This window comes from Malus sylvestris, chromosome 15 (assembly GCF_916048215.2).
Source record: "Malus sylvestris chromosome 15, drMalSylv7.2, whole genome shotgun sequence".
Taxonomy (NCBI): Eukaryota; Viridiplantae; Streptophyta; class Magnoliopsida; order Rosales; family Rosaceae; genus Malus; species Malus sylvestris.
Genome location: NC_062274.1, coordinates 21195814 through 21267902, shown reverse-complemented (window position 1 = coordinate 21267902; position 72089 = coordinate 21195814). Strand labels below are relative to the sequence as shown.

Sequence of the window (72089 nt, the reverse complement as noted above, 5' to 3'; positions counted from 1 at the left end):
TAATGCTATTCCTTTACCCTGCTTGGTCATAGCACGGTAGTGGGAGCTGCCAGTTTCACATGTTTTAACTCTGTCAGAGCACTTTGAAAAAGTGGTCTGTGGTATCTGGCTCTCGAGATTCGGAGAACGATGCCTCTTCGATTTTTGAGAAAGCAATCATGCTGGGGGTATGACTCTCGAGATTCGGATAGCAGTGTCTCTTCGATTTTTGAGGAAGTAATCATGTTGGGAGTCTGGCTCTCGAGATTCGGAGGGTGGTGCCTCTTCGATTTTGGAGCAAGCAATCTTGTTGGGAGTGTTGTCTCGAATGTGAGTAAAGGTTGGGCATGTTTGCTAGTCTACCTTGCCACGAAGCACAAAGGTTGACACACAGGGACTTTCCAATTATCCAGCAATGGTACTGTTCCTTTACCCTCTCTTCGATTTTGAGAAAGTAGTCATGTTGGGAGTCTGGCTCTCGAGATTCGGAGGACGGTGCCTCTTCGATTTTGGAGCAAGCAATCTTATTGGGAGTGTTTTCTCGAATGTGAGTAAAGGTTGGGCATGTTTGCTAGTCTACCTTGCCACGAAGCACAGAGGTTGACACACAGGGACTTTCCAATTATCCAGCAGTGGTACTGTTCCTTTACAGTTGTGGGTAATAATATGGTAGCTAGACCTTCAAAATTTATGTGTCTAAACTTTTGTTAGTGCTGTTTCTTTGCTATTCTTTTACATTTCTTGGTCAGAGCGATGTAGTGGGAGCTGCAAGCTTCACGTGCTCAACTTTGGCAGAGAACTTTGGCAAAGTTATTTGTGGTACCCATGAGCTATTGTTGCGTGTGGGAAGTGGGTGATTGAACAGTAAGATTCATGTGCTTTCTACTTCAACAGAAGTCTTCGACAGAATGCCCATAATTTCTGCAAAGCTGAGTGTGCGTGTGACAGGTGTTGACAAGGCTAGAAAAGTAGGTGCCTCTTCGATTTCTGAGATCGGCCCTCGTGGTCTCTGAGCAGCCCAGCTTTTGAGAAAGCGAGCGCCTCTTCGATTGATTCGGAGAACGATGCCTCATCGATTTTTGAGAAAGCAATCATGCTGGGGGTCTGGCTCTCGAGATTCGGGGAGCAGTGTCTCTTCGATTTTTGAGAAAGTAATCATGTTGGGAGTCTGGCTCTCGAGATTCGGAGGGCGGTGCCTCTTCGATTTTGGAGTAAGCAATCTTGTTGGGAGTGTTTTCTCGAATGTGAGTAAAGGTTGGGCATGTTTGCTAGTCTACCTTGCCACGAAGCACAGAGGTTGACACACAGGGACTTTCCAATTATCCAGCAATGGTACTGTTCCTTTACCCTCTCTTCGATTTTTAAGAAAGTAGTCATGTTGGGAGTCTGGCTCTCGAGATTCGGAGGACGGTGCCTCTTTGATTTTGGAGCAAGCAATCTTATTGGGAGTGTTTTCTCGAATGTGAGTAAAGGTTGGGCATGTTTGCTAGTCTACCTTGCCACGAAGCACAGAGGTTGACACACAGGGACTTTCCAATTATCCAGCAGTGGTACTGTTCCTTTACCCTTGTGGGTAATAATATGGTAGCTAGACCTTCAAAATTTATGGGTCTAAACTTTGTTAGTGCTGTTTCTTTGCTATTCTTTTACCCTTCTTGGTCAGAGCGATGTAGTGGGAGCTGCAAGCTTCACGTGCTCAACTTTGGCAGAGAACTTTGGCAAAGTTATCTGTGGTACCCATGAGCTATTGTTGCGTGTAGGAAGTGGGTGATTGAACAGTAAGATTCATGTGTTTTCTACTTCCCCAGAAGTCTTTGACAGAATGCCCATAATTTCCGCAAAACTGAGTGTGCGTGTGACAGGTGCTGACAAGGCTGGAAAAGGTTGGAAAAGTAGGTGCCTCTTCGATTTCTGATATCGGCCTTCGTGGTCTCTAGGGAGCCCAGCTTTTGAGAAAGCGAGCGCCTCTTCGATTTTTGAGATTGGCCTTCGTGGTCTTTGAGCAGCCCAACTTTTGAGAAAGCAAACGCCTCTTCGATTTCTGAGATCAACCCTCGTGATCTCTAAGCAGCCCAGCTTTTGAGAAAGCAAACGCCTCTTCGATTTCTGAGCAGGCGCCTCTTCGATTTCTGAAGCTTCGTCGAGTGCAGATTTTTATAGGGGCTGGCATTAAGTTCCAAAGCACACTTAAATCTCCACCAGTAGAAGCTTCATTCTTGCACTTCTAAGATCTTGATTTGTCCGACCTCTTCTCTCTTCAACACCTTTGAAAATGTCTGGCCCCTCCGACCGTCGTTTTGACTTGAACCTTGTTGAAGAGGCAGCCCCGCCTTCTCCAGACAACATATGGCGCCCATCCTTCGTCTCCCCTACTGGTCCTCTTACCGTTGGGGATTCCATGATGAAGAATGATATGACCGCTGCGGTGGTGGCCAGGAACCTTCTCACTCCCAAAGATAACAGACTACTTTCCAAACGGTCTGATGAGTTAGCTGTTAAGGATTCGCTGGCTCTCAGTGTTCAGTGTGCAGGTTCTATGTCTAATATGGCCCAACGCCTATTTGCTCGAACCCGCCAAGTTGAATCATTGGCGGCTGAAGTGATGAGTCTCAAACAGGAGATTAGAGGGCTCAAGCATGAGAATAAACAGTTGCACCGGCTCGCACATGACTATGCTACAAACATGAAGAGGAAGCTTGACCAGATGAAGGAAACTGATGGTCAGGTTTTACTTGATCATCAGAGATTTGTGGGTTTGTTCCAAAGGCATTTATTGCCTTCGTCTTCTGGGGCTGTACCGCGTAATGAAGCTCCAAATGATCAACCTCTGATGCCTCCTCCTTCTAGGGTTCTGTCCAGTACTGAGGCTCCAAATGATACCCCTCCGGTGCCTTCTCTTTCTGGGGCTCTACCGACTGCTGAGACTTCTCCTAAGCAACCTTTGTGAAGGCTCCCTCTTGTGTGCTTATTTTGACTCATGTATATGTACATATTTGTAGCTTATCGGGGATATCAATAAATAAGCTTTCCTTCATTTCAACGTATTGTGTTAAATACACCAAAGCCTTCTTCGCTAAGTTCTTTGAATTTTCTTTTGTTAAAGCTTGTATGTTGAAGCTTTCTGAGTGGAGCATGTAGGTTGGGGTAGTGTTCTCTTAATTTCCCGAATGAGGAAAACTTCTCGGTTGGAGACTTGGAAAATCCAAGTCACTGAGTGGGATCGGCTATATGAATCTTAGAACGCCATTGTGCTCGATCCTGTGTCATGTCCTTCGTTAGATCCAAGTACTCTAAGTCTTTTCTTAGAGTCTCTTCCAAAGTTTTCCTAGGTCTTCCTCTACCCCTTCGGCCCTGAACCTCTGTCCCATAGTCGCATCTTCTAATCGGAACGTCAGTAGGCCTTCTTTGCACATGTCCAAACCACCGTAACCGATTTTCTCTCATCTTTCCTTCAATTTCGGCTACTCCTACTTTACCCCGGATATCCTCATTCCTAATCTTATCCTTTCTCGTGTGCCCACACATCCAACGAAGCATCCTCATCTCCGCTACACCCATTTTGTGTACGTGTTGATGTTTCACCGCCCAACATTCTGTGCCATACAGCATCGCCGGCCTTATTGCCGTCCTATAAAATTTTCCCTTGAGCTTCAGTGGCATACGGCGGTCACACAACACGCCGGATGCACTCTTCCACTTCATCCATCCAGCTTGTATTCTATGGTTGAGATCTCCATCTAATTCTCCGTTCTTTTGCAAGATAGATCCTAGGTAACGAAAACGGTCGCTCTTTGGTATTTCTTGATCTCCGATCCTCACCCCTAACTCGTTTTGGCCTCCATTTGCACTGAACTTGCACTCCATATATTCTGTCTTTGATCGGCTTAGGCGAAGACCTTTAGATTCCAACACTTCTCTCCAAAGGTTAAGCTTTGCATTTACCCCTTCCTGAGTTTCATCTATCAACACTATATCGTCTGCGAAAAGCATACACCAAGGAATATCATCTTGAATATGTCGTGTTAACTCATCCATTACCAACGCAAAAAGGTAAGGACTTAAGGATGAGCCTTGATGTAATCCTACAGTTATGGGAAAGCTTTCGGTTTGTCCTTCATGAGTTCTTACGGCAGTCTTTGCTCCTTCATACATATCCTTTATAGCTTGGATATATGCTACTCGTACTCCTTTCTTCTCTAAAATCCTCCAAAGAATGTCTCTTGGGACCCTATCATACGCTTTTTCCAAATCTATAAAGACCATGTGTAAATCCTTTTTCCCATCTCTATATCTTTCCATCAATCTTCGTAAGAGATAGATTGCCTCCATGGTTGAGCGCCCTGGCATGAACCCGAATTGGTTGTCCGAAACCCGTGTCTCTTGCCTCAATCTATGCTCAATGACTCTCTCCCAGAGCTTCATTGTATGACTCATTAGCTTAATACCCCTATAGTTCATGCAATTTTGTACGTCGCCCTTATTCTTGTAGATAGGCACCAAAGTGCTCATTCGCCACTCATTTGGCATCTTCTTCGTTTTCAAAATCCTATTGAAAAGGTCAGTGAGCCATGTTATACCTGTCTCTCCCAAAAGTTTCCACACTTCGATTGGTATATCGTCTGGGCCTATTGCTTTTTTATGCTTCATCTTCTTCAAAGCTACAACCACTTCTTCCTTCCGGATTCGACGATAAAAGGAGTAGTTTCTACACTCTTCTGAGTTACTCAACTCCCCTAAAGAAGCACTCATTTCATGTCCTTCATTGAAAAGATTATGAAAATAACCTCTCCATCTGTCTTTAACCGCGTTCTCTGTAGCAAGAACCTTTCCATCCTCATCCTTGATGCACCTCACTTGGTTTAGGTCCCTTGTCTTCTTTTCCCTTGCTCTAGATAGTTTATAGATATCCAACTCTCCTTCTTTGGTATCTAGTCGTTTATACATATCGTCGTAAGCCGCTAACTTAGCTTCTCTGACAGCTTTCTTCGCCTCTTGCTTCGCTTTTCTATACCTTTCACCATTTTCATCAGTCCTCTCCTTGTATAAGGCTTTACAACATTCCTTCTTAGCCTTCACCTTTGTTTGTACCTCCTCATTCCACCACCAAGATTCCTTTTGGTGTGGGGCAAAGCCCTTGGACTCTCCTAATACCTCTTTTGCTACTTTTCGGATACAACTAGCCATGGAATCCCACATTTGGCTAGCTTCCCCCTCTCTATCCCACACACATTGGGTGATTACCTTCTCTTTGAAAATTGCTTGTTTTTCTTCTTTTAGATTCCACCATCTAGTCCTTGGGCACTTCCAAGTCTTGTTCTTTTGTCTTACTCTTTTGATATGTACATCCATCACCAACAAGCGATGTTGATTAGCCACGCTCTCTCCTGGTATAACTTTGCAATCCTTACAAGTTATACGATCCCCTTTCCTCATTAGAAGAAAATCTATTTGTGTTTTTGACGACCCACTCTTGTAGGTGATCACATGTTCTTCTCTCTTCTTAAAGAAGGTGTTGGCTAAGAAGAGATCATATGCCATTGCAAAATCCAAGATAGCTTCCCCATCCTCATTTCTCTCCCCAAAACCATGGCCACCATGAAAACCTCCATAGTTGCCTGTCTCCCTGCCCACGTGTCCATTTAAATCTCCTCCTATAAATAACTTCTCCGTCTGAGCAATTCCTTGCACCAAGTCTCCAAGATCTTCCCAAAATTTCTCCTTCGAACTCGTATCCAACCCTACTTGAGGTGCGTACGCACTAATCACATTGATAAGTTCTTGTCCTATTACAATCTTGATTGCCATGATTCTATCTCCTACCCTCTTGACATCTACAACATCTTGTACCAAGGTCTTGTCCACGATGATGCCAACACCGTTTCTCGTTCTATTTGTGCCCGAATACCAAAGTTTAAACCCTGAGTTTTCTAGATCCTTTGCCTTACTACCAACCCACTTAGTTTCTTGTAGGCACATAATATTTATCCTTCTCCTCACCATAACTTCCACTACTTCCATAGATTTTCCCGTTAAGGTTCCTATATTCCACGTTCCTAAACGCATTTTGCTCTCTTGAACTCTACCCTTCTGTCCTAGCTTCTTCACCCTCCCCCGTCTAATAGGATCAAAGTACTTCTTTTGTGTGTCCCGGGTAAAGTTGATAGGAGCATATGCTCCCAAACAACTTTGAGTGGAGTCGTTCGAAAAGAAGTTTCTATGGCCCCCTTGCTCATTTAACACTGCATCCGGGTGCCGATGGAGATACAGCGACCCTTGCTCACTTATCACTGTGCTCAGGCCACACAGCGCGCCACTTACGGGTGACGCCCTAGCTTTAGCGCGATTTTGTTCTGGATTCATTTTCATAAGGATTCGACGTGATCATGGAGTGCCGGCTGTCGACTACCTGACGCCCTCCCCCTCCTCCTTTATCCGGGCTTGGGACCGGCCATGTAAGACATAGGCGGAGTTGGTAATTATCCCTAATTAAATATAATTGGAATTACTTATTGTGGGACCATGATTTTCTAGTGTCGAAGTAAGGCTAATGCAAATACTGTTACCTCAGAAGTCTGGTTATGGACTCACCAGCTCCGGGCGAAGCTTTATCAGACAGAGCAGCGTGCCACCATCGTTCTGCTTTGACGCAATAGGCTGGATGACCATTCTTATTCTACAAGACATGGGATTTGATCCAGATATGGACTCAATCAAATACTATAACTCTTGGAGTCCCTACAATCTAGGGATACGCATGAGCTATAAGTAATCCCACTCCTAAGAGGATGCAATATGTACTTAGTAAATATCCTCTAAGATTCTCCCAGCTTAGAATGAGGATTTTATCCCAAAAAGGTCTATTTACCACAGTTTAAATACACACATCTAGGGTTCATCTATGGTAACACAATCCATACACTTGAGTTTAAAATCATTCACTAACTTAACCACTGGAAAACCTTTAGCCAACACACACCCTCTCCCATCCCCCCCCCCGGTCGGCCGATCTAAGGTTACTTATGGTTGTTTAACTGTTTTACAGGTTGTTCCATACTACACGAATTTGTGCTCGACTGCAGCTTACGGAGGTGCGCAGATTTGGTTCTAACAATTGGTGCTTTCATTGAAACTAAATTCATATTCCTCTCAACCAAACAATTATATTCCATAAAGACTACACTCAGGAAATCACTGTTTAGACAAACTATGAACTCAAATGAAGAAAAGACTTCTTTCACCGATCAAGTTTGGAACAATGTCCTGAAGGTATATACGTCGATGAAAGACCTAAAAAGAATTTACAAATCAGAAAAATGGAGAAGCTCGCTAGCCTGAATAAGAGAATGAAAATTGTAGAGGCTCTCGTCGGATTAGAGAGCCCTACTCCACATCGATCGGTCCAAGAACCTTTCCTGGTAGCATATCTAACAAAACTGTGAGAAACCCTAGGATCACTACTTCACCAGCACTCAGGTAGGAAATCCTTCCCATGCATCAATTGCTAAAAAGAAAACATGAATATTTCAAGAAAGTTCCCACCAGACATTGCAATCATTCAAAATGTCACGATGCATTTTGATGAATGATTCACCCTCTTCTTGGTTACGAACTATCGTCAGAGGAAGATTGTATAGAGAGATCCTAAAGGATTTGGATTTCTTACATGAAGACGCCATGGGTAAAGATTCAAAAAGGTCAGAGAATTTTGAACTAGGTACGGATAAAAGTTGGAGCCTTTTTTTACAATAAGGGTTTATGGTAAAAGAATGAAGAAAGATTTAAGGATATATAGGCATCGTTTGAAGATATCATATGAACATTAGATCCAAAATGACTTGTTTTAGTCAAATCGATATGACGAGTGGGATGGGAAAAAATATCATAAGAAATTTCTTGTATCCCGTGCGCAGACTTCGAACACAACATTTAATCATTGCAAATTTTATGGCATGTTGCACAAGGATACACACCTGAATCTGAAATAATGTCATGTCAAAGTTAAAGGTCACCTTGCATTCATGAAGACCAAATGGTACGAATTCCAGCTCACTCTGAAATGCATGGTATTTGGTAACTATCCATCCTCAAGGGAAAAAGTTACCTATCAAATGGATAGTAAGGGGCAATTGTAGGGCCATGATTTTCTAGGGTCGGAGTGAGGCTGATCCAAGTACTGTTACCTCAGAAGTTCATTCATGGACTAACCAACTTCGGGCGGAGCTATATCAGATAAAGCAGGGTGTCATCTGGCTCTTTGACTTACTATAAACCATTTCAAATTATGCAAAGATGAATTATTGCCCGAAACAAAACATGATTGAAACATTTACGTCCATGAATAGGTACAATTCTGAAGTTTATATCCGATCGAATTTTGATTGGAAGAAAATCTTTCTCGTCATTCTATATCTAAATTGCTCTTGAAGTAGCAGTATAGAGAACATAAGTTTACCAAATTCTTGGATCTGATTACTACCACACCTGTGAGAGAAAGGTACCCCAACAATTCGGCTGGAAGGTACCGAAATGTATAGACCCAGTTTCAGCTAGAGTCTACCGAATGGTAGCGTCCTGCTTCGGCATGGATGCACCGAAGGGCATGCTCTGCTTCGGCAAAGATGCACCAGACGGTATTGCTCTGCTTTATCAGAGGCTACTGAACAGACCCATCCAGTTTTGGCTGAAGTCTATCGAACTCAAGTTTGGGTCTGTCTCTCTCTCATACAATCTAATTTCGAGTTTGTTTTACAACCTATAGTAGAATCTGGGCCTACTAAGAGGTGTATCGTGCCCGAAACATGATCCTTGGCACCTCAGACCTAAAAACTTCAAGAATACGGGATAATATTCCCAAATCTTAACCCTGCAGAATCTTACTCCATTTTGACGGAATAGATAATTGGTTATACACTTTTTTGTGCTTTTACCAATGTTGTTGAGGAGTACCATTCCCATAGTCAATCTATTAGACTAATTTTGCTCCATCTAACATATTTGGTGAGTGAAATTTGACATGGAAAGCTGTATTGGCCGAACCTCCTAGTACATTTTGGTTTACTTGCTGAATAATTTATTTTGTTCTTGGATTTAAGATTGGTGTTTGGATGTCACTATTATTCTCGAATAAGAGTTAATTAACAAAAATTACCACATGTGACTAATATAATTAACTCATGCTTAGGTATGTTTTGTGGGGAAGTTAGTTGTCTGGTTATATGTTAACTTCATACCTAATCACCCCCTGACAACCTTTCAGGCTAATCCAACCTGAATATGGGGCATTGCATTGCCCTATATTGTCCAATGGTACTAATTTTACCATAAAGGGAAGCCTTATACTCACTTTGTTCCGAAAGAACACCTTTTTTAGCTTTAAGGATTTTCGAGAGCATTATTAATTACCATATTTAAACCAATGTAGAAAATGGAGTAAAATTCCTTCGCATATTACCCTATTGCACTTCCTACGAAATAGCCAAAAGCATATTCTAGAGAAGATGGAATGCTTAACAAGTGAATTACACCCATTCAGACCCACTATGTTGTCGGCCAAAAGCCCAAGATTTTATAGGAATTTTCGCTATGGATGTACGTTTGGGATATCTAGGATGATCCATGATGCGCCGTTTTGGGCATCTTCTTACCAGAAGTAAAGACAGCATACCTAGAAGCGTATCATGCCTTAGCACCCTCAATCTTGTCTACAAAGGATTCAAGGGAACATTTGTGGACTTATTCAACCACCTTGCGGACCATTTATATATTTTATGGCATTGGTTGATGCTTCTACACGTGTGGTTGTTATCCACAAGCTTCTCCATACTGATGGCTTAGATTAACAAGCTCAGGGCTCACCACCCTAATTATCTGATCAAATTTATTTGAAGGGATAAGTTGGAGAATTTACATTGAAAACTTTCAATGGATATTGCATGTCGGTTGGGTTTTGAGGTTGAACATCTATCACCCCATGTTCATACCCAGAATAACCCAACAGAAGCATTCATTAAACATATTCAAATGATTGCGCAATCGATTGTCATATGTACCAAGTTCCTAATCTATACTTGGGGCCATGCAATATTGCAACCAACTATGTTGGTCCGCCTGAGGCCTGTTATGACCCAACCTTATAAAACGCATGTTAATTGGTTATTAGATACGAACCCGACATATCGCATCTACGCGTCTGTGATTGTGCAGTCTATGTGTCATTTTGCGCCGTCCTTACGTACAAAAGAAAAAAAAAGGTCTTTAGGGAAGGATGGATATCTATGTCGGTTGTGATTCTCCTTCTAATATTCGTTACTTATAACATTTTGGCAGATGATCTCTTTACTGCTTGTTTTACAGAATGTCACTTTTATGAGACAGTCTTTCCACTATTAAGGGGAGATAAGAACGTCAACGTTCCTACAGAACATCGTGAATTATTGTAGACGTCCCCACTATGTCTTATCTCGATCCCAAGATACGAACCTGACATATACCAGTTGCAAATGTGCCTACAAAGATGTGTAACAAATGTATGACGAACCTTCGTCCCAAAAACGTAAACGCCACTACTGTGGCCGACCCCTGTACATTGGCGGCTAGCCAATCAATCTGTCATATGCCAGAAGCATGGCAGTTCACTCGGTTCGAGGATTCACTTCCCAAAATTAGAGGAACATGGCATGAATGAATCCGCCCCTAAATCACTGTCTCAATCTTTTCCATCTCATGAGTTTAAATCCTGATTACTCTCGATACCTGAAGTTCTTGGTCAAGTATACTAGTTATGAGATATGAATAGGAATGAGATTATCATAGATGATGTTTCATTTATATGGTAACTACCGACATAAATGAAAAGCAACGATAACAAATCGCGTTCCATTGATTAGTGACAACGTTGAACTGATTGGTCAACTAGAATAATCAATCTATGACAAATGAGATGAATGAAATAGTGCAAATGATACCTTGTGGCGCAAGGTTTATCTCATACACCCTGTGATTGAATGCAACAATAATCAATCTATGATAAATGAGATGAATGAAATAGTGCAAATGATACCTTGTGGCGCAAGGTTTATCTCATACACCCTGTGATTGAATGCAACATTACAAACGTGGTTATTGTATCTCTAGGATCCTGATATGAAACCTACATGGAGTTTCCAAATGACTTACATGTACTGATTCAAATAGTTCTAGACTACAAGAACACCCTCTTAGTTCTAATGAGGCCTTCACTTTACAAATGCAGAACTATCCGGGTGGATGCCGTATACCCATCTGAGTGAATATTTGATTAGTTAGGGATATATGCCCATGGATGTACAAAATCCGAAATTGCTAAAGTTGAGAAAACTAACTCACACCTAAAGTCGGATTTTAAGATGAATGATCATGGGAAAACTCGACATTACCTCAACCTAAAGTTTCGAGCTAATTCTGATGATATTCTAATCCACCACTCGAACTAGACCCAGAAGGTGTTACATCTGAGTATACCCTAATCGTCTATATGCTAGATGCAAGTGAGACCTTTATGGAAGGTATGGAGCATAAGGTTCCATATTGGAACGTGAGGCAACCATATCTATGTATAACTGGCGTTTGTTGTACTTAGTTCAAATGCACTAGAATCAGACATCTTATGTGCTGATAATGTTTTGACATAAAGTTGCACTACACCTACACGCTACCACCAAATTGGTGTTTAAGACGTTTTTCTGTTACTACGGAATTGGGTTTATCTATCCCTATGCATCTCAGAATATATCACACCCCCTTGATCTTCAGAATGATGGATACCTTGTGGGATTCGCTGAATTATACTAACTATCTGATCGCACAAGGTACGTTCCCGAATGGTTATGTCTTTACCATTAAAGATAACCGCAATATCTTGGAGGTTAACCAGATAAACCTTTGTTGCGAAACCTTTGAATCGTTCCAAGACTTACTATATCTCATCACATGAAAGATATGGTGGAGAACTCTTGTGGAGCATATTCGAACTCTGCAATTTTCATCCATCGTTGAGTCCCAACGACGATCCATGAAGATAACACCATATGTATCGGCTAGATCATGATACATTAAATAAGTTAACGCCAAGCATATTGTGTCTACATCAGCATAAGCAACAAAAGATTGAAATCAAGCAGTCTGATCCCAGACAACCTTGCTGACCTCTACATGCCGTCACTACCAAAGTCTACCTTCCAGAAGCTTGTTCAAGGAATTGTTGTGCGTAACTTTCTCACTTGCGATGCTTGTAGTTTCATTTGGAAGTTTTGTTAAACTCAGAGGAGAGTATCCAGAAGTATACTCACTTGACCTTAATGTATTATTTTTCCTACTATTAGGAGCATTTTTCCCACTGTTTTTTTGTTACATGACTAGGTTTTGACGAGGCACCCATCCTGGGTTGGTCATACCCTTGTGTACGTTCTACTTGCGCCCAAAGACTTATAGTTTTGACTTAATGCAACTTCTCACTTTTCTCCTTTTGATTATAGGGTTTTGTCCCACCTTGTGTTTTGCCATAGCAAGGTTTTGTGAGTTTTACCACCATGCATTCTTCCATTTGTTTTGAGACTAGCATTCGCTACTTATGCTGACTAAATGAGACAACTTCATCAACTACTTCTACATTTGCCTGAAGATTTGATGCGTCATCTACTTGAGTATTTGCACACTCAAAGGGAAGTGTTGTGACATATGTTCTAATACATATTGTGATTGTGTAAATTCCATGTAGAGATAGATTAGGAATCTTTTGGGATCTAAAAGATCTTTCCTAATAGACTTTGTATTACTTGGAGAGCAAGTTTCTCTCCTCCTTATTACTATAAATAAAGGCACAAGGATTGGGGAATTAATACACAAATCCTCAAGCTTATTCTCCACTCTCTTTCTCTCTATGCCGCACCCCTCAGTTAAATATAGGTCACAACAATAATATTATTTTAAATGATTTTTTGGTTTATTCATAATTATGGCTTGGGTGTTCAAAGACAAAATTTATTTGTGTTCTCAATGATGATATGATACTTTCAGGTCAATTTGTGATAAGAAAGTTATCAACCATACACTTGTTGACTGATATCAACTTCGTAATTAACAATCTTGGTTCAAATCAAATATTCTATCCACTTTCTTTTAAAAATGTTTGAAGTTTTTGAAAGGTTTTTTTTATTAATACCCCACAATTTGATGAAAACACCCAACAATCAAAATTTTCTTCTATAATTCCAAATTTACCCTTCATTTAAACCTGCAAAAAGATGTTGTAAGTGAATAGTACCAAGAGTGACTTTTTAGAGTAAAAATGTCATTTTTCGTTAAAGCAAACAGTACCGGAAGTATTTCGTTAAAACTCCAAAAATAAAACTCCCCAGTCCATAACCATTATTAAGATCCTCACCGTTTATTTATACTGTTTACATTTTCTCAACATTATTATAATCATCTTTGTACTTTTTTTTTTTTCTTTTGCATGATATTGATATAAATTTTCAATTTGAGAACAATACCAAGTCCAACCAGGAATTCCCAAGCAAGAATATGAATATTATCTAAAAGAAAATGTACAAAATAAGAACAAAACCCTAATGCAGTAGCGTGAAACCTGGATAATAGGATATGGTTTTATAAGATCATTATCAAAAGCAATTAGCTAGGTATGAATTCCTAATACAATTTCTAAAAACCTGCAGAAAAAACTCCCTAGAAAACAGGGTACATGCAATGCTCTTATTGCCTCTCTAAAGATTCAGATGATTCGAATGACACAATGGAGTCACCGGCCATGGTGTTGTGATAGGGTGGTTATTTGTGAGACTTTTTTGTTTTTGTTTCTGGAAGGTGGGGTAGATTTAACAAAAAGAAGGGTAAAACTAGAATTATGGAGAAAATTTTTAATTGTGGGGTGTATTCAACAAATTATGAGGTGTTAATAAAACAACCCTTTTTGAAATTAGAAACTATATATAAGTCATATATCAAAACCAGAAAACAACACAAGGAAATTTGATACAAATTTATATAGATTTAAGAAATTTGAAATTATGAAGAGAAAGAGTAAGCACCAAAGGGTTTAAAACTAACAATTACTAATAATGAAAACTATTGAACTACATTATTGCTAGTCCTTGTTGTTGCAAGTTATATATTAGTTAAACTGTAAATAGTAGTCTATTATCCCACATTGACGAAGTGCATATGTAATACTAATTGTAACTCCTATATATATTTCACTTTGGAGATTAATGAATATACAAGAAATTCTCAAATATTGTCATATATATATTTGGTATCTACCATGTTTAATTTAACTTGGCATCAGAGCAGTTCGCTCTTAGTGACATGTGTACTTTAATTTTGTGCCCATTTTTGTCATGATTTCCTTTGTTCAAGAAAAGGGGAGAGAGAGAGAGAGAGAGAGAGAGAGAGAGAGAGAGAGAACATTGCGGTGAATAGTGCCTCACTATAGTGTCGTGAACAATGATATGCTATAGTGCCCGTGAACCGTGATCTGCTACAGTGCCAGTGAACAGTGTTCTGGTAAATTGTCTTAATTCTGTTGCGTATCTTTTGTACCTTTATTAAATGACTAAATATAATCATAGTGTTGTTATGCATCTTGGTGGAACAAATATATGGATAATTGATACCAGGGCCACTGATCATGTGATCGGTGACCCTAGAGTGTTTAATGACTTACGTGACTATGTTTGAGATCCGTATATTACTAAAGCAAATGGAGCACCATCCCCTATGAAGGGTGAAGGCATTAACTCTCTTACTCCCACCTTATCATTGGTCGATACTTTACTTGTGCCTAATGTTAAGTGCAATCTTTCGTCGGTAGGAAAACTACTTGATACCTTATATTGTTCCGCTCACTTCTACCCCACGTATTGTTATTTTCAAGACATTCAAACTCAGAAGATAAATGGTTGTGGTAAAAGAATTAAGGGTTTGTACATCTTGACTATGGAAGATACTATTATTTCAGGTTCAAATAATCATCAAGTTCTAAGTGCTAAAGTGGATGATAGACATCAAATTTGGTTGTGGCATTGACGTTTAGGACATCCATCATTCAGTTATATGAAGCATCTATTTCCTTCTTTATTTCACACTTGTGTGATTCAGAGTTCAAGTGTGAAACATATGTCTTGGCTAAGAGTCATCTTGCTTCCTTTCCCATAAGTAATTCTAAAGCTACTTTGCCATTTGATTTGATACATTTTGATGTGTGGGGTCCGGTCAAAGTTACTTTTAATGGATTCCGTTGGTTTGTTATTTTTATTGATGATTGTACTCAATTAACTTGGGTATTCTTGATGAAGAATAAAAGTGATGTCTCTTTGCTTCTTCAAGAATTTTTTGCAATGGTGTCTACTCAATTTCATACCAAAGTTAAGGCCTTCAGATTTGATAACAGAGGAGAATATGTTTTGCATATAACGGAGGTTTCTCACTCCTTGATGTTGGATAAATGTGTTCCTAATTATTTGTGGGGACATGCAGTTTTGGCTGCTTTGTATTTGATAAATCGTGTTCCAAGTAGGGTTCTTGATTTTCAAACACCGCTTGATGTGCTACAAAAACATATTTCTCCTGTTTCTTTATCCAAACTTCCTCCGAAGGTGTTTGGGTGTATAGCATATGCGCATGTCTACTCTCATCAGTGGAGTAAACTTGATGGATGTGCTCTCCTATGTGTATTTATAGGGTATGCTAACAATTAGAAAAGCTATAAGTGTTATCATCCTCTGACCCAGGAAACTTATATTACTATGGATGTAGGTCTGGCAATTCCTGACACAACCTGATAACCCCGACATGACACGACACGAAATTAACAAGTGTCCGGTTGACACGATAACGAATCGGGTCATTATCAGGTAACTCAGTAAGCACCTATTAAGACAACGGGTTGGTTCAGGTAAACACATGGGTAACACGATACACGATAAGCAAAATATTAATTTTATAATTTTATAACCCTAAAAAAATACTATAATAATTATATATATTAATTTAACAATTTTATACCCCTAAAAACTATAATAATTATATATATATATATATATATTAAATTAAATATTCAAAATTGGTGACCATTGGATCGACTTAAATATACATATCATTCAATTTCTTAAGGGTTATACGTACAAAATAAATAAATTTAAATCTACTTAATAAATATATATATACCATTGAACTTGATGGGATACAAATTCCACGAAACTAATTTTAACGATCCAACCGTCAAACTTGTTTATATATGCTTCGAGATCGCATTAGCAAAAAATAACAAAAAACAAACATTCAGAGATCATGTAACAGAACAAAACTTTTAGACGATTATCAACGAAAAATCACGATTCAACGGTTATTTTAACTCCGATTTTGATGATTTTTTTACAGCTACACTGTCAAATCATGATTTTTGGTTGATAATCGTTAAAATCATCAAAATCGGAGTTAAAATAACCGTTAAATCATGATTTTTGGTTGATAAACGTCGAAAAGTTTTGTCCCGTTACTTGATATCTGAATGTTTTTTTTTTCTTTCAATTTTTGGCGTTTGCGATCTCGAAGTATATACAAACATATTTGACAGTTGGATCGTTGAAATTAGTTTCGTAGAATGCATATCCCATCAAAACAATAGATTCACTAACATCAAAATCGGAGTTAAAATAATCGTTAAGTCGTGATTTTTCGTTGATAACCGTCGAAAGGTTTTGTCCCGTTACTTGATCTATGAATGTTTGTTTTTTGCGATTTTTTACTGATGCGATCTCGAAGCATATATAAACAAGTTTGACAGTTAGATGGTTGAAATTAGTTTCGTAAAATTTTTATCCCATCAAGTTCAATAGTGTGTGTGTATATATATTAAGTAGATTTAAATTTATTTTTTTTGTACGTATAACACTTAAAAAATTGAATGGTATGCATATTTAAGCTAATCCAATGGTCACCAATTTTTAATATTTAATTTAATATATATATATATATATATAATTATTATAGTTTTTAGGGGTATAAAATTGTTAAATTAATATATATAATTATTATAGTATTTTTTTAGGGTTATAAAATTATAAAATTAATATTTTGCTTATCGTGTATCGTGTTACCCACATGCATACCCGAACCAACCTGTTATCTTAACAGATGCTTATCGGGTTACCCGATAATAACCTGATTCGTTATCGTGTCGATCCGAACACCTGTTAATTTCATATTGTGTTGTGTCGAATTATCGAATCGTGTCAGGAATTGCTTGACGTATTTGTCATGGCTGAAGTATGGATGGAATGATGAAGTGACTGGTTAGACACTTAGGGTGCGTTTGTTGCACCGGACTGTCTCGGACTGGACTAGCTGCTGGGACTAAGTTGGACTGGCTTAGACTAGACTAAGATGGACTAACTTAGTGAAGCGTTTGGTGCAGTGTTGGACTATAAAATCGGATAATAAACAAACTATAATATTATATTATTTAATGCATATATTATAATATATTATAATATTTAATGTATATATTGTAATATTTTATATTATTTGATGCATACATAATAATATTTTATTATTTAATCAACCTTTTAACCTTTTTTTCTCTTGGAAAACTATCACTCTGGAATCATCTCTTCTTTTCTCCTTCTGGCTCCGTCCATTTCTTCTTTTCTCCCTCATTTTCCTGCACAACGCAGGTGTGAAGCTCATCACAAATCCTTCAAAAAAAAGCTCATCATCTTCACCCTCTTGCCGCCATTAAGCATCTCCACCTTCCTCATTTTTTTTCTTCCAAAAATTTTCGGATCTCTCTTCCATCTGATACATGATTTGGCTTCTCTGCCTGCAAAGCCATCTCAGAATTTTCTGGCACGGGGTGGACTTTGAATTTGGTGGTTGGATTTGGTTGTTGTTATTGTTTTGCGTTTTTTTTTTTAATTTTGTGGTTGGATTTTGAGATTTAGGCAGTGGGTGAGGCTTTTGTTTCAGATATGGGGGGTGGGCAAACGGTGTTGCAGAGAAGAACGCTTGCAGACGATGCAACGGGCAAACGAATCAGATTTGGGAACGGGATTAGCAATCCCATACCTATTGGGGATCCTCGCTAAGACGACCTAACGAAAGACTTAGTCGGTGCGAGTCCGACTTAGTCTCATTAACGGTAGTCCTTGTTCGCACCAAACACTGGCTAGCAATCCCAGCTAAGCCAGTCCAATCCAAGGAAATTTAGTGAGGGCAAACAAACGCCCCCTTAGACTACTCTGCAAACTTCATGAGGAACTTTCCTCTTCCACGCCGAAAGTAGCAAGACATGCCCCATGAGTCAAGTTTTAAGCAATATAATATGCATGTTATAGTCTTCGCAAGTGGTTTGTGTTGTTTGTGGTTTTTGTGGAATAAGACTAATAAAGGAGACACAAATCCAAGCTAATAAAAGTAAAGTTACAAAAGTTCAAGCAAAACCCAATTTGATCAAATGAGGCATTTAAAAAGAGAAGATTAACCTTTTGTTGTTCGCTTGTGTGTTGTAGCATCAGGGCCGGTCCTGAGAATTTGGAGGCCCTAAGCGATCTTTCAAAGTGGGGCCTTAAAATTCTCTTATCTCCGGTTCTTTGTATATTGATTTGTATAAAAAAGAATTTGCTAAATACATAAAAATTTCTATTTTCATATCAAATATCATTAAAAATTAAGGAAAACTAATGAAAAGTGCTTGAAAACTTTGAGTTTTAATGATAAGGACAAAATAAAGGGTAAAGTGAATAGTACTATGATTGACTTTTTAGTGTAAAAATGTGATTTTTCGTTAAAGTGAACAGTACCAGGTGCTTTTCGTTAAAGTTCTCTAAAAATTAATATCAAAAGAAGATAAATATACAAACATTATTTAAACATTACACGATTCACGTTTTTAGACACAAAATGTACTAAATATTTGCAGTCAAGAGTTTACGATTGAGAGTGAAGAACAATAAAATTTGATAATCAAGAGAGTAAATAACAATAAAACTTGAATGACGAGTATAATAAATTCAACGCCAATTGTTTCTCTTCTGTTTTTTTTCTTCTAAAATCAACATCACACTAACGAATTGAATATTAAAATAATCCGTTGAATAACAAGTTATTGAAAAGAAAAATACAAAATTCAAAGTTTTGATTACCTTAAAGTACAATCTTTAAGACCATATGATAGTTGGTTTAAACATTCAATAGAAATAGAGAGAATGAGAAGTTCGTTTAAACATTCAATAAAAATTGAGAGAATGAGAAATTGAAAGAAAAAAGATTGCAAAAGACTTGAGTTTTATAACTTTATATGCATTTGGACAGATAGATTGGGAGTTGGACAGATGCATGGCAGTAAATTTGAAAAACAAGAAAAATTAAGAACAATCTAGTGACTAAAAGGCAACTTCGTGTTTCGAACTCAACACCCCAAAGAAAAATAAAACCAATATTTCCACTGCACTAACAAATGAATTATAAAATTTCTTACTTTTTTTAATATTTATATATTAATTACATAATATAAAATTTTTTTGGGAACCCTTCCAAAGTGGGGGCCTTAGGCGGGCGCCTACTTTGGCAACCCTCAGGGCCGGCCCTATGTAGCATTTTCAATTTTTTTTTTAAGTACCCAAACATACGTAATGCAGATAAATATTTAATTATTGAATTTGATTTATTGATTTAAATTGAATGATTGAAGACCGTTAAATCAAATTTAATATGTCGACATAAAATAACTATAAAGGTACTCACGAAAACTGGGTAGAATTCCAAATCAATTGTGTAAATTGGGATTCCAACTGCTGAAACAAGCAATGCCTAAATTGGTTTCTTATCAGAAAGCATGGGTTTCATAGGACAATCTTTGCAGGACTATTTAGTTTTATATTTTTAGAAAAAAAAACCCAGAAGAGTGGACGAGTGGCTTTAGAAAGATATTCATGACATCCTCATATATTCTCTCAACCAAATTAAGTTGGCTCTTAGCCTGCAACTTAAAATTCACGCACGTAACCCTAATAAGATTACAAAACCCTAGTTCCTTCCCAGTTGAAAAGTAGCAACCATGAATTTCTCCTGCATTTTTGTCCATTTTTCCCTCTTTCTTTCTTTCTTACTGTGGAAAAAGTGTAGTGAAATCGTCTTTTTACCCTTAGCGTATCCGCGCAACCAGTTCTGCATATATACACTCGTTGTATGGAGAAATTTTCCAGAAGCCGGGTACATAGGACAACTGGAATTCTCTCTTATAAATATCTGACACTTAGGATTTCATCTTCTTAAACTACTCAATCTTTACATGGTCATTATCCAGAATATAGTTAAAATTAAATTTAAAAAAAATCAATAAAGAAAAAGGAAAATTAATGAAAAGGGTTTGAAAACTTTGAGTTTTAATGATAAAGACAAAATAAAGGGTAAAATGAATAGTACAAGGATTAACTTTTTAGTGTAAAAATATGATTTTTCGTTAAAATGAACAGTGCCGAATGCTTTTCATTAAAGTTCTCTGAAAATAATCAAATGACTCAAATTACCCTTCAAAATCTGGAACCCCCCGCCCCGCCCTCACCTCTTTGTTGCCCTTTCTCTCTCCTTTTTTTTCTTTCTCCTCCTCTCTTACGCCGAAGAAGAACACAAGAAGGCCGACCACTTCACCAGCAGCTGGATCGGCGTTGGACACGCCAGATTTGAGGTTGAGTTGCCGCTGAACATCCATCGGCTTCCATGTCTAATTAAGAGTGGATAAATTGAGGGAAAATGAGAAACAAAAATAGGAAGAGGGAGAAGAGATGGGGTGCCCTGGTAAATTCGCCGGTCGGCGATGGGGGTGGGTTGTTGCTGGTTTCCGGTGATTTTTTGGTGTGGACGAGATGGTGAATTGATCACTATTATAGGGGTAATTCAGAAATTATGTTGATAAAAAAATTTTAATTTGCATTTTTTTATTTTAAAAAATAAAAGAGACAGGTGGTAACGTTTGATTAGCTGGGAAATCCAACTCAGATACAATGCCCGGCTCCTGGAAAAAATTTCTCCGTTGTATGGGAGAATTCTTTACGAGACATGACATCGTTGCTTGCTCCCGAAGCTTTCGGAATTCAGCTTTTCTAGTGTTTGATTATAATAATTGAACTAACGATGAAACCCAAAAGAGATAGAAAAAGGACGAAAAAGAAATAAAAACAAAGAAAGAAAGAAAGAAGAAAGCATGGGATAATGGGGCCTCTCTCTCTCTCTCTCTCTCTTGGCTGTATTGTTGTAGGATTCCACTCACGCGTCCGCATATTCCGAAATTCCAAACAAAGAAAAGAAACCCTTGTTGTATATCATCATACTTCACTCCTCTGCTCTCAACCCTTCACAAAAACTTGAAAGACAACACAAACTCTAAAATTCTCCTGGATCCAAAGCTTTTAACCATGAACATGTTCTCCTCCAAAGAAATGCCCTCTCCGTCGTCTTTGTTCTCTGCCTACGCCTCCATGGCGGCCTCGATGATGCTATTTCGGTCCATGGCCAACGAGCTCGTTCCTCATCCGGTTAGGGGCTACCTTTTATCTACCATCAGATACATTTTCAAGACTCATTCCCCTCAACTCACCCTAGTCATAGAGGAATCAAATGGAATATCGCGCAACCAAGTCTACGAAGCCGCAGAGATTTATTTGTGCACAAAGATCAGCTCCAACACCGAAAGGATCAGAGTTAGCAAGAGCCCCAAGGGGAAGAACTTGACAATCCGACTCGAGAAAGGCGAGAAGTTGGTCGATTTCTATGAAGGGATTCAACTCAAATGGAGGTTTGTTTGTGCAGAGTCACAACAGAACAACCGTAATGATCCATTTTCTCCTCCGAGGTCCGAAAAGCGCTACTTTGAGCTAACATTCCACAAGCAGCACAGAGAGAAAGTTTTAGATTGTTATGTGCCTTATATTCTTGAAAGGGCCAATGAAATGAAAGACGAAGAAAGGGTTTTGAAGATGTACACATTGAATTCAAACCCTTACGATGGCATCAAATGGGAACCCATCAATCTCGAACACCCTGCAACGTTTGAGACTCTGGCCATGGACCAATAGCTCAAGAATGCAGTTATCGATGATCTTAACAGGTTTGTCAGGAGGAAGGAGTTCTACAAGAAAGTAGGAAGGGCGTGGAAACGAGGGTACTTGCTGTATGGTCCTCCGGGCACTGGAAAATCGAGCTTGGTCGCAGCCATGGCTAATTATCTCAAGTTTCATGTCTACGACTTGCAGCTTACTAACATATTTCGTGAGTCAGACCTGAGAAACCTGCTGCTGGGCACCGCGAACAGGTCAATTCTTGTGATTGAAGACATTGATTGTAGCGTGGATTTTCCCGATCGTCAACATACAGATGGAAGAAAGCAGCATCAAGTACAGGTTTGCCATACTAGTGCTTTGCTTTCTTGTATAAAATTGTTGAGTTTGATGCTTTGAATTGATCTTTTGATTTGGTGAATCTTGATTTGGGTTAATTAGCATTTGATTGGTTATTTAGCATGTAACTAGCAACTAGCTTAGCACTAAGCATTTCAACCTCAAAACCTCAATCAACCAACCCTACCTCACTCTTTGTTTTTGAATCAAAGGGGGAAAAGCACCGGCACCCACATAGTTAGGTAGGAAGGTTTTTTTTTTTTTTTTTTATATATTTCCCTTCTTTGGAGCAGCCTCTCCATAAATGGGGGTAAGGCTAGCCGACATTCACCTCTCCCAGACCCTGCGTAAAGCGGGAGCCTTGTGCACTGGGTACGATATATTTCCCTTCTCGACTCTTTTTACCCCATTGGATTGGAAGGAAAATCGATTGTTTTTTTTGTATTCTACATTGCACCGGTGAATGTACTCGTACATTGGACGGCTGGATTTGTGTGAATGAATTTTGATAGTCCTAATCTAAGCCTTTTAAATACTGATACATACATACACTGGTGTATTATCGAAAATCCGTTTTTTTTTTTTCTCCGGCTTTAACCCTAAAAAGAGAACCTGTTTTTTCTCCGGCTTTAGCCCTGGAAAACGCACTCCTCGGTACAAGAAGTTTAGCTAATACATCTTTGTCTTCCTGCAGTTAACACTGTCTGGACTACTAAACTTCATAGATGGCTTATGGTCTAGCTGTGGAGACGAGAGGATCATAATTTTTACCACTAACCACAAAGAAAGGCTAGACCCTGCACTTTTACGCCCGGGCCGCATGGACATGCACATTCATATGTCCTACTGCACATACCACGGATTCAAACTCTTGGCCTCGAACTACTTAGGCATCTATAACCACCACCACCTCTACGGAGAAATCGAAGACCTACTCAAGGAAACGGAGGTAACTCCAGCGCACGTTGCAGAAGAGCTGATGAAGAACGAAGATGTTGATACTGCACTCGAAGGGCTTGTCAAGCTTTTAAAGAGGAAGAAATTGGAAGGCGATGAATGTGAGGCAGAGGCTGAGAAGAAGACTGCAGCAAAGAGGCAGAAATTGGGAAGCAACACAAGAAATCTGTGAGGAATAACAGAAGAATCGCCACAAAAAGAAGCAGCAAGAGTTTGTCCGCTAAAAAACCCATTTTGTATTAAACCAATCATCTGTTTAGAATGAGATTATCTCTAATCCTATTACGAAGAGACAGCTGCTAGATTTTGGGGCTCAGTTTCACTACTACTGTAACATAAATGAGTGCGGTCATCTAAATATTAATGGATAATAAATGGGAATTGTTATTGACGCTCCAAAAATCTCATTTTACACTTCAACCTTTCTATATTTAGAAAGAAAAATACACTTGTGAGGAGTGTAGAATGAGATTTTTAAAGTGCCAATAACAATTCCCTATTTTCTTTAAGCTCTGTTTTTATGCTGTTGTGAAAAAAGCTTAAGGAGGACGTCTGAGGTGCCAAACTCAGATCATTTCTTCATGCTGCTAAAACAACATAACCATAATCAAAGAAAAAACAGGCATTAGCAGACGAGTGGATTACTCGTAAGCCGACGAGTGGAGTACTCGTAGGCTGTCACCGGGAATAAGTTCAAAACTAAACTCTTGCTTTCAAGAATAATTTACTACTTCCCCGAAGAAATTCAAAACAGGACAATCTTACAGAACATCAATATCCATATTGCATGCTACAGGGTTTCAAAACTATTCAAACATGAGTTGGCCTATCTGATGGTGGTAACGAAATCACTAAACTCGCCTCCCCTTGTATACGTCGTCACCTCTTTAGTATGTGTGCATCCCACTCTACACATCAAGTTGAGATATCACCACGATACAGAATCTGCCACTCTAGGTAGAGAAGAAGGGTTCTTTTCCCATATTTCGGATATCCAAATGAGATTGGGCTATTTCTCCATACATATGGAATTTCCAGGAGATCTAGGATACGCTGCTACCTCGGCATGGATGACAAAGATAAACCCTGTAAGGAAGAGCAGGAAGGTGGAAGCATATCCTTTCTTGCAGAAAGAGTCTCGATTAGTTCTTCTATTTGATGTGTTAGCATAAATACTTCATCAACTACGTCCTTCGTTACTGAATCTTCCAGCATCCTACAAACCATACAAAAAATGAGGACAATGGATAAAGAGTACATAGAAATTAATCAGAACTAGACAAACCTCTATCGCATAGCAGACCTTAACACACAACATCGAAAACTTACTTAGCAAGGAGAAAAATGCATTCCTCTTTGTGCTAAGGCCTAGACTAGCATCAAGATGAGCTATGAATAATTTGCACATTTATCTAAACACAAAAAGAGCTGAAATGATAAACTAACCTTGCTTGAGATTCCGTACTGCTGCTGCACTGTGAAAATAGCACCTTGATGACAGGAAGCAGATCTATCTTTGGTACTGGTTCTTTATTGCCCTCTCTGGCCAAACAATGACCCGTGCCAGACCAAGAATTTGTATTCATGAGAACAATTTGCACCATGGGAGATCTGCTTTTTAGGTCACTAACCACGGTCCTAAAAGATAATTCGTCTTTTGCACACTCAAGTAGTTGATTTGCGAACATACTTTCCAGTGTATACTTCCTGTTTATGAAATAAAACTTTTGAAAATTAAACTTCACCGTGATACTCAAACAAACTTCAATACTGTAAAGTGAAAAGGAGATAACCACCGAAAACTAAAAGGTGGACAAAAGACACAAGTGAGTGATGTGAATACCCACGGGGGGAGGGGGAAGAGAGACATATATTCATTGTAGATCACTATATGCTAACCTGAATATGTCCGCTGGCTCACCAACTGGCAGGCCAGTGGAAACATTACATTTAAACAATCGAACTCCACCATCTACAAGTGCACTGCCATTATCACAAGGGTAAGCTCCGAGAAGTGATGAACATTGAGGGCAGAAAAATTCAACCCACTCAACATCTATAGATAGATTGGAGGACCTAACCATAAAAATGTTTTCAAGATACCCATTTAGGAAAGATTCGTGGTTTTTCAGGATCTCCGTACTTTTAGTAGGTTTTTGGTCCTCTAAAGAAATTTCAGAAAAACGAAGTCTGCAGCTGTCACCATCATAATTTTGAACATGACTTCCCATATGATTACAGCATCCTGGTGTAGACGCATTTTTTATAGAGCAAACTGATCCTGAGCAGAGATGAGGTGCATCCTCACTGTTACTTTCGTCGTTAGCAACTTCAGATCTAGATTCTGCAGCAAAATCTTCATTGCATGTGAGATTACTTCCAAGATTAAGTTCTGACTCGGTAAAACCATTGTCACCACTTCCATCTGATTCACTATCGTATCTTTGGCATTCACCCAAGTCAGGAAATTCAAATCCAACAAGATCATCCTTGCATAGTGTAATATTTGTAGAGTTCACCAGGCAGACACCCTTTGCACACGCGTAAGAATTTGCATATCTAACAACCAGCTTCTCACTAATGCCTCCAAATGAACAACAGCAAGCCCCAAACCAGTTATCAGCCACCTCTCGCCAATTGACTGAAGGCATTTCCACAAACTGGCTACATTCATAAATAAAGGTTGAAATATCACAAAGAAACAAGAAAGAGACTTTCAATGGTTAGTTAAGTACAATTTAATGAGCTCAAACAAGAAAACAAATTCTTACCTCAGGGGACTTGCAGTCAACTTAAACGAGCAATTTCTGCAGTAAAAGTGAACTCCAGACGATGATAGACTCTTGACCTCTGAAACCGACCGACCAACCAAGCGTTACATAAAAGAAGCAATTATTTGTTTACAAAAATCACACGAAAAGAAAACGAACAATCCTGATTTAAAAAACAGAGGTACATCATTATGCAGAACCCAAAATAAAAGGCATTAACATAACAAAATGTGCACACTTTTCAACATGATAATTCATGCCCTTACAACAATATCCCAGAAAACTAATGTATTGATCAACAATTACCAACATTGGCCAACTCATTAATCATCGAAAAGGAAAAGACCACAACTTTAATACAACTTTGCTCAATGACTCCATAAAAACACAAAAAATTGTAGTCTTCTTTCTCTGTACATCGTTTTCCCTCCTGCAAAGAAAGCAAATTTACCTGCACACATTCAAATACAACTTACAAACAAACAAACATTGAACTAGACCAAATACATTAAGCAGTAACCCAGAATCAATGTCTTGAGCAAATATTATCAACATTGGACAACTAATTAAAATCTTCGTACAGACGACAACTTTAATAAGGAATCAAACCATAAAAACACAAAAAAAGCTAGTCTTTTTATTTTACACATCAATTTTTCCTACTGCAAAGAAAACAAATTTAGCTAATACGAACAAAACCAAACGTATTAAGCAAAAAATCCAACTCACCAGAAGCCAACGAAAGCGGCTTCAATTCGCCCTCCAACGCTTTCTCCTCCCCTCCATCCAAACTGAGTAAAGAATGGAAGCTCAAAACAATGGGGTGATCAACAGGGAGGAGGAGGACAAGCTTGACTTCAATGTGATCGTCTAGGGCACTGAAGCTCACCGGCGACTCAGCGTCCACCAAAACCCTAGGCATTGGAACCCTAAGCGAGACCTCCTGAGCGTCCTCGGCCCAGCTCACCAGGACCAGAGACACTGCGGGGGTTATGTGGACGGTGAGCTTCCGGCATTGAGTCGAGGGTTTTGTGCAGGAATCGAATAGGAATAGGCGGAGGATTGGGATGTGAGATTGGGCTTCCCATGTGAACCGCCATTTTCTCGGATTTCCGGCGGTTTGAAGCTCCATGGACATTCTTTTACTGCGGCCAGCTCTACACGAATACAATGGGAATGTTTTACAAATTTTTAGGGTTTTTCTTTCACCGAAAAATAATCTAAGGATTTTTTTGGTCAAAGTATATTCATTACTAAGTTACCAACCCAATTACTTATTCTAAAGTAGGGGGGAGGGCAGGCACTATTCACGGTTGTTTTGATTTTGCTTTATTTACAACAATACCAGCCGAATGTGGCTGGGTTGGGAGGGTGATTCTCAAAATTTCAGAGGGTAATTTTGTCTATATGGTTTAGCACGGAGCCACTCGATTTCATCCTATTTACAACAATACCAGCCGGATGAAGTTGGGTTGGGAGTGTAATTCTCAAAAGTTCAGAGGGTAATTTTGTCCGTTTGGAGTAGCACGTATTGCTGTGCGCTCCCCTCCCATCTCTCACTCTTCCTTTCTCTCCTACGCGAGCCCTCTCTCATCTCTCACTCTTCCTGTTTCTGTCCTCCACAAACCCTAGCAGTAGCCACAACTCCATCTCTTCCGTTTCTCTCATCCTAGAACGGAAGAAATATGGAAAATCAGGGCTCTTCCATTTGCTTCCACAGATTTCTCGAGCTCCGGATCGCTAGCCTCCGTATGAAGGTTCGTCTCTCTCTCTCACTTTTTTTTTTCAATTCGTGATCGAATTTTCTTTCCAAGAATGCTAGATCTGTTGCCTTCGGGAAGAATGCCCTGCATTTTTCTGCCTTTTTCTTTTTAGTGATTTTTTTTCCTTTTTTTTTTCCTGATGAGAATGCAGGTTTTGGGGTTGCAGACTTGGACTGTCGAATGGAGAAGTTGAAAAGCAACTGCAGAAAACCAGCAATGGAGACCCGGCACCAGCATATTCAAGTCGATCTGGGTAATCTCATGGCCTTCGACCCTCATCACAGCTTCCCCTCCATCCCCTTCTCTAAGTTATTTTTCTTTACTTATACAATATATCTCTATTTTTTGGTAATATTTTTGTATACTTCTGGGCTTTTTGAAATGATTGCTTTTGAGAAATTAATTGAAAATTTACTTTTGGAAATTGGGATTTTATTTGGATTAATCCAATCAGTAAAGTGGCAGTCTTTAAGTGAAATAATGCATTTTTCACACTATGCTGATGGGTTTTTGTTCAGTGGGTGAAATTCTGATTTGTTTTTTTCGTGGTATTTTGGGAGGAATTAGTGAAGGAATGTATAACGAAAGGGACCGAGTTGGTTTAAGCTATTGCGAATAGTCTTTTCAAAAAACATCACAGGTACTTCCAGATTCAGAGAACAACTAAACCTCTATTTGTTTCCTATAATTGTAAACTCAATTTGCAATGTGAAATCTTGATACTCTTAGGTGGTCTGATGTCCCCAAGTTGATTATAAGCTGTCTTTTAAAATGTATCGTTTTTGGAATAAAAAGTAAATAAATTCTGTCTGTCGGTCATAAAAAGTCTACTAAGTTCATGCAGAATATTGTTAATTCGAACTGATTCGGTATTGAATTTGATGGTTATGTTTTCTGGTGGATCAATATTCATGGTTATGTATTCAATTTTGTTGTCGTTGTGGCTGTCTGTGAGATTTGGTTTTGTCTTTTTTTTTCCCCTATGTACAACTTTTGTAAAAGTGAAGTGTTCGTTTTTAATGTTGAGATTAAATTCAAGTGTTTAGACTTTAATTGAAGCAGATTTGGTTTATTTTCATGACATTTGAGTGTTTGAATTTTACTGCTACAGTATTAGATGAAATCAAAATTTAGTTTAGAGATTGGAGTGATGGATCTTTAGAATTTTAACAGTGAGAGATTTCAGAGGACTTGAAATTTCCTGTAAATTAGATGTGGATTTATGGATTTCTGTAAGATTTTTGAGAATTTTTTTCTGAATTTGATTTATGATTTTGATAGACTTATAATGGAATGGGACAATAGAGTTAGTATCAAAACCTTGCTGAGATTTTTCATCAAGAGAGGATCAGCTTCTCTGGGTGGCTTTTTTGTTTTGTGATTAACGTGTTTTTAAAACTTGGTTCCATGGTATAACCTATAAAACTACAACTTGGTTCCATGACATAACTTCTCTGAGAACCAGGTTGTGCTTGCAAGTTTGCATATTCTGGCCACCCTTAATTCTCATTCATGCTATATTACTGATCACAAATGACTGTTGTACTGAATTAACATAGTTGTGATGAAATGTTTCTTTCATTGTTCTGTCCAATGAAGAAAACCTTTTCAAAAGGGTTTTCTTTTGTTATTCTCACACACCAAATGCTGCATTTGTGTATGTAATGAAGACATAAATGGTCATATGGGATTCTTATTCATCTTTTTTTTATTAGGATATTTTGATTAATTTCAGTGGTTGTAAGGTAATGATAATACTTAAGTACTGAAACAAGACCTTCTTTATGTGAAAATTCAAAGTAGCTCAGTAATAATTTCCACTGTTAACCATATATGATCATCCTTTGCTAATAATTTGTTAAATCTTTACGTCTACATATATACATATATATATATATGTGTGTGTGTATATGAAGAGATATGCACCACCTTCCAGTAATCAATTGAATTATTTACAATTTTGTTTACCTTCTGTTTCATATCTTTATTCCTTATTATCTTGGCTGTTCTGCAACGGGTTAACGATTTCGGTCATGCGTCCTACACTGCGCCTCACAATCACTTCCATCTCTGTTTTGTGATTCCTTTGATCTGCTTCCTCATGTTTTTGATCTCTGCTTTTTGATGTCCTCACTCATGCTGCTCCCAATTTCTCTAACCTTCCACAAGTAATTAAATCTCACTTTTTCTCAACTACCCAGAAGCCAAATATTTGAGTTTTCGTTGTGGTTTGTTACTTTACCGAATTTGGTTGTTAATTTTTTGGCTTTCAGTTTTCGAACCAGAGGAGAAAATCAAGTATTTTGACACGGTTTGCCAAAAATTGACAATCAAAGAGTCTTTCAGGGGTTTTAGACTGTATTTCTTAATCACTATGTCATTAAGTCTGAATCGGCAACATCAGCCATGATTGCTTCCTACAACTTTTCAGAAAGTTAGACAGAGTTTGGGTTATTCTGTTATGGGGTCGAAGGAAATGAGGGACTATTAAATAGGTAATAGGTAATCCAAAAGATGAGAGTTTGTGTTTTTGTGTTTGATTTTGCTATTGCTAGGTCGTCTTTGTGTGTTGTCTTTCAAGACAACTATTAAATAGGTCATGAACAAGTTGGATGAGTATAGGAAGTAAACAAACATATTGAAATTAATTACAATTATAGTATAACCAAAATTATGAACAATGATTGATACATATTTCGTATTTTTTATGGTCCATTTGTGTTCTATTTGGTTGTATTTTGCTGGAATTTCATATAATTTGATTTGGCTGTGTAACTGATTAACTTAAATTTTTTTGTAAAGCTTCACATTTTAAACATAATTGTAGTGTTTGCATATTAGATCCTATGCAATGTAGTTGATGATAAATAGTGATTTTCCTTTTTGCAGGGTTTGAAAACTTTTTCTTCTTGGTATTTGGTGCATCTATGTTTGTCTTCCAAGATCTTCTGTATGAAAGGTAACTGATTTAAGGTTTTTGAATAATTAACTTTGAATTTTTGTTGGCTGTTTTGCTTGCGTTTTCTTAGATCAGACTAAATGTTAATACTAGGTTTATATATAGTTCTGTTCAAATTGAAATTTCAATATGGTTGATTTGTTTATATTAAATATTTATTGCATTATTTTATTATGTGTGTTATATATTTATTCTTTTGTTTTTTTTTTCCTTCTTCTTTGCATTTTTTGGGGTTAATTAATGGGTAATGGGCTTCTCAATCTGTTGTCTAGACTAAAGAAAAGGAGGAAGGGGCTCTCAAAAATTTCAGATCCGAGAAAATAAAAAGGTATAGATCTTCACCTTTATCTTTATTAAGTCCAAATAGGATGGATCCGTGAAACTCTGAAAGATAATATGTGAATAACAATTTTTGTGTCTTTGTTCTTGGTGTAGGTCTTGAGCAGCAACCAATATCAAAGGAGAAGAAAAATCAGAAGGGAAGAGGAAGACGATGGAGAAAAGAGATGGGGAAGCTGCAAAGAATTGGGGGATGGGGTGCCGAGTGGGCTTCACGAGAAACAAAAACCAATTGGGGGTGGGGAAGAAGAAACGAAAAAGGAAGCATATCTAGCCGCTGGGGTCAGTTTGTTTTTTATCTGTGGGTTCTATGGTTTTTAGTTTCGTCTGCTGCAAATTTTGATTGTATAAATTGGGTTTGGGTTTTTGTTGTTGTGAATACATATGTGAACATATAATCTACCCCCAGGCTCCTCCCGCCTCCCTCTTCCTCTGTTGGACAACATCACCTCCCGCTTCTCTTGGGTATTTTCTTAATCTTTATTTTTCCTCCATCTGACTTCCGTTTTATTTGCAGGTTTGATGCTCCCAGAAAAGCTGATTCCAAGTGAGTTTCTGTTTTCATTTTCCGTTTTGCTGTGAATTTTCTTCGATTTGATCGAACATCTCGATACGAACAGTTGATTTTCAATTTATCTTTACTTTTCTGGAGACCTGTTGGTTGCATGTACAAGAAATACTTTTATATCACGTTTCAATTTCAAAGTTGTTTTGAGTTAATAGTAGATTATCTCCTGTTGCAATTTCAACGATGAGATCACCAAGTAACCGTATTCTAATTAGTATGTTTTGTGATATGGGACCATTTATCCCACTGAATTGATTTCCTTGCTGTTTAGTAAACATATTAGTAGCCCTAAAGTTACCTTTTCACTGACAGTGCCATCAAATTTAATGAATGCAAGTAGCGATAGCATATCAAAGTTGGAATTTTCCAAATTTATAATTTTAGTTTTTATTTGATTCGTCTTAATGTATGTTTAGAATTGTGTTTGTGGAAGTGATTTGAGACGGATTTCAAGCTGGGTTGCTGAGATTTGATTCAAATTGGTGGATTTGGGTGAGAAACTAAGAAACCCTACTATTTTCTTTCGTTTTTATGAGCTGAGATGGACATGCATATGATTCTCTTTGTGAGATACAAGAGATTGAGGAATTTTTATAGTATGGTGGCTAGCTAAGGAAATAAACAAAGGGATAATTATTTTGTTCTGGGATCCACAATTTATTGCAAAGTTGAATTCTCTTGAATTTTTGTTGTTTAATATTTTGTTCATGTATTTGAATGCATTTTTAATTTCAGCCGATCTATCTAAAGCCCAGTTCAATTTGTTGGAAATTCATCAGATAGCATTGGGTCTAATCATTTCCTTTTAGAATTTCAGGTGGGTTTTATTTATTTATTTATTTATTTTTTGTTTTATTTCTATAGGGGAGTTGCATGTGTCCATGTCAGGTTCATAAGCCAAAGGAACCATTTTTCTGGATATATTGAAATATGTAAGAAAATTTTCCTATTTTAACATATTAGTTTTTGCTCGGTGGGATTGAAAATTGGGATTTTGATGCGGTTTTGTTATTTTTGTGGTCAATTTGCGAACACTTAGCAGCGATAACCACATGTTTGATGAAAGATACCAGTGAAACAATTGTTAATGTTTGGGAACCAACATAGCTCCTTATTTTGGGTGTTTGTTTTTATTGTTGGTAGGAGAACGATTTGGAGCAATTGACTCAGACTTCTGATCAAATAAGGTGAGTTCATTTGTTAGTTGGTTCTGTGAAATGCAAACGTGTTCCATCTTCAAATAAGGTTTAATTTACTCAGTTTTTTTGTCTTTCAGTATAAAAAAGTGTATGGTAGTGCTATGCACTTTTTTTTTGTTATTATCAATGCAGCTGTTGAGCTGCTTATTCTCAAATTTTTTAAAGAGGGCCATTAATATAGTACAAGTATTTTTTATTTCCATAGAAGCCAAGGATATATGTAATTGTATGTTGGTTATATGAGTTTGTTTGATATATGACCTTTAGTTTGTATACTTATATGGAGTTGTGCAAGGTTGCCACTCTTTGCCCCCTTTCGATTGTGATCGAATTTATTGTTTTGTTCTTTCTTATTGTAAATGTCATTTTGTTTGTAAAGTTTAGTTTATAAACTACTTCTATTTACTTTTTTAATTTCTTTTTTGTTTATGTAGTCATTTCTTGATTTTAGTTTCTGTGGATTTATATGGTTCTGATTACAGAAAGTATTGTCATTGGATGAGAACTCTTACAAGCAAGCTGCAAATCTGTTCAAAGAAACCAAGATCTGTTAACATCAAATGCATCAGCCATTGGCAAAGGAATAGTATGTATTGTTGTTTCTCCATTCTATGGTCATATTAATAATGGTACGATGAAATAATGTTTGAGGTGTTCTTTTAGAATCCTTTTGCTGGAACACTTGCTTTAATATGGATTTGGTCTAATGTAAATGCATTTCTATGTACTGCTTGAAGAAGCAAAACAATTCTGGTTTGCTTTTGTTTTGTACTCTCTAAAATCTTTGAACGACAAGAATTCGGATAATTCACAGAAGAGTTTTGGTGATAATGGATTTTCTCTCTTCCAAATTTTGAGAGCTGCAAAGCTGAAGTATGTTTCCCAATCTCCTTTCTTTCCTTTAGCTTATAATTATCTGCTCATGAATTCTTGGCATCTTATTTTCTTCTACTTATTGGGGCGTTTTACAAAATCGTAGATTTTTTCAAGGAGTTTTCTTAGTTTGTTGTCAAGGCTGGTTCAATTTTGAGAAATATTTATGGTGAAGATTGGGAAAACAAACTTGATGTATTAATTTTTCATAGATGGTTTATGCTTGAATTAGCCGTGTTTTTATGTATTCCAGCGTTCTTTTTTCTTGGAGTTACTCAATCCTATACTCATGATTTGAGTTCTTAATTTTTCAGGCAAAAGAGTTGCAGGCAAATTTTGTGTGCTTGAGCCTCTTAAGCAAGTGAGTTCTTTCTTTTGCGAATTGTGAATACATTTTTGCAATTCTATTGGGTCCAGTCAATGTGCCCCTCCTTCCATCCCCAATGGTATTCTCTTTTTTTAGTCAATCAAAGCAGACCACACATATTTCATCTAATTATGACGCTCCTAATAATGTAATCATCCATTGTCAAAACATTCCCAATTTATTTACTAATTTTAATTTTGGCTTTTAAGTTTGGGATTTGGTTTTTAATATTTATATTTTTGTACAAACTTGATGGTATGAAGGGGTTTGATGATTTCTGAATGTATGAAAGTTGTATGGTTCAAAAGATGATAACATTTTGTTCTAAGAATTGGGAAGCAGTTGCTATTTGAAAAAGGTTGGTTTTTCAATTTTTTTATTTGTAAATCAAGCTAAATTGAATAGATGTGTTTGTATATTGTATATTGTAAATCAAGCTAAAGTGGTCTTTTTTGCTGAAAAATGTAATTTGGTTTTGTGGATCAAAGTTTTCAGAGTAAGAAAATTACCTTGGAGACAGAATTTATATATGAGAACTTACATTTATTTAGAGTTTTGAATTCATCTTTATTCTATGTCGGTTATGGGATTGACAATTTCGGCTTAGTTTTGGCTAAGAAAGAATTAGACTGTTACTTATTAAGTTGAGTTAGGAGGATTGCGGTGTCGAAAATTAAGAAGGGTTAGTGCTATTGTAATGGCATTTGCATTTGTTTTGAACCTAAAAAATATTTGGTCCTTTTCTGTACTGAGATCCGATGACCTGAGACTATCAAAAAGGATCCATTTATTAAAGTAACAATGCAATGGTGGTGGGAATAAGCGTTCTCATGTATCTATGGATGTGATATGAATCAGGTGGATGATGTTGAAGCATCAGTAAAAAAAACAAATAGGATCTCAGATATTTTACATTAATCCATACATTAGTGCTTGAAAGATTGGCTTCTGAAACAAGAACACACTTTTTTTGCATTTTAGTTTAGCTGTTAAAACACGTGCCTGACCTGCATGACATATATTTTGCCATCTTAACTTGAAGGGTAAGTGTTAAATGCATGTTGCTTCTGTTTCTCAAGAAACTGATTATTTTATTGCAATTGTATCTTTTATAATCAGCTTGGTTGAACGTATATAAAAATTGAATTGCTCTAAAGTAGGGGGGAGGGCAGGCACTATTCACGTTTGTTTTGATTTTGCTTTATTTACAACAATGCCAGTCGAATGTGGCTGGGTTGGGGGGTAATTCTCAAAAGTTCAGAGGGTGATTTTGTCATTTAAGGTGAATTCCTCCCCCCTCGATTTTGCTTTATTTACAACAAAACCGTGGGATTTGGGCCTGGGTTGGAACGTAGTTATTAAAAGTTAGGGGGGTAATTTTGTCTGAACAGATATATCGGTTTCATCAAATTTGCAAAATTGCCACTGGGCTTCAGAAATTTTTTATTGTGTTAAATGACAAGACTACCCATCTCATCTTCAGATCCCACGATGAGGATGATGAGTTAGAGGGGTAGAATCATCTTTTTATCATTAGGGTTTCAGATTGGGGTTAGGTTCCTTCCCCGTCACTTCGTCTGTCTTTGGCACAGGCAAGGCCATGCCGATCCTGGCATGGGTGAGTGGGAGGGCGACAATGAGAGAAAGTGAGAGTGACAGTGACAGTGACAGAAAGAGAAATTACAGGGATTGGTAATCCCATCCCGTGTTTTCCCCTCATCTCTGTCACACTCAACCTCTCTCTAACCCTTTCTCTTTCACTCTCTTTCAAACTCTCCCTTTCTCCCAACTCTCCATCTCTCTCAACTTTAGTCCTAACCCTAATTTGTTCTTTCATTCCTCAATTTTCTCCATCCGAGCAATGAAAAATCGAACTGGGTTTTCAGATTATTGATGCACAGGGAAGGGAGGGAGGGAGGGAGTTGATTGAGGGAGTTGGTGAGTTTGGTCTTTATAAATTTTGGTAGCGGTGATTTCTTCTACACTTATGATGTGACAACGTTGTGTAATGATTGCAGGTTTTTGAAAATTTTGAGCTTCACAAACTGTGGAAAAAGAAACAAGTTTTGCTGAAATCAATTTAAAGGCACAATAACAAATGTATAAAAAAAATCTATTGGATGATGTAATTTGGTTTGGATTTGTAAATTATGCTTTTCAATGTGGATTAATTGTTTAAGTAATTTTAGATTATGCTGATTGTTTGTTTTCTCTTCTACTTATTTTGTGTTTTCCAGCTATTTTTCTGTAATTACCTTTTGTTTATATTATAGGACAGGTTTGTAATTCTTATTTTGATAATTTTTTCTCCTTTCTCTCTTTTTGATACTTTGCATGTGTATTCACTTGGAAAAAATACTTTAGTCTAAATGATATTAATGCTGCAGGATATATTTTCTTTTGGAGCCATAAAATCTGCAACAGATTTCCAAGAATACAATGAGGTTGCTGGCGTTTCAGCGCTTGACTTTGGTTACACAAATAACACTGCAGTGTACCATACAAAAGTTTTTTTCCTTCCCTTTTGCCACTTTTTTGGGATAGTAGTTACAAAATCTGTTTAAAGCATAGATGTGAAATTTACAGGACGGGTTAGTAAGTTAATTAGTTAGTTTGATTCTCAATGGATGAGTTATTGCGATTTGCAGAGATAGACTAAAGACTTAAAGAAAACAATGTTTGTTTTGAGTACTTCTCAAGTCATTGAGGCACAAATGTTGTTCCTGCATTAATTAATTTTTTTTATATCAAAATTGAATAAACTTGATTTTCCTTGATATCCAAATGTATTAAAGTAATTTTGATTGAAGTTTGTTTATGTCTGCTTTCCAAGATTCATTTTTTGGTTACCAGATATCTCACTTTGTTTATGGTTTGCTTTTTTTTTGTTAACTGAAACAGAGGTTTTTTATTCTTTGTGTTTTTAGGACTTCATTCACCCTTTACAAGTCAACCCTGCAATACCAAAGTACAAGAGAAACAAAGATTAGAGGTAATTTTTGCTCTAACTTGGAATAGTTTCTAAGATTTGTATTGTGCAATTGTCCAGTGTTAACTACTAAATCGATTAAAAAACATTCTGTAGGGGCTGCGTTGCCATTCAATTACCTATGGAATTTATAACATGCAATTAGTTTCTTTTTAGTTGAGTTCAAATAATGTTGATTGCGCTGTTATAAAGCTCTTTTTTATAGTTAGGTTGAAAATCTTATCGATATATTCTTTATTTAGTTGGTCCAATTTGTAACAGATGAGATTGTTTTGTTTGATGTTTCAATCAAAATTTGATCCTTTTTTTTGTGTGTGAAATTATAATGGAATTGCAAGTCAAGTATATCTTAAGATTCTTGGTTGCATACCCACCTTCCCACAACTATTAGTCTCTTGATTTGATGGATTTTTATAATTTCTTGGATCTACAGTTACAATGCTTTTTATAATTTCCTAGATCTATCATTTTTGTTCGTTCATGATTATGTTGAATGTTTTTCAGGTTAAATGTGTCTTATTCATGTAGTTAAGGCTGGTGAATTCAAGTCCCGCGGCATCGCGCGGGCTTATTACTAGTAACTATCCATAACAGGAGGTTCAATTACAAGTCAAGCACAAAATGAAAGAGTAAACTGTCGGTTTACCCCTTGAATTTTTACCTCATTTTCGATTTTTTCCCTGAACTTTTCTATTGGAAAATTAAGGACTCAAACTAATTTTTTTAGCCAATTTGCCCCCTACCGTTAATTTTTCATATATTCCATCCATATTTCCGTTAAGTGAGACCATGTGCACAACATGTGAGGGTAGTTAAGTTATTTCAATCTTAAAAATGATTAAAAAACTGAAAATAAAAAAAAAAGCAAAATTTTCCCTCTATTTTTTCCCGCTAATTCCTATCCTCGATTTTATTTTTCCCTCCCATTCCTATGCATTAGAAATGACATATGGTGTTATTGTCTATCATTTTTATTTTCTCTAACAAATTAATAATTTGACAAATGCTAATTGTGCTATTGTCTCCAAAGCAATGCATTAATATAAGAAACCTTAATCTTTTTTATGGACATGTTTCTTATATTAATGTACTGCTTTGGAGACAATAACACCATGAACATTTGTCAAATTATTAATTTGTTAGAGAAAATAAAAATGGTAGTACATGCTTCAAGAAAAAGATTAACTTAGCTACTTATGAAGACAATAACACCATATGTTATTTCTCATGCATGGGAATAAGAGGGAGAAATAAAATTGAGGATAGGAATTAGCGGGAAAAAATAGAGGGAAAATTTTTATTATTATTTATTTTCAGTTTTTAATCATTTTTAAGAGTGAAATGACTTAACTATCCTCACATGTTATGCACATAGTCTCACTTAACGGAAATATGGATGGAATATATGAAAAACTAACGGTAGGGGGCAAATTGGCTAAAAAAATTAGTTTTAGTCCTTAATTTTCCAATAGAAAAGTTCAAGGGGGAAATCGAAAGTGAGGTGAAAGTTCAGGGGGTAAACCGACAGTTTACCCAATAAGAAATTAGCCGTCCAAGCAAAACATAGCCCAAACAGACAATCGGGCCCAAACAGAACAACAAAAAACAAAACAACTAGAAACAACCTGCACCACATCGCCATCGACCGGAATCCGCCAACGTGCACACCATCCCCAGAACATATCGGAGATCTAGCCAACCAATGCCCCATAAGTGGTGGAAAAGTAATAAGGATCCTCTCCGGATTCTCTTTGTGAGGATCTCGAGAATCCTCTAATCACATCCGTTCATTGTACATCGTGCAGCCAGTTTTCGTCAAGTATTGTTTTTATTCAATTTTAAATAAAACAAATTACAATAATTTCTAACCACATGATATACGATGAACTGACATGATTAGAGGATTTTCAGAATCCTCACAAAGAGGATCCGGAAAGAATTCTCATTCATGGAAAAGAAAACTCCAACCTTCCTCTATCAAACACCAAATAGATCTAAGCCACAAATTGATAAAAACTAGCAAGAAAGAGATCCCACCAGTAACAATGACAATAAAGGCATACACATGGAAGGTGGTGGTGTTTCCGCCAAAGCCGGAGCTGTTCACACCTTCCGAGAGGTTCACGACAAGTCGCGTGAAGAAAAATGGACTGCAAATCTGAAATTGAGTGAGATAGCCTTAACCAAAAAACTTCACTTATAAAGCTTCACCGACAAAGTTTCAACCCAAAAACTTCAACCACTCAAGTTATGTGCCCAAAGGAAAAAGCATCAACACTACAACATGTAAAAAACTTCACACACTCTTGATTAAGATAGTGTTAAACAAAATTAATTTATGGGGTCCTATGACTAGCTTCAACCATTCAAGCTATGTGCCCAAATGAAAAAGCTTCAACCATTCAGGCTATGTACACAAAGGAAAAGACTTAAACCACTGTTTTTTTTTCCCACAAAAAAGTAAGAAGGAAATGGGCTTAAGAACAAATATATATGCTTGGGCTACATCCAAAAAAGAAAAGGAATTTTTGAAGTCTTTTTTCTTCAATGACTCAAGAATATCAAGTCACCTCATTCGACTATCCTTTTCACTTGGAAACTTAGGAGACTCCCACTATATGTGTGAAATCTCATTCTTGGATTTCACTGTTATAATCTACGTATTTGTATTATTAAGATTTTATATTATTTTTCGATAATTTATATTAATTTATTTGAATTTAGATTTCAATTAAACTAATTACGAAGTTGAAGTTTGGAAATTAATTATTTAAAATCCGTAGACCTTTGGAGGTCACAATTTATATTTTTGAATAGATCTCGAAACCACGAACGCATAGGTAAAAGCCGTTTGCGAGTCCGGATTATAATGGTATAGTTACGGACATTTGAAGTTGTTCTACTAAACTATAGTTTTTAAATGAGATAAACCCCCACCATGTGGGAGTTTAAGGGAGCCAATTAGAAGTAAGGAAGGGAGCCAATCAGAAAAGAAGGGGGAAAAGGACCAATGAGAAAAAAGGAGGAAAAAAAAAAAGGGTTATCTCCCTTCCAACCCATGCACACACCACCAACCCGACTTGATTCCGGCTTCCTCCTGCCATTTTTTCCGTTGAAACGCCACATCCACCCCTGCAACCTCTTCCACAATTTCCCATCTATCATCTCCACCCAAGATTGTGGGTTTTTAGGTCCAAATTCGCGAGGAACATCACCGGAGTTCAAGGGAGGGTTTGATGGTGATCCACCATTTTTGAATGTAATCCCATCAATCTCCACCACTATTAGACTCCCTTTGAGCCCTGGAACAAAGCCCAATCAGTTTTAGGGGTGACGGAACACCGGAGTGGACAAATTGAAGCTCACCCATTCTAGGGTTTCCAACGGGTGCGAACTGATTTAGGGCCTTTCCCAGAAACATTGGACTTGGCCACAGATATAAAACTTACTCTACTCATTGAGATCTTTATTTCTATAAATTTTGGTAATTTTTAAAAATAGTCGAATTTTTCCGGTAAGTCGGGGTGGCCGACCGCCGCCTGTGGTGGCGCGTGCGGCGGCAGCCTGGCCAGTGGGACGACCGTGTCCTTTGAAGTTCAAATAGATGCCTTGATTTCATAATTGATACCCGTATGACGTAATTTGATTGTTTGGACTTAGTTTCATTACGATATCTTACTTGGTCAAAATATGAATTAACAATCCGACCGTTGGATCGTCATCAAACCTTAATATGTGATAAGAACATAATATTTTTAGATCATAGAAACTTACGGATCAGGAATCTGACGTACGGATCTTCCCTAATTGGATTTCTAAGTTTGTAAAATAAATTGTTGATCGCCACTTAATTCTAGTAATTGGTGGAGATCCGACCTTCGGATCACGATGGGATTTTAGTATGTTGTTCTAGAAGCATAATGTGGACTTTGGGAAGTTATGGATCAGAAATCCGATATGCGGATCTTCATGATCGAATTACGTAGAGTTGTGGACCCTATCTTTGACCGAGAGTTGACTTGTGGTCAACATGTCTCGAAACGTTCTAAATAATAAAATTAGTACTACGGTACTAATTGAAATCTAGTGGGCCTATATTGGTTAGATAGTGATTTGATTATTATCTTAATTTCTTGTATTAGTATGATTTGTGAATATGATTTTGTCTTATAAATATGATTTATATTGAAATGTGATTTTTATATATTTAACCATAGACCTATGCTTATTAAATAGGATTTGGCTTGTGTACTGATGATGTTTGTGATATATACATGTTTAATTATCTCTTTAATAATGTGATTGATAATTATGATGAATGTTATGACAATTATGGGATCTAAATATTGTTTGATAATTATTTGGATATGATTGCCAACTGAATACCTATTTGAACTTGGCATTACTAACTAGCATGAGATGAAGATGAAAGTCAGGAGATGAGTTAGGTACTTTATTAGATTTTTAGTAGAAATAGTAATTAAGGGAATTCCTTGTGTTTTGCTCCATATGACTAGATGCTAGTTGATATGGGGAATCGATAGCATGTATGCGTATAATTATGTATAATGTGTGATGATGAGATTGCACCATGTAGTAGTGGTACATGGATGATCCTGCTTGGTATATCCGCGATGGGGGACCATACACATGCTAGGAGTGATCATGCTTGGTATATCCGCGATGAGTGATCACTACCTAGAGCTATATGATATAGTCCTGCTTGGTATATCTGCGATGAGGGATTGTTATGGGTGATCATGCTTGGTATATCCGCGATGGGTGATCATTGCATGCACGATGAGATTATGTCTATGGTTCTGCTTGGTATATCCGCAATGGGGGACCATACGCATTCTAGAGATGATGATAATTAGTTGTACTTGGTACATTTGATAGGCGATCATATTTAGTTTGGTTCCGTTGAGTGGTTCGGAACCCGAGGTTGTTTAATTTTGTGGAATAGTCTAAAAACCCATTATTTGGAGAAGTAGGTGTTGGAGCAATTATGTTTTTATTTAAATATTTTAAATATATTTATATTTCGGTTTATTACAAACATTAAATAAAAAACATAAATTGTTATCAACCTTTGATTGAAAACAATTTTGCATTTGATTGCAGCCGTTTTACACCCCATAAATCCTTTTTAACTCCCTTGATTTCTAACGTCTACTTATATATATATATATATATATATAGGAAGATGGTATATATATAAAAAAAATACAGATGAGAAAAAAAAAGTTTTTACAAATATTGATTTAAAAACCAACATATTGAAAAAGTGTGAGTTCGAAGGTTCTTCCGGTGTGCAAGGAAGAATCTTATCAAAAGAATAAGATTCTGGGTTGTTTTATCCTGGGGACGACGTAGTATTTGTGAACTGCTTGCACATTTTGGGTAGAGCTGCGAAACGTCTTAAAGAGAGCGACTTAGTCCGCGACTCATCCCAAGAATCATTCACCACTCAAGGCTTCTACATTTTTCGGGTAACTTTGTTCATTTCTATTTCAATTTACAACAATTTTAAGACGAGATCAATCTGCCATGGAATCTGAAAACAACACCACACTCGACCTTAACAAGCCTTCCAAGTTTGAGGGTCTCCACTTTAAGCGTTGGAGGCAGAAGATGTTATTTTTTCTCACCACAAAAAAATTGGCTTCTTTTTGCACCACTGTCAAACCAACTCTCCCTGAAGAGCCCACTATTGCACAGACCAAAGCTTTACAAACTTGGATTGAAAATGATTTTCTTGCTAAGAATTATATTCTTAATGGATTGTCTGATGACCTTTATGATTACTACTCTGATTATGGCATTGCTAAAGATTTATAGGAGGCACTTCAGAAAAATATGACACTGAGGAAGCAGGAGCTAAGAAATTTGATGTTGGTCGTTATTTGAAATATCATATGGTTATTAAATCTGTTGAAGCACAATCTCATGAATTACAGAAAATTACTGATGAAATTATTTCTGAAGGTATGGTTTTAAATGATCAATTTCAAGTTGCTGTCATCATTGATAAATTGCCACCAACCTGGAAAAATTTCAAGAACTCACTCCGCCACAAGACAAAAGAGTTCTCTTTGGAAAGCTTGATCAGTTGACTTCTCATCGAGGAAAAGGCCAGGAAACAAGAATTGAAGGAGGAAATTTTGGTCGTGTCAAGCAACCAAAAGGCTACCAACTTCAATTGGAAACTCTAGCTGTGCTGAAGCCAAATGGGAAGAACATGAAGATTCAGAACAAGAATCACAACAAGCGCCTCAACAACAACACAAACAAGGTTCAAAATCAAAATCCCTCTCATCTCTAGAATAGGTACCAACCCCCCTCATGTGCTGCTTCTAATTCGCGATGGTTTGAATGCTATAACTGTCACAAGTTGGGCCATTTTGCCCAGAATTGCAGAAATAAGAAAAGCCATGCTCCACAGGTAAATCTTGTTGAAGAGCAACTGATTGCAATGATATCAGAAATCAACTTTGTTGATGGATCCGATGGGTGGTGGGTGGACACTGGCGTTTCCCACCATGTTTGCTATGATCGTTCTCTTTTCAAGACTTATTATGTGGTTGAGGGAAAGAAGGTGTTGTTGGGTGATTCGCACTCAACTGATGTTGCTGGTACTTGAGAGGTGAAGCTGAGGTTCACCTCTGAAAAAACCATAATACTGAAAGATGTGATGCACGCTCCAGCAATAAAGAAGAATTTGGTCTCGGGCTTTCTTCTCAATAAGACTGGATTTACTCAAACCATTGGAGCAGATACGTATACTCTTACTAAAAATGGGGTTTTTGTGGGAAAGGGATATGCTACTGATGAAAAGTTTAAATTGAATGTTGATGCTATTAAAATGTCATAATTGAGTCATTTGATGCTGATTTTTATGAGAATAAATTTCCTTTTAATCTTCGAAATAGTGGGGGTTCTAATTCTTCTAAAATTTATGAACCTACTATCAGATACCCCTTTATGGGAGAAACCGATTCCAGTCATATACGGTCTGAAGAAATTTTGATTGATCCTTTGACGAAAGGACTAACACGAGAAAAGGTTTGAAAAACCTTGAAAGGGATGGGACTAAAGCCTGTAGAAAATTGAGTCATTTGTGATAGCAACCCAACCTATAGACTGGAGATCCCAAGAAATAGGTTCAAATGGTAATAACAAGTCACAAGTGATATGAGTGAAGTCTTGCTAATTTTAATTTGGAATATTATTCCATGTCCATCCCTACGAAGCATGACATCCTGAAGCATTTTTAGGTTGAGATTTTTTCTCTTAGTAAGGTCTATACTCTATGTTGAGTGTGATATCTAGCTACAGGAATATCCTTGATAGTCTTACCTATGTGAATGTGGAAGTGAGGCCGCTTCCTATGAAATCTTGGGCAAGTTTCTAAAACGTTCACTATACTGAGATACAAGCACATGGCCGTAATGTGCTGGCTTTTTGAACTTCACCTCAATAAAGTTATATGTGTTGTGTTGTCAAAGATAGAGTTCAAAACAATAAGTTACTGTAGTATAATCTGGATCACTAACACTATGTACAGGTTCAAGTTAAGAAACACCTTTACTTATGCATAGCTTTATGATATGTTGCTTGATATATATTTTTTAAATAAAAACAAGTGGGGGATTGCTAGAGCAGTTATGTTTTTATTTAAATATTTTAAATATATTTATATTTCGGTTTATTACAAACATTAAATATAAAACTTAAATTGTTATCAACCTTTGATTGCATATAGTTTTGCATTTGATTCCCTGCGGTTTTGCATTTGATTGCAGACGTTTTGCACCCCATAAATCCCCTTTAACTCCCTTGATTTCTTACGTCTACTTATATATATATATATATAGGAAGATGGTATATATATAAAAAATACAGATGAGAAAAAAAAAGTTTTTACAAATATTGATTTAAAAACCAACATATTGAGAGGGTGTGAGTTCAAAGGTTCTTCCGGTGTGCAAGGAAGAATCTTATTAGAAGAAGAAGATTCTGGGTTGTTTTATCCTGGGGACGACGTGTTGTTTGTGAACTGCTTGCACACTTTGGGCAGAGCCGCGAAACGTCTTAAAGAGAGCGACTTAGTCCGTGACTCATCCCAAGAATCATTCACCACTCAAGGCTTCTACATTTTTCGGGTAACTTCGTTCCTTTCTATTTCAGTTTACAACAGTAGGCTTGGCCTAACTGTGTCACTCTAGCCTTAGTTTTATACATATTTGTGTCAATGGTTTCAAGAATCTTGTGAGTTGAGTTAGAAAAGATGTTGGACGTCTAAGTGACTCTTTCGGGATTTTCTACGATCGATTATGATTTCATAAGGTATGAATTTAGAAGATATGGGAATAATTGTTATTACTTTGATCAAATTAATTAATTAATGCAGCTAGAGAATGGTTTTGTGTTTCGTCGGTTCTTAAATATGATGTATGTTGTGAATTGCGATAACATGATGAGACATAATGATTTATATGTTGGATAGGAGAGAAATCATGTTTTCATTAGAGTTGGTTATGTAGCCTAAGTCTAGGAATTACATGTTGTCAGTTTATAATAAATAATTGAGGAATGCTATGCTTTTCTGCTTGAACTTAGTGGAATAAATGTCTGATTTTGTGATAAGTGAACTACGAATGGCTTGATCCCTATTGAAGGTACGTAGGCAGTCTAACGAAGAGATTGGATGTAGCCATAAAGTAAACGAAAAATTACTTTGCAATTTGATTTTCGAGTTGTGATTTGCCATATCCCAAAGATGGGATATGTGAGATATACGAGTATTTGGTGACGTCACGTGTCGATCCTAGACATATGTCAGGATCGGGGCGTGACAATATGTTACTACACTTCGATACTCATAAGTTTTGTGATTACTCAATGACTTTGGATTTTTCAAGTTCCCAATCAAGAAGCTTTCCTCACTCAAGAACCTAGGGGAACATTGTTTGTATCATACTTGACCAATCCCGAAACTACCAAGCACTAATCAACTTCATACCTTCAAGGACTCACTGAAGGATTCATGCTAAGGCACCCTTGCCGAAGCACAAGGGGTTCCCTCCAACCAGGAGGCCAATCAAAGAAGACCATTCTCCTACAATGAATCCCTAATGTCATTATTGTACTTAAACTAGTCATTAGAACCCACTAATGATAATTGTGCTTGAACCTATGTATTTGTGTAAACCTTTTACTATTAATGAGAACTCCTCTACCCCGAGAACCAACCACCGAAACACCATCGGCCTCCTCGTCCGTCTCACTATTTAATCAGTCAAATTTTACGATTATTGGAAAACCATTACCCAATAGAGAATCTGTTACCGGACTGATTCGGTTACGGAGAATACCTGTTCGGGTTTTTTACGATTTCGGGTATGGGGAAAACAAACGAGTTCGATTATGGGGATGGCACATACGAACCCAATCCGCCCTGTTGCCATCCCTAATCTTGTGTTTGCTTCCCTATCTCTATATCTTTATATATTATCCTCACTAAGTGACCGGAGTAACCGTGCGAAGGTCATAAACTCGACACTTCACATTGTTCCAAAGTCTTGCTGATTTTGTGCATCAACATAGTTTAAAGTTTAAATAACAAGTTTAAACTTTTAGTCAGAATATATGTTTTTTTAACTGCTTCTGTTGTGTTTTAAGAGTGATCAGCTGCAAATTAAAGAAATTAAGCGTTTAGTAAACTGTATTTTAAAAGTGTTGTGAGTATGAAAAATAGTGTAAGTGTTTGGTAATATTTAATGTAAAAGGGATATAATTGTATATAATGACAAAAATAAACATGATAGTGGGGGTGATGCCAATGACAATAACGGCGAGGGCAATGATTGTGATGGTGGTGGTGGTGGTGCCAATAAAGGGGTTTGGCACTTGGGCTGTAATAAAGGGGTGCAGTGGTTGGGTTGCAAAGTTAACAATAATGGCAAGGGCAACAACAACGGCGATGATGCCAGTTTTGAATATGATAGTGGTGACGGTGGTGGCAATGGTAGCAACAATGGTAGTGGAAGTTGTGGTTGTGGTGGTAGTGGTGACGGTTATGGTTGTGGTGGTGGTCATTGTTAACTACATTGTAGTGTTTGGGAATTGAAGAGAAAATTAAGAAGAAAGATGAAGAAAAATAGATGAGCACAGAGAGTTTGAGAGATAGAGAGTTTAGAGAGAGAAACAATTGATGGTATTGATACTCAATGAATATTTACAACTATGAGAATACATTTTATATAGCCATCATGACTAACTAATTCAATAACAACTATAACAACGCAACCACATTCTCAACCGTCTAACTAACTATTGTTGAGCTAGAATGATATATTCAACATCCCCCCTCAATCTCAATTGGGTTTCCCAGTTTGAGATTGAAGCCAAATGAGTAAAACACACATGGCCATTTAAACTTCTGGATTAGAATCGGAGAGACAGCCAACCCAGTGACAGAACCAAGGTACATGCTAGTATATACCAGTGAAAGTACTCTGCTTCTCTCAGACACTAGAATCCATTTAGAAAGTATGTTATTCATAGCAGGCATAGCGACACCAAAAGAAGATCCGGAGCTTAGCGCAGAGGAAAAAGAGCTTATCATGGGTGGAAACATATAAGGTCATTCCTTGGAAGCTAATATTATCAAAACCACCTGTTTGGACTCTTATAGTCTGCCACTTTTGCCACAATTGGGGAACATTTATTCTATTGACATGGATGCCAACATACTACAATCAGGTTTTGAAATCCAACCTCACTGAATCCGGGCTCCTTTGTGTCTTGCCATGGTTGACAATGGCTATTTTTGCAAATATAGGAGGCTGGATTGCAGATACACTTGTCAGCAAAGGTTTCTCTGTAACAATAGTTCGCAAGATCATGCAATCAATTGGGTTTTTGAGACCAGCCTTTTTCCTCACACTGATGAGCCGTGTCAAGACACCCGTAATGGCAGTACTATGCATAGCATGCAGTCAGGGATCTGATGCATTTTCACAATCGGGTCTCTACTCCAACCACCAAGACATTGGACCTCGCTATCCTGGAGTATTGTTGGGACTCTCAAACACAGTAGGAGTTCTTGCTGGTGTCTTCGGTACAGATGCAACCGGCTACATACTCCAACGAGGTTCTTGGGATGATGTATTTAAGGTCTCAGTTGTATTATACATCATGGGCACATTAATCTGGAACTTATTTTCAACGGGGGAGAAAATTATTGACTTGAGAGATGCAGAACAATCACAGCGGTTGATACGACCAGTCCAGGTGGGTTCGTCAAATCACTGCTCATTTTTCGAATTTGCTTTACAATCACAGAAATCAAGAAACACACCCTCTTCGGCAATCGGCCTTCAATGAAGAAAGGGAACAAGAACTGCACTCCAGCAATCGGCCTTAATGGAGCTGCACACAATAACAACAAACAAAACTTTTCAAGAACTTTACTTCTGCTATCGGCCTTTAAGGAGTAACACACAATATCTGAGACAGAACTTTTCACTCCGGCTATTAGCCTTATGGAGGAAACAAATTGCATTCAACACAATATCGAGTGCACAAAATCGCAAACAATATTCAATCAAAGAATCTATTTGTCACTTAGAAGAAATGGCAATCGGCCTTCATATTCTTCTAAATCAGTAAATGGCTATCGACCTTGATACAAGAATTAACACATAATTCCTCACTGAGACAATCAAACAAACATTTGGAGTGCATAAAGAAATATGAAACATGAATCTTCAGTTCTTGATTGCAAAACGCCCAGAGAAACACCAGAAATCATCGACCATTACATCCAGAGAAACACCAGAAATCATCGACCATTCAATCTAACACGGCGGATGTAGTACCACCTAGGACTGAGACCCATCTTGCTCTTGGAACCCAGCAAGAACGAAATTTTGTATGAAATAACACTTGCACCTGAGCATTTGTTGTTCTGTTGAGAGCCCACGTGATGGATTCTGATCGAATTTCCAAAACCCAGTTGGGAATGATCAAAACTTCATCTCTCTGGAACCCCACCGAAGAACTTGAAGGAAAATTCAAGAAAATTTGAAGAGAAAATCTAATGAAATGAAAACGATGAAAATGACAAAATCTAATGAAAAACGGAACCACCAGAATCATGGCGTGAGCCTGGTGGCTCTAATACCATGTTAACTACATTGTAGTGTTTGGGAATTGAAGAGAAAATCAAAAAGAAAGATGAAGAGAAATAGATGAACACAAAGAGTTTGAGAGAGAGAGAGTTTAGAGAGAGAAACAATTGATGGTATTGATACTGAATTAATATTTACAACTATGAGAATACATTTTATATAGCCATCATGACTAACTAATTCAATAACAGCTATAACAACGCAGCCACATTCTCAACCGTCTAACTAACTATAGTTGAGCTAGAATGATATATTCAACAGTCATGGCAATGGTGGTGTAAGAGGTTAGGTTGGGTGGTGGTAGGTGATGGCAGTCACATTGTTCTTTAAGTATAAAATGTGTTTTGAAGGATAAATAATGTCATTTTTTATTGTTTAATAAGAGTATTACAGGAATTAAAAATATTTATTAATGTATTCCTTCAAAATTTCCTATGCTTATAAATGTCTTCCTTCAAATTATAGCTTAATCCAAATGGAATGTTGAACTTGGTAGTTTACCTTAAAATTGATACATATATTTAATATAAATTTGCATTATGTCCACGATATGGGATAATATGTTATTTTGTAAACTTAATTTAGGAAATCAGTTTCATTTTACTCTTTATTTAAGTGACAATATTCTAGTACTACACAATAACTTCTTCACCGAAAAAGCTCACAATATCTTCGTTTGACTAGGAAAAAAGGTTATCAAAATCATTTGTTTAATAAATATTACAGTCTGGTGGTATTCATTTTCATTTATAAATGAGAGATCTTAGATTCGATTCTCTCCAAAGACATGTGTAAACCACATTATTACTAGCATATTGTGAGGTTAAACTCATCCCTTCTTCTTAGTGTAAATAATATGTTCAAAAAATAAATATCAGAAAAACGGGGAAAGTAGCATTAGGGTTACTTACCCAAAAAAAAGAAAGAAACAAAGCATTAGGCTTTAGTGTAGAATTGCACATCAACTGAAGCTCTACAACACCACGTGTAAAATACTTTTGAAATCTTTAAGCCGACTCATTGTATAATTGTTTATTTTCAGTCCAAACACAATGCAATTAAAAAACAAGACAGAGTCGCGAAAATTTATACACAAAATTCATATTCGCACTACGACGATGACGACAATTGTGAATGGGTCGATAAGACATGTGCCCCCGGCTACGTTTGAGACAATGGCAATGGACCCCGAGCTTAACACGATGATTAAAAATGATTTGGACAGGTTTGTGAGGCGTAGGGAGTTCTATAATTCCATTCGCATTTTACTCATACACATCAACGGTTGTTTTTCTCTTCCATGTCGTCCAAATATAATATAAAAAATGTGATATTAATGGTTTAATATCCATGTCGTCTGCCCAAAACTCTAAACGTCCAGACTAGTTGTACCATGTGATCATATTTTATAACCAAGCTTAACGCTTCTTCGACAAAGTTGACACAACTATGATAAAGTGAGATAAAAATTGAGTTTTATATGATTAAGCGAAAACAAATTTAGTTATGAGACTAAAAATCAAGTCTCAAGAACATAGTAAGAAAATAAGCCTTTACTAAATAGTTAATACTTACAAAACCGTAATACTAGGGAGGCCAAATTGTGTAAACCAAATTATGTGGTTGTTAATTATTGGATTATTAATTAACTGTCAATTAACGTGTTTATTTCTTATTAGTGACACATCATTTGGCATGAACAGTTGGTCTCCCTTCATGTGTTACCCTTGTCACATTTTTATATCACATTTTTACTAAATAAAAATAGAATTCGCATGTGTTAGCGGGTTTTACTTTTATTTAAAATGTAGTACAAATATAATATAAAAAATGTGATAAGTATTCTTTACACTCAAATCAATTAAGGGAAATCAATTTTTACAGCTATGGAGGCTTTTCTTCTGCATTCTCTGAAAATGCATTTGTTGTCATCTGCAATCTCGTTAATTGGATTGTTTATGCCAACTCAAACCTTCATGGTATCGATGCCTTTTAATCCTTTTAGAGGGAATGCATATTGGAATTAGATTCGGTGCTATTTCATATTCTCAATTCTTGCTGGCATGCTTGATATTCCCAATCTCCTCGATACCAGAATCTAGTTTACTGATTGTAAGCATTACTTTTGTTATGCATTGAGGATTAGTTGTCATCGATAAAACTAAATTGAGCTTGGATTTATTCAACCTTATAAGTAGTTAGTTGAACATTGAAGTGCTTAATTTGCTCAAAACCAATTGGGTATTCGTTTGTCTAGCAATTATAATCTTTGGAAAGTCCAAAAAGAATGAATTTTTAAGCCACCCATTTCCTGCTATTAAGCACGATTGTATTGATCCCATTTGAATTTTCACAGCTTAAAGTTGCATTCTTGGAACCTAATATGTCAATTTTTGAGCTAAACTTCAGCAGTTGGGTGCTTTTTGGGCTACAATATATATGTTCCAGGAAGTAGAAGGTCAAAACTATTGGTAGATGTGAGTTAGGCCATTTGGCGCCCACCCCTTGCACCCGAATTAGAATTCCCTTGTTCTTTTAAAGATATTTTCTGTGATGTTTAATAATTAGGAAGGATTGCGCAAGATTAATGCTTACTTTTATTGTTCATTTGGTATCAAAACTAATCGAAATTTCACTTCTTTATCCAGTTTTTTCTTTCTATTGGGGCAAATGAATAGAAACAATTAACACTGCATGCATCCTTTGGGTTTTGTGATATAATTGTGTTTGCACCTTGTTAAGTACCACCTTGGCCTTGACTTGTCATGAAATATAATTCCAATTTAGTCCAGGAAGCCAACTTTTATCAGGCTTGGCCTTATAAGTATTGGGACATTGCGTGGCACTAAAGCAGAATGACATAATTGCGTTTTTTGTTTCAAATTTAGTCTGGTAAGCCAAATCTTGTTCTGTGATTCTAAATTAATTGTGTTCTCTGGGTGTGTTGCAGATTTTTGGGTGTTCGATATGCAAATTCTTCCTTGAAGTAGCTATGTAATTTGGCAGTATATCTTGATGATGTTGAATACGGCATTGCCCCATGACGTATAGCTATGCTTCACATTTTGTAAAACCCTAAGGAGTTATATATATATGATGTTAGACTGTTAGTTAATGTTTGTAATTTTGGTTAAAAGATCTGTAATTAGTATTGGAATGCAAAATGTAAAAACAAAAAAAAAACAAAAAACAAAAATTGTGAACGGGTGTTAATGAGTGAAACATGTGACTTATTAGATTAACAGGTTGGATTTGGGTGACCTGTTAGCTTAACAGGTTGAGTTCAGGTGACCCATTAAATTAACAGGTTGGGTTGAACCCGATCTAAACCCAGTAAACCCGATCCGTTTACAGGTGTAACGACCCGTTGTGAAACCCCATCCCAAATTATGTATATTTTCATTTTAACAAAATTATGAAATTACTATTTTGCCCTTATCCATTACCCAATCCGGATTTTCCCCCTTCCTTTTTGGATTTCTTCCTAGTATTTTAACACTCTCCTCTCCTCTCTGCTTGCCACGTGGCAGCTCCCTATCTCATTCTCTCTTCTTCTCTCTTCTCCCCTGAGTCACTCTCTCTCTCAGCTCACACTTTTTCTCATTCTCGCAGATCTCTCTCTCTCAGTGCTCTCCCCTCTTAGACGACAAACACACACACACACACCAACCTTCGAACCCATGACCCACATACACCAACCTTCGAACCCAGGACTAAGAAAGTAGCACCATGGAAATTGGTGCAAGAGGTTAGAGACTCTGGCGAGCCCTGGGACTTTCGAACCAAACTCTGGCCACTTCACGGTGTGTTGTAGGTACGAATCTCTTCCTCTCCTCCTAAGTTTCAATTTGATAGCTAGATCACACCATAGGGTTGAGTAATGGAGTCGATCAGATCTTGGGAAGCTCAGGTATTCTTCCTAGCAAAATTGGGGGGTCCTCTAGCCCAAAGCTTTGGGCTGGGCTTTTAAGCCCAAAGCCAGTTAGAACCCAAGCCCAGGATTCGGCCCTGGCCCAATCGAACCCCAAAACCCAGGTCGCAAGTGAGTGGCACGTGGGCTTGCACGTGAGTGGCGCGTGGGCTTGCATGTGGGTGGGCGTGAAAAGTTGCCAGTGCCAACAAGTGGGGCACACGCGCCGCCGCCTACATATGGGTACACGTGAAAGGTTGCCAGTGCCGGTAAGTGGAGCACACACTCCATCGTGGCGGCGCTGGCAACTTTTCTGGCCAACTTTTCGATGATCCATCTTGGCTCATGGCGGCGCGTGGGGGTACCCGAGGTCCACATTATGTTTTTCAACGTACTGAATCTGTTTATGACGTCCGTTTTCTGAAATTCAATCGTTATGGTAGAGTTTTATTAATTGTACCCTTTATGTGCTTAGGTGCATTTATTAGTGGCGATTTTGTCCTTTCTATTTCACACGACACTTCGACGACGTGGTATCTATGAGTGGACCCTTTCTAAAATGCATATTTTACTATTATAAATGCATACATGAAAAACATGATTTAATGGTTACGTTTTATGAAACGTTTATGAGTAAATTAGATTTACATTTTATGAAATATCATGCTTTACTAAGAATACTTTGGAATACCATACTTTATCGATTTTTACGTTCTTTCTTGTATATATGATGGATGACTATATACTATGAAGATGTTTTGAGATATAATGTTTGAGCTATTGAGCTCTGTTGAGATATATGTACTTATGGTAGAAAGATTATATTCAATGATTTTTGTGCTTATCTAATGGTCACTACATATATGCCTTGGGGTGGGTGCTGCAGGAGCTTACGGGCGATTGATACTATATGCCTTCTGGTGGGTGTTGTAAGAGCCTATGGGCGAATGAAGAGTTCTCTATGCCTTCGGGCGATAATGATACCACTATTTAGCACATTATATATGATATATGTTTTACGAAGGTTTTATGGCATGCTAGGGTTTTCGGAAAAACTTATTACATATTATACTATTGAGTTTTCATAAAACTTTGGGGGTTAGTACGTTGTTAAATAACTGTTTCGGTATTATATATATATATATATATATCAACTTGGTCCACTTATATTTGTTTTGCTCCCCCTCAGGACATATGCACGAGGCATACGATCCGAGCTACGAGGCATTCCTTTACCAATGATATCGCGTCATCCTCTTTGCTTTTGACATCACTTGTAATAGCAATTTCTGTTACACTTTCCACTTGTATTCTGAATTAAATGTATGCTTTGAACATGTCATGCATTATCACTATCATTTTATTGACGGCTGAATATTATTATTATGTAGTTCGAGCAAATTTTTTATGCATGTTTCATATGTTCTCGGCATATGCATTCATTAAATGGCTTGTATCACCCTCAGGTGTCAGCCAACACATGGTCATCCTGCTGTCCTTTGGACATCGGGATCGGGGCGTGTCACCTGTCTTGAATTCTTATGGAATGGAAGGGCAATTTTGAATTTTCACTATGGTTGGGTTAGATATTTTGAAATGTTGTTTTTTGGGTCTTAAATTGTGTACCTTATGGGGCCCACTCTTTTTAGTTTGTCCCCCGACCTATTTTTCCATCTTTTCTCTCTTCTATCCCTGTAAGGTTCTCTCTCTCACTTCTCTCCCTCAACTCTCTTTACAAATGCAGAGGATAACACCGTACTCACCATCGTGTTTCAACGATTTTCAACCATTAACCGCCATATCCTTACTCCCCTTAAACTCCCCTCTCAACTCTGCAACATCACCACGGCTGTAGAGTCGCCATTTCTGACGAGTTCCTCGACTCCCCGACACGATGGTAAAGTTTTAACCCTTTTGGTTGTCCTTCCCTCGTCTCTGGTTGAAGACTAACTCTTTTGTACATGTTTTGGTCGTCGAAACTATGAAGAAGCACCTCAGGGAGACTTCCCCAGATTCCGGCAAGAATGTCGTGGCTTCCAAGCCGTTTTCCTGCTAACTCCGGCCACAACTAAGGAAACTAATGGTATGATTCAAATCCTTATTCTTTGGGCTTCAATTTGGTATATTGTATGACTTGTTTTGGTTCAGTTTTAGGGTTGAACGAAACTGGGAAAGCTCCAGCTTTCTTCTTCATCAAAACAGGCCAACCCGGCCTGAAATGGGTCGACCCAACTCATAAATCCAAACTCATTCTGAACCCTAGCCCAAAACCCTACTACTTAACCCAGGCCCAACTAACCTAGCCCAATCCTAGTAACCTGGCCCAACCCAAAACTCTGACCCAAATCCAGAAACCGGGCCTAACTTTTTAGCCAAGCCCAAACCTAGTTTCGCCCCGACCCGGATGGAATATTCTGTTAGGGAATAAATTCTATCAGGGAATATTTTGTGTTGACTTTTTTTTGACATTTACGAAATTTACCTGGGACTCTTCTTAGGGTAATTTGATGCCCTGATTCCAAATTGGATGTCTGTTTTCCCAAATTCAATCGTTTTAGTATAGTTTTATTAATTGGTCCATTTATGTGCTTAGGTGTAATTGTTTATGGTGTTTCCGTCTTCCCTAGTTTGCATGGCTCTTCGACGGAGAAGTATCTGTGAGTGGACCCCTTCCAAAATGCATGATTTTACTATTAAAAATGTATACATGAAAATCATGATTTAATGGTTACGTTTTATGAAACGTTTATGAGTAAATTAGATTTACGCTTATTGATATTTCATGCTTTACTGGATTTACTTTCACTAAGATATTTATGAACATGATTTATGATATGATGTTTGAGCTATTGAGCTCTGATGAGATATATTTTGGAAAGATTATGTTCAATAATTTTTGTGCTTATCTAGTGGTCACTATATGCCTATGGGCAAATGATATCTATATATGGCTTTGGTCGGGTGCTGTAGGGGCCTATGGGCTAATGAAGTCCTTCGAGTGACTGAAGAATTCTATATGCCTTCGGGCGAATGAAGTGTTCTATATGCCTTCGGGCGATATTGATACTACTACTAAGCACACTATATATGATATATGTTTTATTAAGTTTTATGGCATGCTAGGGTTTTCGGAAAACCTATTATACTATTGAATTTTCTTAAACTTTGGGGGTTATTACGTTGAAGAATAACTATTTTAGTATTACTTATATATCAACTTGGTCCACTCATGTTTTGTTTTGTGCCCCCTCAGGACTTAGAATCGAGGCGTACAAGCCTGACATTAAGACACTCTAGCGTCGACGCCTTCGAGTCCTCTCAGTGTAGAACCCATTCCTTTGTTCATTCAATTTTATATTATTCCTTTTTAGTGTCTCAGATTAGTTGTATGCTCTGAACACGTTCCACAATTGCATACTCATTATAATTAAATTTACAAGTTTTATTTATGTCGGTTATTTGTTTTTAGTTGTCATGCATCCTAATATGGATTCGTCACCTTCATGTGTTGGCCAGCACATGCCTACACTGGTATGTTGGAGAATATCAGGGTCGGGCGTGTCAACAGGTCTGCCCGCTTCTTATATTAAGGTGTAGCCATGCACAACACATGCACATTACGGAAAAAATTTCACACAAATTTCTACAAGTGAACACTTGAACTAGAAATTGTTCCATCCCCGTCTTGTAGCACGTCAAAACTTGAAATTTATTCCACAACCCATACTCCCCAACATGAAACACAAACCCTAATTAACTTCTAAGTATTAATTCATCTTACAAACAACCCATTTATTCCATAAATCATTGATGAAGGAATTTGGAACTAATCACCTTACCTTAATATGCCTGCCGAAGCTTCAGTCGCCGAAAAAAATGGAACTTTCCGGCCAAAACAAAAAATATGGCAACTCACTCTTCTCACCTCTCTCTCTCTCACACATCACTTTGTTTGAAATCAGGGGTATGAGGTGAACCCAAAGCCCAGCTCGCTCATCTCACTTCTCTTTGGACTTCCATCTCTTCGAAATCGAAGCTCAAAGATCTGAGGAAGGGAGAGAGTAGAGAGAGAGAAAGTGAAAGAAGAGAGAGAGAGAGAGGAAGGGAGAGAGAGTAGTGAAAGAGAAGTCAGAAATGGGAGGAATAACCCATTTATATGTGGGTATTGTAGTAATTTCGATTTTGTGCGTGGTGTGCAGGCCAGTTTGTCCTATTTCTTTCTCAAGATTAAGAAATTGTCCCATTTTGGGGTATTTCCCTAATATTTTTGCAGTGTTCACAACTAGCATGAGGTGAAGGTGCCAGCTGATAGGTCCAAGTATCAAAACCATACTTGACATGTAGTCAATACTCAAAATTTAAAGAGTCCCATATCAAACAAAAAGCATGAACGAGTAATGAGACTTAATAACAAGGGTAATGCTAACAAGACTAAATTTATATAAGAGAATATAGATTGGGCATGGGGTAATAATTCCATATTGATCCGCACCCATTTTTAATAAGATTCCGACTAAAAGTCCATGTCATGCTCCCAGAAAAAGCTTGAACGACCTTAAACAAAAGGGTACCTGTACCCAAAATCGACACAGGTGGGTAGGTAGAGAATACCTAGAGGCGTGAGACAACTCTCTCTAAGGAACTCAGCAAAATAGCACCGTAACTTTGGGAGAAGGGTGCCCCCTTTGGTTAAATTTTGTAAATTAAATGACATGGAAGTTGATGATTAAATTATTAATTAAATGTTGATTAATGTGCTTATTTTTTGTTATTGATACATCATTTAGATTACAAATTTAATCTGTCTAGTGTTACACTACTAATAATATTTACTGAATTGCCGACGCCAAAGTCAAGCTCCCACGTCCATGACATTGACGGTTTTACATTTATTCCACCTTTTCCTTTTTTCTTTTTTTTTTTGTTTTTTTTCTGGAACACACCTTTTCCTTTCTTTAGCGCCAAGAAATCGCAGCTGCGGCATCGCCCGAATCTTTCCTCTCTCTGCACATCAACTTATGATAAAATTACTAAACAGTCCATACCATTTCTTCTGTTAGCCAAAAGATCATTACATCTATAAAAACTCTGCAGCAAAATCACTTTTCTCAAATTCTGAAAACAGAGCCGCCATTTTCATTAAACCTCAAAAATGTTTTCTCTGGACAAACTGAAAGACCAGATGCCGACGACGGCGTCGTCGATGTTCTCCGTCTACGCTTCCGTCACCACATTCATGATGCTGTTCCGCTCCGTCGCCAGCGAGCTCATCCCCGCCCCCTTCCGCTCCTACATCTACAAAGCCCTGAATTACCTTTTTGCCCCTCTCTTCTCCCGTGACCTCACTCTCGTAGTCGATGAGCTCTCCGGCATGACCCGCAACCAAGTCTACGACGCGGCCGAGGTTTACCTGCGGACCAAGATCGGGCCCCACACCGAGCGCCTCCGCGTCAGCAAAGCTCCCCGGAAGAAGAACATCGGCGTCGCCATCGACAAGGACGAGGAAGTTTCCGACACCTTCGACGGTGCCGTCAAGCTCAAGTGGCGGTTTATCTCGGAGACCGAGAAGGGGAAGAACGACAGCACATCCGAAAGGCGGTATTTTGAGCTGACATTTCGTAGGAAATACATGGACAAGGTGATTTCCTCGTACCTGCCTTATGTTCTTGCTCAGGCAGACGCCATTAAAGCAGAGGAGAAGGCGGTGAAGCTCTACACCCGCCACCTCTGGTCGAGATACAACGACGATGACGTGGCGAATTCCGAATGGGGGTCGGTGAACCTGGAGCACCCGTCGACTTTCGACACCATGGCGATGGACCCGGAGATGAAGAAAATGATCGTGGAGGATTTGGAGAGGTTTGTGAGGAGGAAGGAGTTTTATAAGAAGGTGGGGAAAGCTTGGAAAAGGGGCTACTTGCTGTACGGGCCGCCAGGGACCGGAAAATCGAGCTTGATCGCCGCCATGGCTAACTACCTCAAGTTTGATGTGTACGATTTGGAGCTCACTAGCATTTACAGTGACTTTCAGTTGAAGAAGGTTTTGCTGTCCACTACCAATCGTTCTATTTTGGTAATTGAGGACATTGATTGCTGCAGAGTGGATGTTGGCAACCGGGATTCGGATTCGGATTCGGACTTGGATTCGGATTCCGATTCGGACAGGAGCCGGGTTAGTACTCTTTTTTTTCGATGCCCTTTGTTTAATGAATCAAGGTTCAATGTTTTGCTATATGAAGCTCGAAATTTCAAATTTTTATTGTAGTAGCCAGTTGCTACAATTGTTATTAAGGCCTAATCAGAATTTTCGGAAGTTCGTTTGATGTAATTAGGGCATGTTTATTGAGAGATCCTATATGTACTATCATTAGGATCTCTCTCATCACGTGACTACCCAGATTAGTACTTTGCATCTTCCCTGTTTATCATGTTATTTTCAAATGGGCATTGGCATTGCGTTGCAACTTTACATGGAGTTAATGTTTAATTTGCAGGTGACACTTTCGGGTCTATTGAACTTTATTGATGGATTGTGGTCAAGCTGTGGAGATGAGAGGATCATTGTGTTTACCACCAACCACAAAGACCGACTGGACCCGGCATTGCTGCGTCCGGGTCGAATGGACCTGCACATTCACATGTCCTATTGCACCACAGCTGGGTACAGGATCTTGGCCTCTAACTACCTTGGCATTCAAGAAAACAACCGCCATCGCCTCTGCGGAGAAATTGAAGGGCTGATTGAGAGCACAGAGGTCACCCCTGCAGAGGTTGCTGAGGAGCTGATGAAGAGTGATGATGCGGATGTGGCTCTTCAAGGACTTGTCAACCTGCTCAAAAGTAAGAAGGCTGAGAGCAAGAAGAAGGAAACATCGCTGCCGTCGGTTAAGAAGCAACAGCGGCACAAAAAGGGGATCAAAAAGTTGCTGCACATCCGTCTTCCATGGTCGAAATCCTGATGCTTGTTGCCTGGCACCTCGCATGTCCTAGTTTAATGTTTCAATCTCAGGTAATTAACCCTTAAACCCTTTCGGAAATCTCTGGCTAGTTTCAAGCTCTCTTTTGTGATATCTTATGTGATGTAATGACTTGCTGAACTTGGTTTTATGAATTCGTGAATGTAAACACAAGAAATTAGATGGAATTGCAGAAACAGAGTTTACTCTACTTTTTTTCTTTGACAAAAGCGATATTGTAATTCATTTTAAATCTAAATTAGGTCTGCAGTGTGTTTTATACTCTGCACTCAAGTTTGAATTCTCTTTTTCTTAGTTTAGAGTCAAACAGACCTTAATCATAAATTTAAAAAATAAAAAGGTCAAGTTAAATTTCAAAACTAATGGTGTACCGTCTTGACCCTATATGATAGGTGGAATAGCAATCTTTTCTGTAAGGCGGATGTTGGAGAATGTTTAATTGGCTAATAGGGGCTAACATGAATTCGATACATTTTATTGTGTTACTTTGTCCAATTTCGTCGCCCTTATTGATCAATGGTCAATGTTATTGGACAAATTTCTCAAGCATTGTATTTGGGTGTCCTTTGCACTCATGGTGGTGGCGAATTTGTACCCGCACGTTGCTGCGGGATTGAAAATTATATGAATATGCATAAACATTTTATTTCCTTGCAACTAATACAACAATATATAAAACACACTACATTCAATTTGGAATGTGAAAACAAATAATTATATTCATGCAAAATTCTAATTCCTTTCTACCACATGAAAAATCCAATTACTCTGACTCGAAACAAAATAACTCAGAAAGCATTATACTTAATCATATTTCATCCAAAAATTGTCCACAGAATAAAATTTTCACCGACTCAAAAAGAACTTGGAAATATTATACGAAAAGATGGTAATGCATCTTAAATTTCTAATGGTATTCAATGTCTTCTAGTTTCTAGTTTCTTGATAGACAATAAATTAAATGCCATTAAATGTGTTCTAGTATCTTGCTAGGTAATAATATATGCATGCATTCATAATATATGTTACCGTTTAGGAATTTCTATCTTTAATTGAAGAGGAAATAATATATGCATGCATTCATGTCAGCATATATATCCTTTCTATAAAACCATGAGCTCCAAATAATGTCAAATGGATTATAAGCACTGTAAGCAAGTGTTAGAATAAGGGACTAAAAGCATTGTGCATAAATATGTAAAAACTATAAACCTAAAACATGTACAAAGTATTTACATAAAATATATACTAGTTGTTCACTAACTCCAATATACATATAAAGAGTTGTTGATCCTATTTTACCGATGTACTTCAAAAATGTAGTGCTTTTGACTACTCAACAGTGGTTGGCAGCTCGATCCTTCCAACCCATCTCATCAGGAAGAAATACGCGAACAATGCTGCATCATTTTGTTTGTGTAATCATAATCTTGAGTTGATAAGAGCAAAATCCTTTCACCAGCCTAACGTAAAAATAAATCCAAGTGAATTCCCCAAATTCTAATTATTGAAAAAATGAGATCCATTAGGAGTTAAATAATAGCGACATGCTGTGCAAAGATAAGATGCTATACAACATACGTCATTTGATCCAAAAGCAAAAGTGGCAATTCTGGATGAGGCGCCACAAACAGGTCAGGCTTAAACATTATCTCATTCTGTATATATGCCAAAATCATTTTGTGTTCATGAACCATTATCTGATTCTTATTCAATGCACAAATAATAAATATACAAATCTGTTAACCTTGAGTTGACTCTCGACATGTGCTTGGAAGAGGGCTCTTCCAACATCCTGAAATCATGTCAAGAGTTAAAATGGAGCAAGAAAAAACTAAGTAAGAGCTCTGTAAGTCAATTCAGAGCACATAAAAATTTAAATTCTTTAATAAAAAACCCAAAGAGAAAAGCTGAAATTATATACCTCAAGCACAAACAGCTTGGAAGCCCACACACAATAGCCCCAAAAAATGAAGACCACCGTTTCTTGAAAATAAAAAGGGAACCAAATCATAAAACAATAAATTTTAATTCATTTACAAATCCCAAACTACAAAAGCCCCATATTTAAACAAAAGAAACCACCCATTTCACATCTCGAAGAACTCACCAATGAACCCTAGAAATTCCTTCAAATCAAATCCAAAAATTGATCATGAGTACCTGAATTGAATAAAAATTAAAATACAATCAATTAACTGTTAACCATTTTTTTCCCCAATAAAAAAAAAAAAAAAAAAAAAAAACCTTCAAAACACCCCAAACGATCCCAAATTCTCAAATCCGTTCAAAGAAACTTACCATGAAATCACAGCAACTTCACAAATCCTCTTCATATCTGCACCAAAAATAACGAAAAAGAAGTGCAATCAGCCCAAGAAACAAAAGATTAGTAGAAACAAACCAAGAAAATCAAGTATGGGAGAAAAATTAACCATCATCATTTCTCCTTTTTTTAATTTTCACACAAAAAATTGAACCAGAAACGAAAGAGCACCCAAATATAACAATTCTTTTATTGCAAAAAGCTGATAACTCATACAACTCTCAGACTAAGGCAGGAAATTAGTATTAAAACTAACGATTGAATTACAAAGTGAAGAGAGGAGGTAAGTTCTCCTGAGTTGTACGAATGAAGTAGCCATTATCCAGTACCAAAAATTCTCATGTCCACCTTTATTCACATCATAGAAAGTAATTGATTGGCAACAGTTCATAGAGCAATGGCGTAACTAAATTAATAAAGACCTAAAATTTTGGAAATACCCGCCATAGAATCCCCCAATATCAATCCTTCTCTCTCCACATTTCAAAGTCAACAACTTTTCTCTCCTTCCCATCGCGGTATATACTATATAACAACAATTTCTTATTTCATTTCAGAATATTTTGAATTTTTCTCCATGAACACACAACTACAAAGCTCAAACCAATACAAATATTCTCATTTTATTTGTGGTACCGCTTCGAAACCAATGTCTAAACACAATTCAATCAAATGCCCCCCATCCCCAATAAAAAGAAGCATAATTCAATGAACAAAACTCAAAGCTTAACAGATTGGAGCTCGAATTTCAAAATTTACCTAAAATTGCGACAAAGCTCGGGGACGCTCATCTTGTGCTGCAAATTGGACCTGGGCTGCTTGAGCCGGATGCAGAAGACGGCGGCGGAGTTGACTGCGTCTTCCTCCATGGGATCATCGGGCTCGTCCACCGGCTCTTTCTCTTCGTCTTCTCCTCCTCCTCCTCCAATTCTCTCAGTACTCCCCGTTTCGGGCTTGTCGCTCTCAAGGGAATGAGCCACAGGCTCGTCGTCGGAGCAAAACTGACCTGCAAATGCCGGATTAGATAGGTTCCAACCAAAACCCAATCGAATCCAATATAGGTACAAATCTCTGAAATCCAAAACCAAAACACATCAGATATCAACAAAAAACACACAAAAAAAAAAAAAAAAAGCAAAATCAAAACCCTCGTCGTCAGAAACATGCAAAACTTACTTGTAAATACCGCTCGAATGAGCGGAAAAATATTTCGAACCCAACCAACGAAGAAAGATGAAGACAGAAAACAGAACGGCAGACGATGGAACCCGAGGTATGCGAGCGAGGAAAGAGGAAAGGCAGAGAAATGTCTGGAACGATTCTGTTCTCCGTTTGACAGCAAAACAAAAGTGGCAAAGTTGAAATAATAACAAAAAAAGCGGGGCAAAAATGGGAGCACACTGTTAATGAACAGTAACTTTGTGTTGAGTTTTAGTATATGTATAACTAGAAATAATGCCCGCTCATTGCTGTGGAATTACAAAACGTGTGAGCATTAGGGGTGGGCACGGTGCGATTTGGTGCGGTTTCGAGTGAAACCACAACCGAAACCGAAACATTTTGCGGTGCGGTGCGGTTTTGAAGCCAAAACTGAAATGAAACCAAATCGTTCGGTTCGGTGCGGTGCGGTTTCAAACGGTTTCGGTTTGGTTTTTGAGAAAAAAAAATGTATAATTTAAAATATACACATTTATGCATAAGACGGTCTTTTTTTCTTCGTATATTAATTAATGAATATGCAGTAAAATTGCAGCAAAACAGCACCAAAAAATAGTCAAAACTGCGAAAAAAAATGCAGCAAAACTGCATAAAAAACAGCACCAAAATAGTACAAAAAAACTGCACCAAAACTGCATAAAACTGCACAAAAAAAATGCAGCAAAACTGCATAAAAAACAGCAGCAAAACTGCACAAAAAACTGCACAAAATTGCACCAAAAAATAATGCAACAAAACTGCATAAAAAAATAGCACAAAAAACTGCACCAAAACAGAACCAAAAATCTGCACCAAAAGTGCATCTAACTTGTACCAAACTTGTACCAAAACTGCAACAAATGACAACTACTAAAATTGAGACAACATCCAATGCATCAAAGGGTTTAAACTTTAAATCCTTATGCATCACATCTACTAAAATTGAACTTGATCACCAATCACAATACTTTACAACCCAATTGAAAGGTTAAGTTTGCCATAATACAAACCTATAAGTTATAACCTAGTTGAAAAGTTTAAAATATAAGTTATATAACATTTATTTATTATATGGTGCGGTTTCGGTTTCGGTGCGGTTTTGAAAACCCAAAACCGAAACCAAACCGTTTTGTGTGCCGTGGTTCGGTTTTGAAACCGAAACCGTTTCAAAACCGCAAAACCAAACAGTTTGGTGCGGTTTGATTCGATTTGTGTTTCGGTTCCAAGTGCCCACCCCTAGTGAGCATAATATATACAGATATTTAAAGAACGATGAAGTTTGAATCAAAGGTGTATAAGGGGCTGTGAAAATGATGGCATTCAAACAAAACTCTGTATGAAAGTAAAGGAATAGAAAAAGAGAAATATGACACATACCATTTGTTTGGTGTTAACCAATGTGATTCAAGAATGTCCATTAAACCGTAAATGACAATAGAAACTGAGGATCAGAAAGAATCAGACAAAATTTCATATTTAAAATCAAAGATCAAAGCTGCCTAAATACCAAACTATTCATTAAAAAGACTTAAAACTTAAAAATTAGATGAGTACATCACTGAGTTTTGTAAGATCATCTATGTTGAGAAAACGTTTAGAACTAAATTTATTAAAGTAACTGATATATTGTGATAGAGCATGAGAGAAACAACATAAATATCTTAGCAGAATGAGTGGATATCAAGGAGAATTAGATTTATTCAATTTCGATACAAAGAAAATGAATTAATGCAAGAACAACATTTATGCACATTGAGAATGAAATTAACTAATTAACTTACTAACCCCTACTGTAAATTTCACACCTATGCTAAAAACGGATTTTGTAACCAATATCCCAAAAATGGGGCAAAGGGAAAGAAAAAAAACCTTTGTATGGTATACTGCAGTGTTATCTGTGTAACCAAACTCAACCCAGCAACCTCCTTGTAAACTTGGAAATCTGTTTACAGATTTTATGGCTGCAGAAGAAATTATATCCTGCAACATTAATATCATTAAGACTTAAGTATTTTTCCCAAGTGAATACACATGAAAAGTATCAAAGAGAGAAAGAAGAAAAAATTATCAAAATAAGAACTACACCCATGTCCCATAATTTGGGCAGATAGATATTTTGCTACCGAGGCAAAATTCTCAATAACCCAAGCATCAGCCTATCAAATTAAGAAATATTCATAAGGGAAAAAGTAAGCTTAAACAGGATTTCATATGTATGAACTCACTTTTGACGATTAATTATTCATCCTATTACCAAATAGTTATTGCAAATGGTTTAAGTTGTAAAACCTGACTCTTATCAAATAGCTGGGATTAAATCTCAAGAAAATTCATTCCCAGAAGTCATTTCTACGCAAGAGTTGTTTCCATGCTTTTTCACCTGGGTTTTCATTTCGAGTTCAATTTTTTAAGTAAAAATTTATACCACCCGCATCTACAATGGTAAAAACTGAGAAGGTAGGTACACATCTTAATCAAAGTGAAAAATGATGTCTAAGGATTATATGTACCATATTTCAGCTAATGATACAACAGCCTCTGAAATCCGTGTTGCAAATTTGGCTATTCAAAAGCCTCTGAATTTATAGCCTAAATCAGCATCACACTATTAAATCACGTTATTAAATCGGAATAGGAACATTGAAAAACATATGAACTGATGCCCAAGTTTGATTAATCCAACATTAATAGCTACCTAATTCAACATTAAGAGTTGATAAGACTAACATAAATCCCAAATCACAAACGCCCCAAATTTGAACAAAACAAAGATGCCAGATATGGAACCCAAAGAACTCATCAGGAAGCCCTGGCTTTCCTGGGTAAGAAATTCTTCAAATCAAAGCAAAAAACCTAAAGATGGTTACCTTAATTCAATAAAAATTAAAATATAATTACTGTTAAGCATGCTTTTTTTTTCTTCAGGAATCAGAAAAACTTGAAAATATCCCAAACAGTTTCTTACACCTCATGTATTCAATGGAGCTTGAATTTCTAAAGGGACAACTTGAAATCATATATGTAAGAGTTGTGTTCCCTCCGGCAGATAAAACTGAGAAAGACAAATCTTTCCAAAATCCTAATAACTTTACATATTATCAATTTCCCAACAAAATACATTGGTTCCAACACTAACAACATAAAAACTTTTAAAATTGCAATCTAAACTAATGTTTTCTCTCTTCCTCTCCCTGTCTGTATTCCCTCTATCACATAAAAGGTAGAAACACAAAGCTTTCTAAAATTCCAACGACTCCTCTCAGTTCTTCCCAAAAAATACAAATCCATTTTAATCAAACAATTATCAGTGCATATCCAAATTGGAAAAAAGCAGGACAGAAAACGTACCCGAAAAAAGGACTTTCCGAGCAGCTGAAGACAACCCACCTAATGGGGGCAAAAATGACATTTAACTGTACAAAGCAATTCGGTAGCACCTAACCCCAAACAAATCAAGGGCATTTCCGCCCTTTTACTATTGCTGAACAGTGCTAAAACTCAACTGAGTTTTAGTATACATAATTTGTTGGGTTCGTTTGTGGTGACGAGGGGATCAAATAAAATTAAGCATCTTGTATAAAGTCTAATTTGTTGGTTGATGAGTAGATACTTTTACATTGGTGTCTTCATCCATCTCTCAACAAACCAATCTGAAATTACCAAAATGTTTTCCTTTGATCTAAAAATTCTACTCACGGTAGCATCCTCCTTGTTCTCAGCCTATACCTCCGTTGAAGGATCCATGGTGTTGGTCCGTCCCATGGCCAAAAAGCTCATCCCCGCCGTCCGCTCATACGTCTACTCAAAACTCAAATCCCTTTTCACTCCACTCTCCTTTAACCTCACTTTCATCATTGACGAGCTCTACGGAGTGGCACGCAACCAGGTCTATGATGCCGCTAAGGTCTACCTCCAAACCATTGGCACCAGTCTCAGCACTCAACGCCTCCGATTCGAAAAAACGCATCGCCAATAGACCATCTAATTTTCCATCGACAAAGACGAAGAACTCACCAACACTTTTGATAATGTTAAGCTCAGGTGGTGCTTTAATGCCATGGAAACCAAGAAGGGAAGGAATGAGTACTCCCGGGAAAGTTCGAAGCACCAGTTCTTTGAGCTGACATTTCACCAAAAACACAAAGACATAGTGATGGACGCCTTCTTGCCTTACATGCTTGCTCGGGCAAATGCCATTAAAGAAGAGGAGAAGGTTGTGAAACTTTATTCTCGTCATTTATGTTCGTATGATGACGGCAATAACAGTACTTGGGGATTGATAAACCTAGAGCATCCTGCTACTTTTGAGACGATGGCGATGGACCCTGAGCTCAAGAAAATGATTGCAGAGGATTTGGACAGGTTTGTGAGGAGCAGGGAGTTTTATAAGAAGGTGAGGAAGGCTTGGAAAAAGGCTACTTGTTGTATGGTCCTCTCGGCACTAGAAATCAAGCTTGATCGCAACCATGGCTAATTATCTTAAGTTTGATGTGTATGATTTGGGGCTTACTAATCTTTCCAGTGACTATAAATTGAAGAGGGTGTTGTTGTCTACTACAAATCGTTCAATTTTGGTGATTGAGGATATCGATTGTTGCAGTGTTGATATACAAAATCGGCAATCAGAGAAACAAAATCAAACTTCTAACACCAAGGTTTTGCTTCAATTCATTCTGTTTTTTGTTACAAATGATATTCTTAGTTACTCATTTTTTCTTTTGACTGGCATTGACATATCACGTGGTGTTATAATGATCGTAGTTGGTGTCACTCTCGGGCTTATTGAACTTCATAGACGGTTTGTGGTCGAGCTTTGGCGACGAGAGAATTATTGTATTCACCACCAACAAGAAGGATCGACTTGACCCTGCATTGCTGCGTCCTGGTTGAATAGATGTGCACATACACATGTTCTATTGCACGACAAGTGGGTTCAGGGTTTTAGCCTCTAACTACCTTGCTTTGTCCGGGTAAACCCTTTTTCCATTAACTTACGCCTTGTACCTGTCAATTGTCCCATCCGCCTTATGTTTAATAGTGAACATCCACTTGCATCTTACTAATTTCTTTCCTTTGGGAAATGTAACTACACTCCTTGTATTATTCTTTTGTTATACTTTCATTTTAACTTGCATAGCTTCTGTCCTTTTTGGATCTTTCAAGGCTCCTTCCACTCTAGTGGATATTTTGAAGATTTCCATCTGTTGAACAGATGCACAGTATTACGATGAAAGTCGATGAGTGACATAGTTGGCAACGGAGTAGATGATTTTCTGCATTCAGCCAACTTGGGTCATCATCAATGTCCACTAGATTTTTCCTAAGGCCTGAATCATTATTCACTTCATTAGGCCCACTTGGGCTCTCGGCAATATCATATTTTTTTGCTCTTTTGGGTTGGCAAATTCTGGGCACTTACGTGGCCCACTAGTGGTGGTGCCATTTGGACTATGACTGTCATGGTCAAGCAGCCCATTTTGGGAATGTACACTGTCTTCTACACTTAATTCTTCAATTATACCAAACTCGCCATAATCGTCAATTAAGGTTTGCTCCCCTTGAGGAGTATGGTTGGGAGGAAAAAATAACTCGTCTTCAGAAAAGGTAACATCCATGGTCACATACGTATGTCAAGTGGATGGATGATAACAACAATAACCCTTTTGTTGAGGACTAAATCCAAGGAACACGCACCGCACCGCACATTGATCAAGTTTGCTTTGTTGATTTTTGTGAAGGTGAATGTATGCCACGTAACCAAAAACCCGTGGTTCTAGGTGAAGGGTGGACGAGAGCGAATCATGATCGGCAAGCATGGCCAAAGGTGTTCTAAAAGAGAGAACACGCTATAGCATCCGGTTCATGAGATAAATAGCATAGGTTACTACATCTGCCCAATATGCCTTGGGTGCATAACCACCAATAAGAAGGGCACAAATAATCTTAAGGATGTGCCAGTTTTTTTCGTTCGGCAACGCCATTTTGCTGTGGAGTCTGAGGGCTTGTAATTTCATGGAGAATACCCGTTTCTGTGAAAAAATTGAGAAAGATCCTGATTCATATACTCACTACCGTTGTCTGACCAAAGCACTTTAATAGGGAGTGAATATTGAGTATTGACCATGTGATAAAACTTTTTGTAGATTCCACCCACATTGCTTTTATTTTTCATGAGGTACAACCAAGTCATTCTAGTGCAATCATCAACAAAGGTTACAAACCAATACACACCATGCTAAGTAGTAACTAGAGATGGCCCCCACACATCCGAATGAATTAACTCAAAAGGAATCGTTCTTTTATTCATACTCAGAGAATAAGAAGCTCGATGGCTTTTAGATAATGTGCAAACATTACACTTTAACGAAGAATCTGAAATATTCCTAAATAATAACGGAAGTAATTTTTGCAAATAACCAAAGGAGGCATGACCTAACGATGATGCCATAACTAGACAGTCTTCAACTTTTCATTGTCATGACCTTGAAGTTGATGAACACAGCCCTGTCCAACATCATCAACATGGTCCAACCTTCTTCTCTTAGTATCACGCCCAATGATCACTTGAGTCCGGATATTGTGAAGTAAATAGAAAGACGGAAAAATTACCACAACATAGTTTAATTGCTTGGTGACTTATCCCACACATTGTTCTAAAAATCCTCGACTATCGCCCCCTAAGCGCTAGACGGGTGGCCACCACCCCGATTAATGCCTAAGCGTTTGGAAATTAAGAAAATGCGCCTAGGCACTAGCTTAGGATGCTACTCGCTTAAACAGAAAATAGATAACTTCAATTTTGCATATTATTTATTTTCAATAAATTGTAAGAGACTTGTTGAATACATAAATGAACACACATTATATGCTTGGTCCCCATGTTTTCATTATGTTCCAATACTTCATAATATATATGTGAATTGATTTTGTAGTTTATGATGAAATTATATATTTTTTAAATATAAACAAACACTTATTTACACGAAATATAATATATTTATTTAAATCAGCCTAGTCTGCCTAGGCATCCGCCTAGCCGCCCAACTACCGCCTAGCGTCTTTTAGAATTTTGGTCCCACAGATAATAGATGGCTATAAAATATAGGGACGAGTAAACTATTGTGTAAAGAGAGAGTATGAGTGAGTGCGATTGAACCTGCCCCTATGGCCGGGGCAACACCTCTATTTGTAGTGAGAATACTATCTCGTGGGGGTGTTGTGGAATTTAAAAGAGTATGGTCAAAAGTCATGTGATCAATAGCACGGAGTCAATAATCCAACCTGTATCAGGATTACCTGGATCGTCGATTTGTTATTACGAGGAAATTAAATTTAATAGGGATAGCTGTTGGGCCAAGTTGTTTGGGTCCAATTCTATAATCTGCTTGAAGTCTGCAGATGGGCCCAATGTGTTTCCTTCATTGACGTCAGCGTTGTTGCTAGTGCCTCCACTTGATTGCTGCCCTACCTGACTTTGGGCTTTAGGCTCAGCCAGCCCAACACGCTGAATAGAAGTACCTGGTCCGTTGGAAATCAGGGTCGTAAGCCCAGGGCTTAAGTCTACCACCTTGGCTTTCGCGGCTCTTCTATTCGGTTTTCCCTGGGCTCATTGTTTTATACGCTCTAGGAACCATTCCAAGTAGCCGTGAATTTCAAAGCACGTCTCTTTTGTATGGTGAGTTCCATTGCAGTGTATACATTGAAGTTTGTCTTTTTCTGCGTCCTCTAATTCGCGTAGAAAACGTGATGGCTCGAATGAAGGTTTGTTGATCATGGCTATAGATAGGCCACTATCACTTTCCTTTCCTCAAGCATGGTGGTTTTTCTTTGTGCTTCACGCCGAATGGTGTTAAAGCACTCTTCTATTCCAGGGACAGGCTTTATTCGTAAAAGAGTGTTAGGAACTGCATCCAATGAGTCATCTAGTCCTGCAAGAAAATCATACACCCTATCTTTTTGAAGATCCTCTTTTTTGCTTCTCAAATCAGCAGCATATATCATTCTATTTGGGCGTCGCTTGTCCAACTCTTTGATGCGAAAATTTACTTAACACACAAATTAAACCATCTTGTATCAATTGTAATAAAGAATGTAAGTAGGGATCGTTCTGGACTGGGGATTAGGAGGGTTTGCTAATAACCTCTAAACTGACTTAAAAACATAAAAACAAAGTTAAAAACACTAAACTAGACTCAAAGAACTCAAAACAAACTCAAAAGACTTAAAACAAGCTAAAAACGCCCAAATCTGCCTAAAAACACAAACTGGGC

General features: G+C 37.6%; 4 protein-coding genes and 2 pseudogenes across 32 annotated transcripts; 4 read left to right on the top strand and 2 right to left on the bottom strand.

The window, feature by feature from the left end:
• Positions 1-21252: 21252 nt before the first annotated feature.
• On the top strand, positions 21253-23776 carry LOC126601959 (AAA-ATPase At5g17760-like; annotated as a pseudogene).
• Positions 23777-24072: 296 nt separating this feature from the next.
• LOC126601958 (uncharacterized) lies at positions 24073-27388 on the bottom strand. Its single transcript, XM_050268731.1, has 5 exons — positions 26885-27388; positions 26156-26234; positions 25284-26048; positions 24831-25091; positions 24073-24600 (listed from the first exon to the last, which is right to left on the bottom strand). Exons 1-5 carry the CDS (start codon positions 27291-27293, stop codon positions 24441-24443), a joined length of 1674 nt encoding a protein of 557 aa, XP_050124688.1. The 5' UTR covers positions 27294-27388; the 3' UTR covers positions 24073-24440.
• Positions 27389-27727: 339 nt separating this feature from the next.
• Positions 27728-37802, top strand: LOC126601962 (uncharacterized). 29 transcript variants are annotated; one of them, XR_007615882.1, is made up of 15 exons: positions 27728-27912; positions 28070-28558; positions 30808-30877; positions 31150-31205; positions 31313-31498; positions 31734-31763; positions 32201-32276; positions 32520-32601; positions 32928-32971; positions 33466-33856; positions 34171-34217; positions 36242-36323; positions 36611-36667; positions 37151-37215; positions 37717-37796. XR_007615882.1 is itself a non-coding variant. In XM_050268734.1 (8 exons), the coding sequence occupies exons 4-8, from the start codon at positions 33482-33484 to the stop codon at positions 37344-37346; spliced, it is 345 nt and encodes a 114-aa protein (XP_050124691.1). In that variant the 5' UTR covers positions 31505-31681; positions 32218-32601; positions 32928-32971; positions 33466-33481; the 3' UTR covers positions 37347-37521. The 29 variants fall into 29 exon arrangements, 1 of the variants encoding a protein (XP_050124691.1); XR_007615884.1 differs by having other exon boundaries at positions 36611-36717; XR_007615883.1 differs by lacking the exon at positions 37717-37796 and adding an exon at positions 37309-37521.
• A 20566-nt stretch (positions 37803-58368) lies between these two features.
• Positions 58369-60486, top strand: LOC126601960 (AAA-ATPase At2g18190-like). Its single transcript, XM_050268732.1, has 2 exons — positions 58369-59491; positions 59814-60486. Exons 1-2 carry the CDS (start codon positions 58472-58474, stop codon positions 60276-60278), a joined length of 1485 nt encoding a protein of 494 aa, XP_050124689.1. The 5' UTR covers positions 58369-58471; the 3' UTR covers positions 60279-60486.
• Positions 60487-62290: 1804 nt separating this feature from the next.
• On the bottom strand, positions 62291-65908 carry LOC126602792 (uncharacterized). The gene is made up of 6 exons (XM_050269659.1): positions 65903-65908; positions 65689-65799; positions 63799-64022; positions 63382-63693; positions 62598-62634; positions 62291-62459 (listed from the first exon to the last, which is right to left on the bottom strand). Exons 1-5 carry the CDS (start codon positions 65906-65908, stop codon positions 62616-62618), a joined length of 672 nt encoding a protein of 223 aa, XP_050125616.1. The 3' UTR covers positions 62291-62459; positions 62598-62615.
• Positions 65909-67483: 1575 nt separating this feature from the next.
• The window catches only part of LOC126602791 (AAA-ATPase At2g18193-like), a 7768-nt pseudogene continuing 3162 nt past the window's right edge, over positions 67484-72089 (top strand).

What these genes read in the sequence shown, in the direction of transcription:
- LOC126601958 (XM_050268731.1), bottom strand. Translation starts at nt 27,293, where the DNA reads ATGTCCATGGAGCTTCAAACCGCCGGAAATCCGAGAAAATGGCGGTTC. An exon ending in GAGCCAGCGGACATATTCAG is followed by an intron (nt 25,092 to 25,283) that starts GTTAGCATATAG and finishes TTTCATAAACAG; the next exon opens with GAAGTATACACTGGAAAGTA. An exon ending in AGTACGGAATCTCAAGCAAG is followed by an intron (nt 24,601 to 24,830) that starts GTTAGTTTATCA and finishes TATGGTTTGTAG; the next exon opens with GATGCTGGAAGATTCAGTAA.
- LOC126601962 (XM_050268734.1), top strand. Translation starts at nt 33,482, where the DNA reads ATGAGAACTCTTACAAGCAAGCTGCAAATCTGTTCAAAGAAACCAAGA. An exon ending in TGCTTGAGCCTCTTAAGCAA is followed by an intron (nt 34,218 to 36,610) that starts GTGAGTTCTTTC and finishes TTAATGCTGCAG; the next exon opens with GATATATTTTCTTTTGGAGC. An exon ending in AAGAGAAACAAAGATTAGAG is followed by an intron (nt 37,216 to 37,308) that starts GTAATTTTTGCT and finishes AACATTCTGTAG; the next exon opens with GGGCTGCGTTGCCATTCAAT.
- LOC126601960 (XM_050268732.1), top strand. Translation starts at nt 58,472, where the DNA reads ATGTTTTCTCTGGACAAACTGAAAGACCAGATGCCGACGACGGCGTCG. An exon ending in CCGATTCGGACAGGAGCCGG is followed by an intron (nt 59,492 to 59,813) that starts GTTAGTACTCTT and finishes TTTAATTTGCAG; the next exon opens with GTGACACTTTCGGGTCTATT.
- LOC126602792 (XM_050269659.1), bottom strand. An exon ending in CTGCAGTATACCATACAAAG is followed by an intron (nt 64,023 to 65,688) that starts GTTTTTTTTCTT and finishes GTTCATTAACAG; the next exon opens with TGTGCTCCCATTTTTGCCCC. An exon ending in CATTCGAGCGGTATTTACAA is followed by an intron (nt 63,694 to 63,798) that starts GTAAGTTTTGCA and finishes TTTGGATTTCAG; the next exon opens with AGATTTGTACCTATATTGGA.